General features: G+C 35.5%; 2 protein-coding genes across 3 annotated transcripts; both read left to right on the top strand.

Moving 5' to 3' along the window:
• Nucleotides 1-13749: 13749 nt before the first annotated feature.
• On the top strand, nucleotides 13750-33704 carry LOC145803466 (uncharacterized). Its single transcript, XM_082896741.1, has 3 exons — nucleotides 13750-14002; nucleotides 33256-33445; nucleotides 33533-33704. The coding sequence occupies exons 1-3, from the start codon at nucleotides 13750-13752 to the stop codon at nucleotides 33702-33704; spliced, it is 615 nt and encodes a 204-aa protein (XP_082752867.1).
• Nucleotides 33705-58697: 24993 nt separating this feature from the next.
• On the top strand, nucleotides 58698-62320 carry FBH4 (basic helix-loop-helix (bHLH) DNA-binding superfamily protein). Of its 2 annotated transcripts, none has more exons than XM_028242189.2 (6): nucleotides 58698-59771; nucleotides 60635-60846; nucleotides 60943-61113; nucleotides 61623-61688; nucleotides 61780-61848; nucleotides 61934-62320. In XM_028242189.2, the coding sequence occupies exons 1-6, from the start codon at nucleotides 59342-59344 to the stop codon at nucleotides 62003-62005; spliced, it is 1020 nt and encodes a 339-aa protein (XP_028097990.1). In that variant the 5' UTR covers nucleotides 58698-59341; the 3' UTR covers nucleotides 62006-62320. The 2 variants fall into 2 exon arrangements, with proteins under 2 accessions (XP_028097990.1, XP_028097989.1); XM_028242188.2 differs by having other exon boundaries at nucleotides 58699-59771; nucleotides 60509-60846.
• Nucleotides 62321-72089: the final 9769 nt, after the last annotated feature.

Raw genomic sequence — 72089 nt, 5'->3', positions numbered from 1 at the left:
AAGTTTTATCCTACAAGCTTAACCACATATCCACATAGCCACATAAACACACAAAGCATGCAAAGAACATAAGCACCCCATCCTAGCCTAGTAAACCTATTGTGACAAACATTACTTCCCACAAGCCCAAGGTATTCAAACCCGGTTAGCTCTAATACCAATTTGCAATGCCTTGGGAAAACACCTCCCAAATCCTATTCCCCTATCTCAATCCACATAGATACAAACAGTAGATAAAGAAATAATAATACAATTCCATAACACTTCTTCCCCATTGAACTATTCTCAAAAATTTCAATACAGTCATTTTACAACCATGGTTAAAATGAAACAAATCAAAAGCTAAGAAGTTATACAAAATAACCCCATGGCTTCAACACAAAACATCAAACAAGTGATCATTCATGCTTCGTCCAAATTGTTATCCGTAATAAATCATTTAGATGGCTTGTCAACTTTATTTCCTGAAAATGGTTAGTTTTTGAGGTGGGCGAATGCTCAGTAGGAAGTATATTTAACAAATTATATAATTAATTGAAATACACATGATCATGCAATGCAATGCAAACATTTGGTAAATTTTATTATGTATGCTTATAAATACCTTTATGCATGAGTATGAAATGAGCAAATGTTAAGGTTAAATTAGCATTTCTTGATTTCACCGAGGCGGTAAATATACTATGAAATTTCAAGTAAGAGTCGTAATTCAACATACATACATAGATATAGATTTTGTATACTGAAAATTGTCACGCATTTGACGACTCCAGAAATGGCGGGGCGATGGGCACCCAAAAACCTTCTTCTCTTCCACATTTTCCAACTCCTGAAATGGCGGGGACGTGGACACCCAAAACTATTTTTCCAAAATCATGTTTTCCACATTTTTCGACTCCTGAAACAGCGGGCTTGTGGACACCCAAAAACTTGTTTTTCCACATTCACCGACTCTTGAAACGGCGGGCTCGTGGACACAGTGGACACCCAAAAACATTTTCCCACATTCGTCCAGCGATATGCACAAACATGGTAATTGGGCACCTTGACTCCCTGCATAGGTACCAAATACAATACACAACTCAAATCTACCCCGACTTACTACTTGAACTCATAGACTATTTACCCCTTTTAAACTCTTTCAATACGCTAACATTTTAAATGTCACAAGATAAAATTTTAAAAGTTTATCATGCATGAATTTTCCAAATCTCAATTTCCCTATAATAATTTCAATGCACAACAATTTAATAGTTCATATTTCAACAATGAGAAAATTCTTAATTCATAACCATCATTATCTCCAGTTTTGGTGTAAAAGTCTCAAAGTCTAACTTTTCAACATCGAAGTCAAGTAAAAACACTTACTTTTAGGTTCTAGAGGCCAATTGGGCAAATCCCCCCTTTTAACTTTTCCAACCATTCATAGACATTAGTATCACAAGAAAAATTAAGTAATGGATATGATGTATGAATTTAAAGTTTTCAATTACCCCTAGGATGATTTCGATTCACAACAATCCACTAATTCATATTTCAACCTCAAAGTCGAATAAGCACACCCAATTTCATGTTTTAAAAATCAATTGAGCAAAACACCTCTTTATTGAACAAGTTTCAAAACTAGGGTTTTGTACAAAATTAGGGGTTTTCTCTCTTTCATGAATTAGAGACTAATTTTCATCATCAACAACAATAATCATCAATAATGGACATAATTCTATCCATAATCATGAATTATTGTCCACATCCTTCAAAATCATTTATTAACAAACACAATCCATACATATATACTTCTGTATATATATATATATATATATATTTACAAAGGTGAATATCTAATGAAATTACCACATGTAGGTCTCAAATTAAAGATATAATAAGTTAAAAATACCCCTACCTCAAGAATGGTGGCTAAGGATGAGAAATCAGCTCGAAACTTCGATGAAATTACGAAACAATCGGTAGAACTCTTGGTCTAAGCTTTCCTTTCAACCTCCTTGAAGTATCTGGGGTGGATCTAAGGTAACAAATTTGAGAAATCAAGTGTTTGGAGCTCTAGGGTTTTGAGTATGGAGGAGTGGAAGAGAAAAGAGGAAGAAAGAATAAAGATTTTGGGCTAAAAAGTGACTTTAATGTGCCAGATTTCGAACTGACCACTTGTGTGGTGAAAAAGAACTCCTAGAATCTCTGAAATTTGCGCAGATTGCTCAAGTGGTCAAAAGTTCGCTCAAGCGAACTTGCTTCCAACACAGATAATCAAATTTCAAACATGCATGACTTCCTCGTCCGGACTCCGTTTTAGGTTGTTCTCGTGTCCAAATTAAAGCCCTAGAAACAGGATTTCCAATGGTTCTATCCTTACATCCAAATTCAAAGTGTGGAAAGAGAAATGGAAAAAGAGTGAAGACTACTCATGGGACAATTATCCGAATCAATTTTTTGGCTCAATCTTACTTTACCATTATGATGCCACCTCAATCAATATCCCAAAATGAACTAAAAAGGCTCAAAGCACAATAATAAGAGTGCTAAGAGCAATCTCACTAGTCCAAGGAGTAAAAAGTGTTACAAAAGTAGAATATAAAATTTGTCCAACGGAAACATACATAACACATCTCACATCATACCATATAATATTTACAACATTCATCTGATATACATAACCCAAGATCAAAACTATAACATAATGAACTATACAAAACCAATGCTTCACGAGCTTGGCTAAAACAAAAGCTAAGGCCTCAACGCGGGGGCACTTATCGGGTGGCTTCAGAAAAGGGTTGACTCCAAAGCAGCTTCTAATGCTAAACTTCCTAATACTCACCCACATACATATATATAAACAAAGTGAGCTGGAAGCCCAATAAGTAATGTCTAAGTAAAAGGGTTAAATGAATGAGTTCCATAACTTATTAAAATAATATAAAAGTTATTGACATAATCAAAAGCATGATTCGGAAACGTATAATAACAAATACAGTTTCTCAAACCTTTCATAGCTTAACACATTGTGTAGTACCCAAAATCCTTATTTAACTGGACGAAGTACCATATGGAACATTCATGTAGAATGACTTCATTTGGAACACCCATATTGGTGATTCATGCGGAACATCACATTTGATGACTTATACAGAACATCACATTTAATGACTTATACTTGATGAGCTCATTCAGAAAGTGTATCACGTGTAGATACCATACGAACGATTACTATCGAAGTCATGCAGAACGATCATCAAAGATTGACATCATACAGAACATTTACAACGAGCCAACAACATATGTAGAACGTCTATGATGAGTCGAAGACGAAACGAAAGTTACTGGAGATCAAAATAAAATTTCCAAATTGTCATAATAATTGTTCAAAAGGAAACTCATTTATTCTTAGTAAAATCACATTTTTGGAAACAATTCAAAATTTCAAAGTCATGACTTAACATTTCAAAAGTTATTATTCAAAACTTATCATATCAAACGTTTCATAACAAAACATAGGTTTCACAAATTATCGGATAACATTCTCATTTTCAAAATCATATATACAAGAAAATATCTTTACAAAGGCATTACTTACGTCGATTAGTTTGATGTTCTTCCTCTACATTCCAACCTACACATTACACATAACTACACATATTGAAACACGTTGTTTGAATCAAATAATTCATCTTATCTTTTCTAATTCAATCACCCATGTTGGTTTCTTACTTATTAATTCTCAGTGAGTCACTTTTATGCCTAAGAATGCTTAGAAAGGCCCAAGGACGAAGATACGTTGACAGAATATCTTTTCAAAAATATACTGAAACAAGGCCTTCGCTTGAGCCAACTTCTGGTCGCTCGAGTGGTCGGAGAGGTCTACAAAGCTTCTAGATGGGTCTGAAGTGTGCTCAAGCTGACTCTTCATCGTTCAAACAGATGCCAAACATACAGTGAGTTCGCTCTAGCCAACCTTTGGTAGCTCGAGCAGTCTACAAAGACTACAAAGATTCTGGAAGCTCGCAAAGTTCGCTCAAGCCACCACTTGGTCGCTCGAGCGATCTATCCAAATTCTGGGTTTCAAAACTAAAAGTTTGAGCTTCCCAAATGCCAATTCAAAGCCTTGGGTCATGCATGGCTTGCTCAAAATCATAGAATTGCTTTAGAAAACATGTATACATGGCCCCTTAAAAACCATTTGCTCAAAATCTCTTTAAATCAACCAAAATTGAACTTGCATGCAAGGTTTTTCAAACTCTTTTGTCAAAACTCATGACTTTAACAAAATTGAGCTCAAAAGCTCCATGCATGTATAAAACTCTTTTCCAAAATGTGAAATTAAAGGTCAAAACATGATGAATCAAAGATGCATATGCAAATTAACTCTCAAACTCAACAAAGATGATCTAAACCAAACTCAAAATGGTAAAACTTAACATATTCATGCATGCATGTGTAGCTACTTCATTTATTATCACCTTCTTGACAATCTCAAACAAAATGAACAAGAATGAGCTCAAAGCTCACACAAAACACATATATATGTACAGCTAGGATTAGCCTAATATGTTAATTAGATCATTGGGCTAATTAAACATAAATTAATTTATCAAACTGAATCAATTTTTAATCAAACTTCCCAAATGATTCTAAAAATTCCAATTAGTCTATTCATGTAGCCAATTTCGGTTTCTAATATCATTTAAGCCTTCAATTTCAAATTCCGAACATAAATCATAACAGATAGTTTTCAAATCAAACAGATATGCACAAATTAATCACATGGCACATGTTATAACTAAAAATTAACACATAATTAAATAATTATAATTATGATATGCATGTTGGGGTCGTCACACTTGGTGCAGATGAGAACTAGGTGAGCTTCTTTCATCTTTTCTTTGAGTTGCACATTTTCAAACTCTTTTCAAAATGCATGAGATCAAAGTATTCCAAAGTAAGTGATTTAGTCTATACTTGTTTGTTTCACATAGTAATTCTACCATTAATATTCGGAACATGAGCATATATTGGTAATGAATCTCATATCATGAATTAGTAGAGATCGATCTTTGATCAGGTGGGCAGGGATGCTCAATTCATGACATTTCTCTCTCACACCTAAGTTCTTGAACTGAGACACTATGGTTGTTATGGACAGCGGCCTTTGGCACGAATCATTGGTTTCCTAGTTTTTCTAAAAGATTAGGTAGCGACTCTGAGTCTGCTAATACAATCCATTTTTGGCATCTCTTGTGATTAGTGAATTTTTCATGGATTTGCCAGATTTGGAATCTCATTCTATTTCACATTGCACTTGTGAAACCAGACTAAGGGTTTGAACTGTCGGGCGCACTTGAACACCTCGTCCAGGAGATCCCACATGTGTACATAAGGTTCTTTGGGTAACATTGTAGAAAAATCATACCAATGGTTAATGAACCAAAAGGTTGGGAGTCATGATTTTTCTGTGCCTTATAAACCCTAAATTGTTCGAGGCTGTAATCTATGGCTTATACTTATTTTGCTTCCATATGATAGAATGATTTTGCACCATTATTGAGGTAGTGACCTTAATTAAACAAGTAGGTGTAATGTATGGGTGCTTAACATGGAATCCACCATTCTCTTTAAAAAAAAAAAAGAAGACTATATATGGACACATTGGATTATGTGATTAGTGATTAAAATATATGGGTGCTCAACATGGAATCCACCATTCTCTTTAAAAAAAGAAAGTACATTCAAGCAATTTTTCACATTAATATTGAATCCAAAAGAAAATTGATCGGTGACTTTTTATAAAAGTATTTTATAAAATTAATATAATATATTATAGAAGCTTTTTAAAATAATTTTTGGGGTTTAATTAAAAAGTGAAAGTTAAGAATTTTATTACATGAGCTAGGGATTAGACAGTGATAAATAATTCATGCATATTGGTTCATATGGGACAAAGTTTGGTGGAATGACTAATTATAAGAAAGGATCTTGCTTGTAATTTTTTATTTTTAGGGGTTTAGTTGTAATGTGTTGATGAACATTACTGCAACTAGCAGAAGTCTAATAATTATCTATTTGATATATAATTAAAAGGATATACATAATTATATATATTTCTCTATTGATTATTAAATGATAAACATAAATTATATGGATAGGTGTATCTGAGTCAAATGATAGGTTTCATTTGATTCCCACAACTAAAAGATAGAGATACCTAAAGATCCCACGTACATGCAAACTGTGACAATCCCGTTCAGTATTATGCTTTTAATTCCTTAATTGTGCACGAGCTTATGTGCTAAGTGTGTATTTGAGTGATAAATATGTCATTAATATGTTTTTGACTTTATATATGTTGATCGTAAGAAAATTTGCTAAGAATTCTGCTTTCATCTAAAAATTGAAGGCCTTAATGGTGTCAAAAACCGAAGTTGGTTAATTTATTGTAAACAAACAGAACACATACAGATCCTTCTCACAGGATATCAACTCATTTCATGACATCCTAGGATTTCCTAGTGGAAAAGGCCTTGATCAAGTACCTTTCCAAAGGGATTTCAATGAATGTAGTGGACATAAGTGATATCCTAGAGGATTGATCCCATACACACTTAGTCATATAAACACGTAACCAAATAAAATCATTAACCCCTTACACTAGCATGACAACCCAATGTGACAAAGTCACTTCCTACGAGCTCCAAGTATTCGGCCCGGTTAGTTCTGATACCAATTTGTTACACCCCAAAACCATAAACAATACAATCATCCGCAATATTAAATATATGATGTCTGTACACTTTCATGATTCCATTCAAACAATTCTCTTTCTCATTGAACTGTAGATCTTAGTTTACAAAACGATTACAGATTACATATCCATGTTCAGTGAGCTAAAGAAAATTACAAAACGAATACACTACATTGTGACTTCTAAACAAAATTATAAAAACTTAAATGAAATAGAAAGGGTTCCAAAAGTTTTCAATACAATTTTTTCCAAGTCCACCAAAAGACCAGGAGTTTACAAATAAAACAAAAGAAATATCATTTTCATCATTCTTCTTCAAAAGTGGGTCTGGGGTTCTTCGTTTTCTGAAATTTTAGCAAAATAGGAATGAACAATGTTTCCTAGTAGAGAATAACTGTATCCAAGTACATAAACATTTAATTTAAATGTGCAAGGCCTATATTTTCTTCCAAGAGTTCATATGTATTTATAACCTTAAATCTTATAACATCCCATTCACCATCAACCTCCACACTTTTTCTGTCTTCACACGGATGGCATGTGGGTGCCTCAAGCCTTTCCACTTTCGTTGTCCTCACATGAACTAGCCAGTGGACACCTCACAACATTTCCACATTCATCGCCCTCATGTGGACCAGGCAAGTGGGCACCTCAACACAACCCCACATTCGTTGTCTTCACACGAACTGGTTAAGTGGGCACCTCAAACACATTTCATAACATTTGCATTTTCCACAACACCAACAATTGCTAAGATTCTCCAATTCTACTTATCAATTGCCCATTTTATCAAATTCATGAACAATCCCTTAGAGTTCATAAAAATAAATAAATAAATAAATAAATTTGGGGTTTTCCCACACTAAGGTTTATTTTCCATCAATCAAGTATAGTTATTCACTATCTCATAGATGATTTCATAATCTACCATCAATTTCATATAAACACATCATTTATACAAAGTTCATATATATATATACCACATCTATCTCCATGGCTCAATATCCTCTAAGATTTACACACATTTAAACCAAAATGAAAATGTACAAGGGTAAAGATATTACTATCTCAAGGTCGTAGAAGGAAAGATGAAGATCCACTCGATGAGCTTCCAAAAGGTCATAATCTATTCGACTCAAACGTAGCTCTTGATGGGGATAACAACTTTAATGAAAGTTCAAGGATTGATTCTTGCTCTATCTAGATGAAATCTAGAGTTTCTTGACTAGTGTTTTTCGAAAAAGGGAAAAAGAGTGAGAGAAAAGATGAAAAAGTGAGTCAAAAATGTGTTTGGATCGAGTTTTAAATTTGATGTCCCGACGTGACCACTCAAGTGAAACTTCTATCGCTCGAGCGAGGTACCAAAATGTAGAGGGACCACTGGAGCGAACTTTCCACTGCTCAAGTGGTAAACACAAGGTCTTAGAAGTTTTGTAGAGCTATAGTGAAAATACTAGAAGCTCACATTCTAAGCTTAAGCGACCATTCCTTCGCTCAAGCGGTCACCCAAAAACAGTTGTTACAATACTTGATGATTGATATTAGGCTCATATTCTTACACTCAATTATCTAAGAGAAAACCTTAGAGAGAGAGAGAGAGCTTGAATTTGAAGAATTAAAGAAGACAATTCAAGAATTTGTTAAATTGAGCTCAATTAAAGACCTTGGGTAAGCTTTTGAACCCCAATTCATGAAGCTAAGTTATTTCATATGTGAATTCAAGAAGATTATGTGTTTAAATGTAAGAATTGAGCTTAGAATGAAGAGTTAGAGGTTAATTCATACATGCATGCATCGTTTTGTTGAGTTCACCATTTTTGGAGCATGATTATCTCATCCATGTTGAATGTGGAAGATAAATTGTACATGCATGCATGAATTACAAGGTTTTGAAAGAGAATTGCAAGATTTTGAAGCTTGGGAATAGAATTTTAAATTAAAATCAACATGCATAAAAAAATTGGATTTCATTTTGAAGAATTCTTGAAGTATTGAGCTTTGATTTTGCAAATTGGCTTTGTATTCATGTTTTTAGAAGAGTTTTAAGTGCTTGAGAAGTGGTTAACAAGGCATGCAATTTTTTGTGTTTGAAAATGTAAGCTTTCAAGCTCAACTCTATTCTAGAATATCTAGAATTCTGTTTCACCGCTCGAGCAAACAATATGTCGCTCAAGCGCACATTGTATGCATCCAGTATTTTTGCAGACAATTGCAGTTGGCTTGAGTGACCAAGTCACCGCTCGAGCCTCTGCCTTTTATTTTGCACCCTGGCTTGAGCGAACATTGAGCCTAGATTCGGACCATCTAGTACTTTTGAAGACCAAGTGGTCCGCTCAAGCGACCAATGTTGCGCTCGAGCAAAGTGCTATGTTTCATCAAATTTTGAAAAGACATATTCTAATCAAATATGCATTCTCATTCCTTTCTGAGCATTCTTAGGCATAAATTAAACATCCTAAATGAATTAAAGGGATAGAATGAAGCCTAAGAGAATTGAATAAGTTAAAGAACAATCTGGTTAAGCAATGTAATTCAATGTATGTATGTTAATGCATTGTGTAGGATCATCCACAAGGACAAGTCAACAACAGAATCACTATGAGTAATATCTTAGTAAAGATATTTTCTTACTTACTTTATTTTCTGAATGTCCTTATGTGGAAAGCTTTTCCGAAGTTGTGATTTTGCAAGCGTGAATGAGTTCCTATCTGTTTGATCAATATGATATCTGTAAATTTGATTGATATGTCACTAATATGTATGATGGACCTAAGGTCATTATGTATATTCAAATTGGACCCAAGGTCGTTCTATATACTAGAATTGGACTCAAGGTCATTCTGTGTAATTGAAATGGACCCAAGGTCATTCTATACATTTGATAAGATGGACCCAAGGTCGTTCTGAACATCTGTTAAGTCTGACTACCTATTATGAGTTGACCGAATGGTCATTATATAGCTGTAAATGATTGGACCCGAGGTCGTTCCGTTATGATATGATCAATTTCATTTTGTACATCCGATGGACCCAAGGTCATTCCGTTATGTAATGTTCATGATATAGAAATGTGTATGTCAATTACTAGAACTCATTCACATAAACCCTCTACTCTTATGTTATTCATTGGGCTTTCGCTCACTCTATTATATATATATATATATATATGTGAGCAGCAGGACGCCCAGCCCCAGCCTTAGTAAACTTGTGAAGGATACCAAGTTTTTGTGTCGTCTGCTATGAGCGCCTCACAAGCGAGGTTTTTGTTCTTTTGTCTTTTGAATTTCTGTTTTCTTTTTATTGGTTATGTTTGGCCTTGCATATGTACATAAGTTCTGGTTTGGTATGACAATGGTGTTTGAAAGATCTTGGATATGTGGAATCTTATTATGTTTGTATGGTTGTGAGTTATTAATATAGGAGAAGTTCTATTTATGCCATTTATGCATAGCTCATTGGACAATATTTTATATTTCTACTTCCGCTTCTGGTCCCATATGATTAATTATGCTTTGATTTCTGTTTGAGGCTATAGATAATCTCATGATTGCTGGTCGGTTATGATCCAAACCTCTAGGGGCAGGTTCGGGTCATGATAGAGTAGTATCAAAGCACGAGTTAATAACTCACACACTTGTCCAATTGAGCAATAAGGTGTCTAGAAAAGGCTTACGGTGCATTCATCTGATAAGAATCTGTCTGTGTGCATTTGAATATTTTAAACATGAACTGTTATGCCTATATGTGTATATGTGCCTATATGTGTATATGTGCAATAACTATGTCTATTATAATGCAAGTTTATATATATATATATATAATGGTGAGAACAAGAGCTAATGAAATAGAAGAGTCGATTATGGCCCGATTGGATAGAATGGAAAGGATAATGCATGATATGTCTGAAGCATTAAGGCAACAACAGCAACAACCACCCCCACCTCCGCCAATGCTAGTACCGCTAGTACAAGACTATCAGACTGATGATCGTATAATTCCTCTAACTAAAGAATTTAAGAAGATGAAACCGCCATTGTTTTATATGGGAGTAGATCCGTTGAAAGCTGAAACTTGGGTCATTGGAATAGAGAAATTATTTGAGGTGTTTTCGTGTGCCGATGCACAAAGGGTTCAGTTGGCCGCATTCACTCTAGAGGATAAGGCAAGAAGGTGGGGGATGCTAATCCAATAAGATAATAAGGAGATTGATTGGGCACAAGTCCTCGAAATATTTTATGAGAAATATTTTTCACAGTGTGTCCGTCATCGAAAAGTGTCGACTTTGAGAAACTTAAGTAAGGTAACATGATAATAACTGATATAAAGCAAAGTTCACAGAGTTGGTCAGGTTGCACCGCACATGGTTGACACTGATTATAAAAAGGCGAGGAAGTTTGAGGGCGGACTTTGGAATGCAATTTTAAAAAAAGTAAATGTCTTGAAATTGCCAAAGTACATGGATATTCTTGACTGAGCTCTACTGTTTGAGGCAAACTTGGCATCCCATAACTGACCCTTTGAACGGAGAGGAAAGAGGCATGGTTCTTATTCGAATAAAGGATCATCGTCTTCAAAGCAGCAAAATCGGAGAGCATCTAGTGCCTACAATTCAACAAGAGATTCTCCACTAACCTATAATCTGTGTGGCAAGAAACACCAGGGAGTTCCTTGTCACACTTCTGGAGCATGTTTCCGATGTGGCAAGATTGGACATATGGTTAGAGATTGCCCCCAAGACAAATATAGAGGTGGAAGGCCAGTTACTAGTTCGACTGGGTCTATCCCAATGCCAGTAAATGCTGCAAGACCCACTGCTACGAGAGACACATTGAGGCAAGGGAGAGTTTTTGCACTCATCCCAGGTGATACACAAAATACTGAAGCTGTTGTCTCAAGTACCCTCTCTATTTGTAACCAAGATACTTATGTACTAATTGATTTGGGTTCAACACATTCCTTTGTATCTATTGCATTTGCATCTAGATTGAATAGATCCACGGAATCATTACCATATCTATTGTATGCATCTGCTCTAGCTGGGAAATTTGTTCTGTGTTCATCTGTATACCGTGCTTGTGAAATATGTGTTGGGAATGCTATGTTATTTGTAGATTTGTTGCCTTTTGATATTAGGCATGTTGATGTGATTTTGGAAATGGACTAGTTGTCTAAATACTGTGCTACTATTGATTATATGTGATAAAATGGGTTTTGTTTAGACCTCCAGGACATGATGAATTTGTGTTTGTGGGTAATGGCATAGTACCTCTGCCTTACTTGATTCCGGCAAGAAAAGCATGTAAACTACTTAAGAATGGATATCAGGGTTATCTGTGTAGTATTTTGACTAATTAGTTTATGAACATTGTGCCAAATGATATTCCTATTGTTAGAGAACCTCTAGATGTGTTTCTAGAAGAATTGTCAGGGGAATTAGTTGATAGGGAAATTGAATTCGCTATTGAGGTTGTACCAAGTACTTAACCTATTTCAAAAACCCCCTATAGAATGTCAACTGTTGAAATGAAAGAATTAAAAGAACAGTTGCAGGGTTTTCTTGATAAGGGTTTTATCTGACCAAGTAGTTCGCCCTAGGGTACAACGATTTTATTTGTGAAAAAAAAAGGAATGGAACCTTACGTTTATGTATCGATTACCGAGAGTTGAATAAGGTAACGATCAAGAACAAATACCCTCTACCTCATATTGATGACTTGTTTGATCAGTTACAGGGTTCGCAAGTGTTTTCGAAAATTGATTTGAGATCTGGGTACCATCAACTGAAAGTAAAAGCTGAAGACATCAAGAAAACTGCATTTCGAACAAGGAATGGACATTACAAATTTCAGGTTATGCGATTTGGGGTTACAAATGCACCTGTAGCATTTATGGACCTCATGAACCGAATTTTTAAATGCTACCTTGATGAATTTGTAGTAGTATTTATTGATTATATCTTGATTTATTCGATAAGTAGAGAAGAACACAAACAACATTTAAGAACCGTTTTGCAAACACTTAGGGATAAGAAATTATATGCAAAACTAAAAAAATGTGAATTTTGGCTATATGAAGTTGTGTTTCTAGGGCATGTGATTAACAGAGATGGAATTTCAGTAGACCCACAAAACATTAAGACAGTTGTGAATTGGCCTACATCGACGAATGTGACGGAAGTCTGAAGCTTCATAGGACTGGTTGGGTATTACAAAAGATTTGTGAAAGATTTTTCAAAGACAGCTGTGCCATTTACCCAACTTACTCGAAAAGGACAACCATTTGAATGGACTGATGAAAGGGAATCTGTGTTTCAAAAACTAAAAACAAGACTGACTACATCACTGATTTTGACATTGCCCTCAGGTACAGAAAATTTTGTGGTTTATAGTGATGCTTCTTACAAGGGTCTGGATTGTGTTTTGATGCAAAATGGTAAAGTGATAGCTTATGTGCCTCAACAACTGAAACCTCACGAAAATGACTAACTGACTCATGACTTAGAATTGGCCGCAATTGTGTTTGCATTGAAGATTTGGCGCCACTATCTGCATGGAGAAAAATATGATGTACTGATCACAAAAGTCTAAAGTACTTTTTCACTCAGAATGAACTGAATGTGCGACAAAGAAGATGGCTAGAGTTGATTAAAGACTATGATCTTCATATTCAGTATCATCCGAGGTAAAGCCAACACCATAATTGATGCTTTAAGTAGAAAATCAACAGGGAATTTGGCATGTTTGCTGACTGTACAGAAAGAGATATTGAAACACTTAGAAAAAATCGAGATTGAAGTGGTGCTACATGATCAGGGTTGGTTGATAGCCGTTATTTCAGCTAAATCGACAATCATTGAGTAGATTAAACAAAAGCAAAAGAAGGATGAGTTCCTCAAGAAAGTGATTGATGAATTTGAATCGAATCCGAAACCGGGGTTTAGTGTTGAAAATGAAGAGGTGAGATTTCACAGAAGATTGTATGTCTCGAACATTCTTGAGTTGAAAATGACAATTTTGGAAGAAGCTCACAAGTTGAAATTTGCAATGCATCTGGGCAACAACAAAATGTATCAGGATTTAAAGCAAGGTTATTGGTGGCCTAATATGAAGAAGAAAATTGAAGAATATGTGTCTAAATGCCTTCAATGTCAGCAAGTCAAAGATGAACATCAAAAGCTGGCGGGATTACTTCAGTCTCTATGGAAATTGGAGCATATAACCATGGACTTCGTTATTGGCCTACCTCGGACATCGAGAGGTATGAACTCTGTTTGGGTTATTATAGATAGGTTGACTAGATTTGCACATTTTCTACCTGTAAGAACTAGCTATGATGCTTATAGATTGGCCACAATTTACATTGACGAAATTATTCTGTTACATGGAGTACCAATATCCATTGTTTCGGATAGAGACCCAAAATTTGTATCTAGATTTTGAAAAAGTCTTCAAAGAGAAATGGGAATGAAATTAAGGTTTAGTATCACATTCCATCTGCAAACTGATGGGCAATTAGAAAGAACTATTTAAACTTTAGAAGATATGCTCCGAATGTGTACTCTAGACTTTTAAGGAAGCTGGAAAACTTATTTGCCACTGGCAGAATTTGCATACAATAATAGTTTCCACTCTACCATTGGCATGGCACCATACGAAGTCTTGTACAAAAGGAAATGTAAATCTTTGATATGTTGGACCGAAGTTGGGGATAGGGTCTTGCTTGGACCCAAGTTTATACAATTAACTACTAAAAAGATTAAAGTCATTCAACAAAGGCTCAAAATAGCTCAAAGCCGACAAAAGAGTTATGCGGATCATAGAAGAAGGGCTCTTGAGTATGAAACAGGTGACCATGTGTTTATAAGGGTAATTCCGATGAAGGGGCAATCGAGGTTTGGCAAGAAAGGCAAATTATCACCTCGGTACATTAGGCCGTTTCAGATTCTTGAAAGGCTTGGTCCGGTTTTGTACCGAGTTGCCCTACCACTGGGAATGGAACAAATGCACAATGTGTTTCATGTATCGATGTTGAGGGGCTATCCCTGAGATCCATTCCATGTTATTGACCATCACTGAATAGCTCTTGATGATGATATGATTTATGAAGAAAAGCCAATTCAAATTATCGATCAACAAGTCAAGCAGTTGAGAAACAAATTGATTCCTATGGTAAAAGTATAATGGAAAGAACACTATGGAACAGAAGCGACTTGAGAAAAAGAAGATGAAATGAGATAAAGGTACCTTGAGTTATTTCTGACTCAAGCTAACGTAAGTTTGGAGGACCAAACTTCTAAAAAGTAGGAAGATTGTGACAACCCCGTTCTGTATTATGCTTTTAAAGTCTTAATTGTTCATGAACTTATGTGCTAAGTGTGAATTTGAGTGATAAATATGCCATTAGTATGTTTTTGATTTTATATCTGTTGATCGTAGGAAAATCTGTTAAGAATTATGCTTTGATCTGAAAATTAAAGGCCTTAATGGAGTCAGAAACCGAAATTGGTTAATTTATTGTGATCAACATAATTTTTAGAGCCTATTAGGAAGTTTGATTAAAATTTGATTCAGTCTAAATTAATTAAATTAAATCAATTAAATTAAGCTTAGAATTAGATAACCTCAGCCTTAATTACTTAACATAAACCTTGATTAGTTAATTAAGCTAATTAGGCCTATAAATACTTGATGATTGAGATTAGGCTCATATTCTTACAATCAAAAATCTGAGAGAGAGCCTTAGAGAGAGAGAGAGGGAGAGAATTCAATTGTAGAGAGGGAAAAAGCTTGAATTTGAAGAATTAAGGAAGACAATTCAAGAATTTGCCAAATTAAGCTCAATTGAAGACCCTAGGTAAGCTTTTGAACCCTAATAAGCTAAATTATTTCATATGTGAATTCAAGAAGAATATGTGTTTAAATGTAAGAATTGAGCTTAGGATGAAGAGTTAGAGGTTAATTCATACATGCATGCATAATTTTATTGAGCTTACCATTTTTGAAGCATGATTATCTCATCCATGAATTACAAGGTTTTGAAAGTGAATTGCATGATTTTGAAGGTTGGAGATAGAATTTGAAATTAAAATCAACATGCATGAAAATTTTGGTTTCATTTTGAAAAATTCTTGAAGTATTGAGCTTTGATTTTGCAAATTGGCTTTGTATTTATGTTTTTGGAAGAGTTTCAAGTGTTTGAGAAGTGGTTAACATGCCATGCAAGAGTTTGCATTTGAAAATGTAAGCTTTGAAGCTTAACTCTGTTATGGAATTTCCAGAATTCTGTCTCACTGCTCAAGTGAACAATTTGTCGCTCGAGCGCACATTGCATGCATCTAGTATTTTTTGTAGACAATTGCAGTTGGCTCGAGCGACCACTTTTTATTTTGCACCTTGGCTCGAGCAGACATCAAGCCTAGATTCAGATCATCCAGTACTTTTGCAGACCAAGTAGTCCACTCTAGCAACCAATGTTGCGCTTGAGTGAAGTGTTCTATTTCGGCAAATTTTCAAAAGACATATTCTAATCAACTATTCATTCTCATTCCTTTTCGAGCATTCTTTGGCATGAATTGAACATCCTGAATGAATTAAAGGAATAGAATGAAGCCTAAGAGAATTGAATAAGTTAAAGAACAATCCGATTAAGCAATGTAATTCAACGTGTGTATGTTGATGTATTGTGTAGGATCATCCACAAGGACAAGTCAACAACTAAGGGTTCGTTTGGTTTGAATTTCCCAAAAATTTTTGGGAAAATTTCTCTACAAATGAGTTTTCAGAAAAACTCAAACCAAACAAATTTTTCCAAAAAAATTTCCCAAAACTTGTAAACCAAACAAGTTTTCCAAACAAATCTCTCTCTCATACACATCAAATCAATCACTTTTTCCAAAACTCTCTCTCAAAATAATTTTCCAAAACATCTTTCTAAAAAAACCAAACCAAACAACTTTTCGTACTTTTTATCTCCCAAACTCATCTCCCAAAATCAAACCAAACAAGCCCTAAATTACTGTAAGTAATATCTTAGTAAGGATATTTTCTTACTTACTTTATTTTCTGAATGCCCTTATGTGGAAAGCTTTTCCGAAATTGTGATTTTGCAAGCTTGAATGAGTTTTTATCTGTCTGATCAATGTGATATCTATAAATGTGATTGATGTGTCACGAATGTGTATGATGGACCCAAGGTCATTATGTATATTCGAATTAGACCCAAGGTCGTTCTGTATACTAAAATTGGACCCAAGGTCATTCTGTGTACTTAAAATGGACCCTAGGCCGTTCTGTACATTTGATAAGATGGATCCAAGGTCGTTCTGAACATCTGTTAAGTCTGACTACCTATTTTGAGTTGGCTGAATGGTCATTATACAGCTGTTAATGATTGGACCTGAGGTCGTTTTGTTATGATATGATCAATTCCATCATGTACATCTGATGGACGCAAGGTCGTTCTGCTATCTGTTGGACTAGAGGTCGTTTCGTTATGTAATGCTTATGATATAGAAATGCTTATGTCAATTACTAGAACTCATTCACATAAACCCTTTTACTCTGATGTTATTCGCCGGACTTTCGCTCACTCCGTTATATATATGTATGTAGGTGAGCAGCAAATTGTCTAGCCCCAACCTTAGTGAAACTATGAAGGATACCAAGTTTTTGTGAAGTCTATTATGAGCGCCTCATGAGCAAGGCTTTTGTTCTTTTTTCTTTTGAATTTTTGTTTTCTTTTATTGGTCATGTTTGGCCTTGTATATGTACATAAGTTCTGGTTTGATATGACAATGGTGTTTGAATGATCTTGGACATATAGAATCTTATTATGTTTGTATGGGTGCGAGTTATTTGTATATGAGAAGTCTTGCTTATGCCATTTATGCATGACTTATTGGACAAATTTTTATATTTCTAATTTTGTTTTTGACCCCTTATGATTAATTATGGTTTGATTTCTGTCTAAAGTCGTAAGTAATCTCATAATTACTACCTGATTATAATCCAAACTTTTAGGGACGAGTTCGGATCATAACAGAAACTCTTGGTTTTGAGAAGTCTATTTAAAGACTAAAGGCATCAAATGTTTGCCACCAAAATTTTTGAGTCTCATAAATTATACAGAACCATAGAATAGTGTGCAAGGTATATCTTTTGAGACAAAACATTTGGATTGGTAAATGAGGTATTTTAATATTGTTTAAGGATGTTTAACGTGTATTCATTGTGATTACCCTGCTAAAATATAAATTTTATAAACAAAATTTATTTATATTTAATTTTACAATCTTTTATAAGATATCACAATACACATTAAATAAATTATTATTTTTATCTCTCAACTATCTCTATTTATATAATTTTTTTTTATATATAATTAATTTGAAACATCACATAAACCACATCATTCTTCAAAACTAATAAATAATTACCCTCCGTATCGCAACCTTGCACATGTTCCATAAACAGTGAACACTCCGTGACCATCATCGATCACATTGAAATCAGGTACTCACGGAAGATCCGAAACTCATCTTCTGACTTTTCAGAGGTTAGATTTTAGATAGAGAAAATTAAAAAATTAATTGGAATAATTACATCTCAAACGAGTTCTTAGGCCCGTTTGAAGTGAATATTTTGTCTGAAATAGTGAAAAAGTTAAAATACTCAATCACACTATTCTCTCTATTTTTTGGATAAACTTCACTTTACTCTCCTATAATTTAGACGATGTGCATTTTATCCCCTAAAATTTAGAAATGATCCCTACGTGATTTGTGAGTCGAAGTGTACCGTTAAATATTCTGTCTAACTTAAAGCATGTGTAAAATACATGGCAGATATAAGGGGTTATATGTTTATTTTTAAATTTTAAGATAAATAGCATATCAAATAAAATACAAAGAGTTAAATCGTACATGAAATAAAATACAGAGCGTTCTTTCAAAAAAAAAAAAGTACAGAGAGTTAAAGTATAATTTGCCTTCTAAACAAATGATAAAAATATAAGAGTATTTTAATTTTTTTTATTAAATCGTTAATGAATTTAATGGTACATTATAATCCATAAACCGTAAAATTATATAATTATTGTTAAATTTTAAAAAAGTAAACTGCATATATTTCAACTCACAAGGATAAAATAAAATTTATTCCTAGTTTTCTTACATTTTTTTTTTAAAATTAAAAAAAATTAATTAGAATAGTCAATTTTAAAACCAAACCAAGTAGAATAGATAAGAGAGTTAGCGGTAGAGAAAACGGCGCATGTGATGTGATCACGTGTAAAAGGGTCCTTTTGAATACCGCGTGCGGGAAGCGAATTAGATGCTTCGCGAAACGAATCTGATGCTTTATAATTCTCATCATCCCTCACCATCACTAAAGTCTAATACTGAACGGTGACGTCCAAAACCATCTCACGGGCCGACTCTTCTCTGCCTTATACCTCTCCGAAGCAGTATCGTATTCTCTTGATAGAGTGGCTAAATTACTCAAATTATTTAAATATTTTATTATTCAATTTGATGAAATAAATCTAACAGCAGATGAAAAATTATGATCATACCTTTTTCTGCAGAGTCTGAATTGAAGGATTTCGTGGGTAAATCACGTGCTTACTGAATCTGATCAATTAACTTAGCAATAGAGTGATATTACAGAATGAATATCACCCACACAAGTCACAGTACAAAATGACTCTTGATCGTTGCATTTTTGGGAGAGAGTCAGTATATGAAAAAAACACACGACATACGTTGTTTTTCTCTTAATCACCCATATCCCATATCATATCAGATATATAGGATAATATATTATATCCCATATCATATCAGATATATAGGATAATATATTATCTATCCATATCAGTTGATATGATAAATATGGATATCCTGAGTGGTTATCTAAATAAGTTTTGAATTCAAATTCAAACTTACATGGATAAGGTTCAAAGGGTTATGCCATATGGGCGCCGAATTTCTAACAGCTCCCACTCGGACATGAGTTGGCATGACACTGCCATATCTCTATCTCAATCTCCCCAAAAATGAACAATCTCATACTAGCCACTGCACCGTGCGACTGTTGAGAACACCTGCATGTGGGAGCTCTATACTGGAAACTCAAAATGAGCCAATATAGAGACATCAACCCCAAAAGAATAGAAATAGTGTCTCATATACCCCAGACCCATCTAATTACACCGGTCCAAAAAAAACATCTCTAATCCCTCAAAAAGAACATGTTTGACCCTATCAATTCTTGCAATATATTCACACTCAATCCGCTTCTCATACAGAGCGATGTGAGTTGCCGGCAGTGAATATACAACAGTGGTGTAATACTAGATGATCTTCCCTTTGCCCTCATGCCATTTAGTTTAGTATTGACTGCTTTCCCAGTGATGTCCCTTAAGGCCGAATCATACATGACCGCAGGCAACATACCAAAGTAACAAAACATCAACCCCTTACCTTATGACATAGTCAAAAGTCACAAAAGGGTACATAAATGAAAGTCATATCAATAATGACACGTAAGACTCACTGGGTGAGGAAACAGGGATCCATTCTCTCACTTCATTACTCAGTCGCCATGCACATATAGTATGAATACATGTTACGGTGGAGTAACTCTTCCAAAAGAGTGACGTCATCATCGATACACCGTACAGATATTAGTCTAGTCACTTTCTAGCACCTAACCTGAATTCTTTATTTGCTCGCCTTCTAGGCGCCAAATGAGATTTCGTATCTGGTTAATCATAACAGGCACAACATGGAAAGTGGGTACTAACATCCATGCTTGGTCCTTAACACGACATCATCTTAGTTGTAACCAAGGCGACATGCATAGTGGATTATTTAAGCCTCTCTTGGCTCCAAATAAAAATAAGGCACTAGTTTCATCCTTGCTCGCTCCCAAGCGCCAAGGACAATTGCTCGTGTGAGTGAGCCAATCTTGCCTGCTGACATCATCATCTGCTAATTAATATGACACAAACCATAATAGTGTCAACATCCCATCATCTCAAAATAAGTGATCGATTTTTAAAAAAAAAAATTGACCACAGCTTGCGCAATTCTAAATTCCAAACATAAGCCTTATCAGCACCTCTTGCGATAAGTATATACAATAGAATCCACCATGTGCGCCTCTCATGAAGTGATTTAAGATCACTACCTCTTGCGCAATAACCTCTCTAAAGATATTTTGGTGATCAATTTGCGTTCATTCTTAATACGCCCAACTAGCGCAGATGCGCCCAACTAGCGCATTGAATCTTACAAGGAGCAAATTAATATACTACTAGTAAAACATTTTATCCACAGTCTAATGAGCAAGGTCAATGTCTAAGCAACTTAGTTGACCATTTACCAAAGATAACACTTATCATGCCGAATACGCCCACATAGCGTACTTTAGGCTCCCACAACAAAGAAAAGATTAAGGAATATAGGTCATCTATTTCCGAGGATTCACTCAATAGCTAAGGCTCTGGCTTTTACCGATAGGTAAGTCAATGGGTTTACAATTTTGCATCTAGAATCGTTCTAGGATATTCCTTATGTAAGTCATCGAAGACAAAACATGAATTCTCCCAAAACAATCCCTAAGGATCGTTCATCCGAGCATATAAATTACATCACCCATGTCCATCATATCTAAAACAGAAGACTGCCCACACTAGGTGGCGGCAACCTTATAAATTCTTGGCTTATAATGATTAAGTAAGGAAAAACTTCTTTTGGACCATTGATCATGCCTCAGTGGTCTTCATCGATCATCGTTGGCCTATCATGGCTTGACGAAATCTAAGAACCACTATTTGGATAACTGTTTTAGGCTGTAAAAGATTTATTGGAACTAGCAACCTTTTTGTGCTCTTAACTTTTCACCACAAAAGCAGAAGGTAAATCCCTACGAATCTACTTATCCAATTCTCTAACAAGAAAGTTGGGTCACAATGTCCACAAATCAATGTTCCGAACTTATGTCAATCATAGCCTAAGTCAAAATAACCTCACTCCCCAGGAGGAAGTCTTCTCACGGTCTACACTTTCCTCAATGGTGCGACTTTTCGGTATCTAACAAGCCTTATGCCTCAACAATGACTATCCAAATTACACATAACTTTATAATAGTTTTGCGTCATAATGAAAAGTCAACCAAATTATAAAAATGGTTAATCCTCAAAGACTTTGTCTTAAATTGTGCAGCATTTATCCACTTTCTAAAAATAGGGGACTAGAGCCTTTAGCATTATCCTAGGCTCTTTATCATCTTGCGCAGCAATCATGAATGTTTCCTTCTCAATCACCCAGTGATGACGTGGAAAATTTTCACATTTGCTACCACGCAACTAAGAATGTAAAGTATTCTTCTCTAATGGAGTAATCCATTAGTAGGCACATCGCTCCCACTGTCCCTAGGATATTGGAAAATTCTTTCCATTCTCAACTAGGCTACATAGAGCGCTATGCTTAAAATTCTTTATCTTATAGAGTTCCAAAAACTCTATTTACATCACATTTACTAAGAAAACTTTATGCGACTTAGTTACACTACCACAAAGTTGCTTACCTATATGCACATGACCCAGAGGGTTTACATGACCGCATACAATAATGCGCCACACAACCCTATGTGTTTACAAGACAGCATACAATAATGCGCTATTGAACCCTAGGTCTTAACTTCACAACCTTTTGAGAAGTAAAATAAAGATAAGCTGCTTAACGGTTACAGATCGCCCATAGATGGCTCTCCGCTAATCCATTACTCAAATGGAGTGTAAAAACTGATATAAAGGACATTTAGTTAGGGATATAAGCAACAAACTAAAGTGCAATTCCCAATTGGGAAACATTTTGCGCCATCATTCACCTAACATTAACAATACTTGATTCCTTATCTCTACTATACCATTGTGTTGTTGAGTATTAGGAATAATCAATTTTCTAAGCATCCATTTCTCTTCACATAGTTTTTTAAAATAACTCAAATAGATACTCGCCACCTTGGTCAAAACTAAAAACACGAAAGCTGTTTATCTAATTGATCTCAACCTCATATGTGCAATGTCAAAAATCATCTCAAAACTTTTGACTTATGAGAGATCAAATAGTCTTGACTCAGATGCGTATCGTAATCTATAAATGTGTTGAGGTTGAGGCTTAGTTATCATACCCTTACACATATCTAGTCACAAATATCATAGTGGACTAAATGCGCCAAAACAAATGACCTTCTACGGCTTTCCTACTTACTTATGCGCACCCATTGTGAACAAAGTTACACATTCACATGAGAGCAGGATGTCATAAGCGAGTGGGCCCGAGAAGGCCTACTCAAACCATCGTGTCATCATCTCATTAATGTGATTAAGTATAATAAGCCACTGGTTCATGACCAATGTCATAAACTAATTCCAATCATCTTAATGTGTGAGTTCTCGAAAACAAGTTTTAAAGGTTTAGGCCCAACTAGGTAATGACTCACGACTAATTCATATTCACTAGATCATAAAAGGATGTCATGGAGAAATTAAGCGCGCCTAAGTCGCAAATTTAACTAGTAAGTGCTAATCCCCTGCACCGTCAAGTCAATTTTATTCTCCATATACTTTACTGCATTTAGTTGAAAGATGACAATATTCCTCTTGCCATATATATTTCTCGCTTCATAGTTACTTGCAATTAATTCTACTATCCACAAGAAGGAGAGAATAAGCTATCAACTATGACAGCTCTTGAAGTAACTTAAGCGCGAATTAGGCTAAAGAGTCTAATTCAACACAATGCTCTCACAAGCCATGCGCCAAATTCTTAGAGTTATAACAACCTTGTCAGCCTTGACCTTTTCATTACTATGCTGCAACGTTTGTGCTTAGTGGTAAACGTTATTCAAAAACGTTAGCCTAGCTAAGGAATCATACAAAGAAGCCCCTCTTCATGTCTCACATTCAAGTGTGAAAACAGTAAGTGTCCAGACTTAAACAAGTTGGCAATGCTAATAGATTTTGCAGCCACTAAGCGCTAATCTTTTCACATAGTGTTAATAGATTTTGCAGCTTCTAAGCGCTAATCTTTTCACTTAGTGTTAAAAGATTTTGCAGCCACTAAGCGCTAATCTTTTAACTTCACGTGATATTTCAACGCACACTATTATAGTGCATGAAATTTTGCTCTATCTACTCCCAATGATTGGGTAGAGAGCAAAACACTGCTCATACTGGCTACTCGTCTTACACTTAATGACTAATTTATTTAAGCCCGCAGTTCTTGGATGACGTGACTCTTGAATGTTACTTCATCCAATGATGTAACATTATTTACAAGTCAAATTACAAAGTCAATTCGCGCAGCTCAATAGTCAAGATCATATACAGATCTATTAAGGGCTTACTAATTTCATAACTCCAAAATTCGCCAACCAAAACTACGTAGCGTGCCGCTAACCATAGCGCACACATTAGTTTTTATTATGCCAAATAAGGCAACAAAAAAAACGACGACTTTGAGTCATATTTCCTTACTTTGGCTCAATTAAGGCTTGACCTAAAGTCTCCAAGACTTTTGCTCATCTAAAGAATGGGATTACATTGTTCACATTTGAACATCTTTACTAAGTCTAGGTCAACCAATTAACTTCCATAAGCTATGTCAATTTAGAGAGAAATTCACATTGGGATTAATTTGATTAGCATAATATAATTTTGCTACAAAAATCTAAATTAAATAGTGACAATATTACACATGTCGTAAGATTAAAAATCTGCTATGCTCATAATTATCTCTTGTGCCATAGGTGACAATTATCCAAAATTTAATTTAATTTATGCGCAAAATATTGATTTTCGGGAGTAAATCTACTAAGATTTCTCTCAACCAAATAACCTCCCACTGACTATGGCATGTCTAAAAGCATGATAAAAAATTCTAATTCCATACAATAGCATCATAATGTAGATTCACAACCAACTCATGCTATGTCACAATTAATAATAGAATTTAAACAAATAATAATTAATCATGCTATTCTAATTACAACATATTAGAAACTCTGGACAAATAATAATAATATGCTGTATTTAATATTCAAATTATGCCATAACAAAATGTTCATTACTTCTGAAATTTTCTGAAATTTTAAATAACTAATAAACACACATAAAATTAGAAATAAATATTCTAGAATCTGATAAAATAAAATAACCATACCAGTAAATAGTAAACTACAACAATAGTCTACAATAAAAAATTCAGCCCCAGAAACTTAATCATGCAACACCAGATGCATTTTAAAGCAGAAATAATGAATTATTATTTCAGGGAAAATATTTTTTATTTTCATAAAATTTTGAAAATTTTACAGAATATAGAAAATTTAATTCTGAGTCTAACGGTACCAACTACGCTTAAAACAAAGCTATAACGAATTAATTATGGCCATTTAACGCGATTCAGAATTTAAAAACAAAACAAACAGTGCCTTATGCATCCGCAGCCAAGCCGGCGGAGGAAAGACGGCGCGGCTCAGCATGCGGCTCAGCATGCGGAGCACGTGTGTGGCGCAGACGGTGTGCGTGAAAGTGCGGAACAGCGCGCGCGTGGTAGCGCGTCGCAGCGCGCGGAGGCCCGTGAGAGCACGTGACAACACGTGGCAGCACGTGTCCGCCGCTGACGGTGTCATCTGGAGTGTGAGGCACACCCGCCGCCTTCCAGGGTGTTTTCTGGTCCAATTTCGGTACTCCTGAACTTTATTTTTTACAACAAAAATATTTATGGCATCAAAATTCACATTTAATGAACATAAAAATGAGGTGTACCACACTCTCAATCTAATGTGAGTTGAAATTTTCCTTCTTTATAAACATTCATGTATATAATGTGTACATATATATATATAAAATATACACATGATTTGAGAAAACACAAAATACCCATTCATGCTCTGATACCAATGTAAATCTAAGGTATAAACGCAGCGGATGAAAAATTATGGTCATACCTTTTACTACAGAGTCTGAATTAAAGGATCTTGTGGGTAAATCAGGTGCTTCCTAAATCTGATCAATCAACCCAGCAATGGAGTCATATTACAGAATGAATATCACCCACACAAGTCACAGTGCAAAATGGCTCTTGATCGTTGTAGTTTTTGGAGAGAGTCAGTATATGGAAAAAAAACATAACACATGCGTTGTTTTTCTCTTAATCACTCATATCCCATATCATATCAGATATATAGGATAATATCTCATATATCCATATCAGTTGATATGATAGATATAGATATCCTGAGTGGTTATCCAAGTAAGTTTTGAATTCAAATTCAAACTTACATGGATAAGGTTCAAAAGGTTCAAAAGATCATGCCACATGAGTGCCCAATTTCTAACAGATAATTTTTAAGTTACTAATATTATCAATATAATTTATTTTAAATTATTTAAACTTAACTTAAAAATTAATCCAACTTAAAACGATAAGTTACAAATAAATTTTCTCAGATTCGTTTAAAGTACAAGATTTAAAAAACTATAAAATACTCATTTATTAGAATTTTTTATTTAACAGAATTAATTAAAAAAATAAAATTTATAATTACTCTTCTATACAATAATAAAATTACCTAAATTAGTACTTAAAATATATTTGTAATATCATTAAAAATTATTAATTGACTTTACGATTTATTAATAAAAGAAGCGATTTATTATGAAATTAAAAATCTCAAGGGGTGGAATGTAATTTTCAAAATTACAGAGGATGATTCGTATTTTAATCAAATCTCAGAGGGTGTATTTGTAATTTATCCTAATTTTAATTGACTTAATTTTAACTTTGAATTTATAATTTTATTTTAATATAATCCAATTAATAACAATTGTTAACATTTTTAATAATAATAAAAAATAAGTATATTAGTAACGTGTCATGCTTTATCAATTTTTTTGTCAGAAATACTAGCAGTGTTATCAATCGGACCACATTGATACAAAATTTAAAATTAATAGTCAAAATTAAGCTAGTTAAAAGCGTAAGGATCAAAATGACAGAAGAAGCACAATGTAGGGACTACTAGTGTAATTTGTTCAATAATTTAATACTTAGTTGGATACATCTATATATACAAAAAAATAAAATAAAATAAATAAATTATTCGATTTCAATTCATATTTAACTTATTAAAAATTCTCTTAAGGTCGGTTTATTATGTAAACAAATTAATTTTAAATATATTTTAGGGTAAATTATGTAAATGATCCCTATATTTTACGCGATGTGTCAATTTAGTTCCTATTGTTTTAATTTGTTCGATTTTGCCTATTAATTTAACGGATTATATCATAGTGGTCCAATAAATAATGGTCGTTAGGTTTGGTAGACGAAAACTCAAACGATATGTCAATTTGGTCTCTATAGTTACACAATGTGTCAATTTGATCCATGTTACTGGATTTTAACAAAGACCAAATTGTACACATTGTTCGAATACATGATAACTTTCCGTCCACCAAATGTAATGACCATTATTTATTAGAACAATATAACACAATTTGTTAAATTAAGAGATAAATTTAAATAAATTAAAATAATAAAAATTAAATTAACACATCGTGTTAATTACCATGATGATTTATATAATTTATCCTATGTTTTAATGTTTGTTGACTTTCCAACTGAGCTTAATTAATTTACCGCCTTACTCGTTAGGAGGCATCTTCCGTTAATTTTTAAATTTTCCAAATAATTGAAATAAACACAAAATAGTGTGGATATGTCAAACTTTTATTTGTCTATAAAAATAGAATAAAGCTTGAGGCCTCGAATTATGAGGTCTCAATTGCCTTGAATCTTCTTCTTCTCTTTTATTTATTTATTTTTTTGGCTGTGTTTGTGCTTGATTTTTTGGTGCTTATTTATTCTTTTTCAAAGATTTTAGGATTTAGGATTTACGGTTTTAGATTTTATGGTTTAAAATTTAGGATTTAAGGTTTAAGGTTTAGGATTTCGTGTTTTATAATTTAAAATTTAGAGTTTAGGGTTTAGAATTTCGGATTTTATGATTTAAAATTTAGGATTTAGGATTTTGGGTTTCATGGTTTAAAATTTAGGGTTTAGGATTTTGTGGTTTAAAATTTAAAGTTTAGGGTTTAGGATTTAAGATTTAGGATTTACGATTTAGTGTTTTATGGTTTAAAACTTAGGGTTTAGGGTTTAAAATTTTATGTTTAGAATTTAGGATTTAGTGTTTAAGAATTTAGGGTTTAGAATTTAAGATTTAGTGTTTGAGGGTTTAGGGTACACATAATCACCTTTCCCTCTCAAAAAAAAAAAAAAAAAAATCAATTTGAGATAAGTTCGCGCCTCAATATTCGAGGCCTATAGCACAGCCGATAAAAATAATAATTTCAACATCTTAGTTCCACTAGACACTGACATTTACAAAATTTGAAAAAAATATATCCCTTAAATTTTGCATTAGCATGTGAGAGAGATAAAACATTTAGGATTTGTTTAATTGTATTTTCATTTTATATTACTATATTTTAAAAATATAAAACATATTTTTATCAAATTATTTTTAAAAATACCTTTTTTCATAAAAATAATAATCAAATCAAACCAAATCAAACCTTAAACCCCATCAAATGGGGTCAGTTACATGAATACTTCTTGTCCACTCGATTCTATCTAAGACTATTTTGTTAGCCAAGTTAAGGAAGTTCATATCTTTTTTTATTACACTAACACACGTCAATCTAGGTCTGCCTCTTCCCGTAATACTTCTATTTACCATCACTATATCGCATCTCTTCACTACTGTCTCTGTTGATCTCCGTTGTATATGACCAAACCATCTCAATCTATTCTCTCTCAACTTATCCTTTATTAGTACTACTCCTAATTATTCTCGAGTATATTCATTCATAACTCTATTTTTTCTAATCTTGTCATGCATCCACCTAAACATTCTCATTTTAACAACATTTATCTCAGAAAATAACATGAAATAAAAATGCTATAAACGCTATATTTTCCACCGCCTCTCTCGCAAGGCGGTGAAAAATGTGATTTTTCTATCTATTATTCAGTAATTAGCAAAAAAAAGAAAAAAAAATGTATCTAAAATTTTAAATATTATTTTTATACAAAATAAAATCTATAGTCTTTTCAACATTTTCATTATTTTTTTTTCAAAAGCACAATAAATAAAAATAAAGAAAATAAAACAGAACCAAACTGGCATTAATATGTAGGCTCATTTTAAAACAAGGCCTCAACGAGCTTAAGCTTCTTGATCTTTGTCGATAGTTGGCCCCTAATGCGTGTAAGGAAATGCTTGACATTTTTTTAGTAGGAAAAATTAGTGAAGAGTTGGGTTTTGTTTGGTTAAATTTTCAGATCAACTTTTGCAATGAAAAATTCAAAAATTATGTTCGGTTAAATTTTCAGATCAACTTTTGCAATGAAAAATTCAAAAATTATGTTCGGTTTGCGATTTTGGAAAATTATTTTTAAAATTATTTCTCTCTCATCTCTCTTTCCTTTATTTATTTATTTTTTATACATCAATTTCTTTATCTTCTCTCATTCTCTCACATTCTATACATTGACCACTCAATTTTCCTCCCACACCCATCTATTCAACTACCAAAAATAAATAAATAAATAAATAAATACAAATCATCCCAAAATTATTTTCAAAATATAAAACTAAATAAGTTTTGAAATTTTGCAAACGCTTTTCAAAAAAGTATCTTTCAAAATTGATTATCAAAATTAAACCAAATATTTTTGTGGGGGGTGTATGGTATTAGATTTAATTATTGTTTTGTTTTAGTTGTAAAAAAAATTAATAAAATTATTTGGTGAGAAAGACATTATAATTTTGAAGATATTTTTTTCTATTTTTTCTCCATCACTATTGGATCACCAATCGCCGAAGGTGGCCGACAGTAGTTGGATTTGGTAGTTGGCGGTGGCTGGTGGTTATGGTAGTGGTAGTTGGCGGTGGCTGGTGGCTATGGTAGTGGTAGTGATATGGATACATAGGCAGATTAGATTGACAGATAAGTAACACTGGATAGATTGATGACACAAGAATAGATAGGCAACATAGATAGATTGACATACGTGGATAAATAGATAGATAAGTAGAGATAATATGATATTTTAAAATGTTAATATCCTTTGACCTAAAAATATTAAAATTTAAGACTATTGTCTAAAAAAATTTTAAATTAAATTTATGGTTTCAGTGCCTTTTATTAAACTAAGTTTGAAAGAAAATAACCTATATGGTAATGTTTGCCTTTTATTTGCAACTTGTCATAGGCATTGGATTTTGGATGGGTGCTGTGACAGCAACTATTCTGTCACACCTTCATGAGATTTGTTCCAATTATATTTTGATAATTCGATCCATTTATATTGTAGGATTTGTTGATTATGTCATCTATATAAAAAATAAAATTTACCGGATAAATATAATTCCATGATCAAGGAGGTTTGAGGATTGGTTCTCAAAATAGACAGATATTTGGTTTATTCTTTCATAAACTAAGGCCCCTTTTGGGAAGTGGGTTATAATCCACTTCCTCTCTCACAAAAAAGCTGCTTATACCAAAAAACTGATTATAACCATCTACCCAAAATAACCCTAAGTGAATCCAGTACATCAATATCAATCACATATTCAACCTTGTCTTGGAAAAGAATGTGATGGATACGACGTTTCCAAGTAGAAAAGTTAGTACCATTCAATTTTTCAATTTTACTGAGTTCTTGACTGGCTGCTTTACTAGCTATAATATAAATTATCAATTAATATAAATTTTGATGGACTGACCATAAAAGTGCACAAAAATATAGCATTTCTGGTTTAGACTTGACCCATCGGATGTTTTGGATTCGGGTTTCATTGTCCTATACAGTTGTTCATGTTTTGTTTCCCCTTACTTCTCTTGGGTTTGGCTTTTGGTTTGTGTTGGTGGCATTTGGAACGAGTTGACAGCTTGTTTTTTAAATTATTGCTGTCTAGAATTCTACTTCTTCGCTCGAACAACATTTCTTGCGCTTGAGTGGTCTTTGTGAACTTCTAGTACTTTTGTAAGTTTGCAGAGATACTGGGAGTTGGCATTTTTCGCTCGAGCGATCTTTCTTGCGCTCGAGCGTTGTTGGCTGGAGCAGTTTTTGTTGAGCTCAAGCTGTGGTCTTTTGTCTACAATACTTCCAGGAGTTTGTATTCTTCAATCAAGCGAAAATTCCTGTGCTTGAGCGATCCCATGTTTTGTGTCTGAATGCTCGAGCGACACTTCTTGCGCTCGAGCAATCTGTGCGTATATCAGTTCGCAAGGTCACTTTTCTGAGTCACTTTTTCATCTCTCTCTCTCTCTCTATCTCTAAACTTTCTTAAACCCTAGAACTTCACCCTCTCTCTTTCTAAAACTCTACTTCTCTCTCCAAATACACCTAGATCCGTCGAGTTTTTCACCCGTGTCCTTTGTTAAAAAGGTAGAGCACGCAGTGAGCTTCCTTTTGATCCGAACAAAGTTGGGTTTTGGGCGTTGTTGAAGTTCCATCACTCTCTCTCTCTCTCTCTCTCTCTCTCTCTCTCTCTCTCTCTCTTTCGTCTTCTAAACTGAGGTAGGGATTCTTCACACCTTTTATGAGTTTTAACTTAGTTATTTACAATTACTAAACAATATTGTGATTTTAGGGATTTTTGAAGCAAATCTAGGGTCTTGGGTTAAAGATTAAAAGAGGTGTTTCCACAATGGATTCTTGGAAATGTTTGTGGTGTTGGAAATAAAGTTGAGTGGTGATAAAATGGTTGGTTTTGATACTTGGGTTTGATATTTGCAGAAACAGGGTTTTGCCCTAATAATGTCAAATGTTGATTTTATATAAATTATGGAATTGGTGTTGAGAATATGAAATTTGATTGAATTTGATGAGAATGGTGGAGTTGGATATGTATTATCACTCTTATCTCGAAAATTTGGAAAGTGTATCTTTTAGAAATATCTATTTTGGGCTATCGATAAAGGATAGCTATGATTGTTGTAGGAATTGCATGAGAATTAGGGGAATTGAAACTATTTTCTTATTCATTTGCATTGAGCATTATCTCACATTTATACATTGGTAATATTTATCGTTTTGAGAAAAAAGAGGTGAATCTGGGAAACATGTACTGTCTCATTGAAATAAGTTGGACTGAGTGTCCATGGTGAAAGTCCTAAAAACTGTGCGTATACATGGGTGTCGTTCCCGTTGATGAAATATCCTTAAAATGGAAATAGTAGTGATTGTATAGCCTACGTTTACATAGGTGTAGGTTCACGGTTTTCCGTAGATGAAATTTTCGTGAAAGGTTGTATTTCTTTGAGATTCCCATAGTGTGATTCACTGCACTTTTTTCTATTGTAAAAGAAATGAATTATGATATCAACATGGCGTGGCATGGTTTTGGAAAGAGTTATAAAATGTTTTGGCGCAAGCATTGCATATGCATCCACTCTATAACTTTGTTAAGATTCATATATTGTATTGGATTATCTCTACTGGGCATTGGCTCACCCTATGTGGGAAAACATTTCAGGTGCTGATGATATGCCTCTGCCAAGGCAATAGCTTGGGAGGACTTAGAGCAAGAGCTTCATTTTGTTGATTTTTGTATATGTTTTGTATAGCCAAGGGCCTTTAACTGTATTGCACATGAATTTTGTATATCTGCATATGTTACCCTTTTGTACAAGTAATTAGGATTAATGGAAGATAACTATTTCATCACATGCTATTACGTAATTAATATTGTGGATGGTTTATTGTAATTATTTTAGTGCATTACAGCTTGGTATCAGAGCGTATCGGGTTTGAATACTTTGGGCACGTGAGAAGTGGTTTTACCACAATGGGTTTATCTCGCTTGATAGAGATGTTTGTTTGTTTGGTATGTTATGTGATAACATGGTTATGCGATTTTATGATTTTATAGGTATAGAGATTTAATTTCTAAGATATTGATTGGGTCTACAGGTTTCTAGAAATCCTATTAGAAGTTAACTTGATCACTACTATTTCTAATTGGAACTCTGGCAATGCCACAGGATGATCATTATCTAGGAAGGAATTTCGTATGAGTTTATGTGACTATGTGTTTATGTGGAGTGAATCACTATTGTCCATTGCCTTCAGACATAAGTGAGTTAGTTTTGGCACATTTGAAAGTGTGCTAATCTCTTTTATTACCATCATTAGGAAATTAGGACATAGACGTGGCGGTGGTAGGTATGGTAGGACTAGACGACATGAGGTGTCGTTATCGGATGAAATTCTGGTGTAGGAGGAAGGGCTTGGTCAGACCAATGTGGCCGAATGAGTTGGTCAACAGGCTATGGGCGTTTGGCTCGTGAAATGGCTGCAGCTTTGTGGGAATCTATGGACATTCTCAGGGCTGAGAATTTAGTCCAGACCTAACTTGCTAAAGTAGGGCTGTCATTATTGGAGAGGGAGTTCTTCCGGTCTAATCCAGATGAGTTTTTGAGTGACATGAAGGAGCCACTTAAGGCGGATAAGTGGTTAGAAAAGATGGTGAAAATGTTTGAGATGCTTGGCATTGAAGACAATGGACTGAGAGTGACCTTGGCATCCTTTCAGATGAAAGGAGATGCAGGTCAATGGTAGAAGTATACGCGTGAGTGTATTAGGGTGACTTGGGAGGGTTTTGTTAATGCCTTCTAGGACAAGTTCTTGTCTCCCATTGTTAGGGAGAAGTTAAGGGATCAGTTTCTGAAGCTCAAGCAACTTAGTTTGCCAGTAGCCGAGTTTAAGGCAGCTTTCACTAGCCTCTCTGGATTTGCACCAGAACTCGTGGCGACTGAGGAACGCCATTGTATTGAGTTTGAGAAGCGATTGAGGACAGGATTCTTTTCAAGGTAGCTGGGTCAATGATTAGGGACTACGAACACCTTGTGAAGGCGACGACTTATCTTGAGATCGTAGTTCAAGCAGAGGAGGAACGGATGAGGGGCTCTAGGAGGAGTCAGGAGGTTTAGGGGGAGAGGCGGGACAGTAAGAGGTAAAGGGGTTCCGCCCCATAGCAGTCCCAGGTTGCACAGTCAAGATCTACCTTTCTTGTGCCGAGTTCAAGTTCAAAGAGAGGTAATCAGGGAGGCTTCTCTTGTTTTAACTTTTAAGTGTGGCCAGTTGGGTCACAAGTAAGGTTTTAAAAAGCGGTTGCAACCCTTATGTAACTCCGTTACATAACGGTTGTGGTGGTTACCGCTACCCGGAGGTTTTGCCCTCAGTTAGGTGGCACACTTGGTGCGTTTGGTTTCAGGCAGACATAGGGCCACCAGCCTGCACAGTCTCGAGGGTCAATCAGGGGGCCTCTTCGGCCCAGTCAGTGTATTAGACCTATGCTCCGAGAGGTGAGCAGGTAGAGTAGAGACCTACAGGGTATGTGTATGTTGTTACTACGCCAGACTTAGTTCCAGCGCCTTCAGTTGTGAGAGGTACTTTCTTGTTATACAATTTTATTGCCAATGTATTGATTGATATGGGTACATCCCATTCTTTTATCTCTTTTGCATTTGCATCTGTATTGGGGTTAGAAGTGGCTCGGTTAGCATCTCCACGCAGGGTAGAGTCTCCTATGGGTGGTGAAGTTGTTTTGGATCAAGGGTGTCGGGGTTGTGATATAGAGGTTGTCGGTAGCCAACTTCTTTTTTTATTTGCATTGATTGAAATATCGAGTTTTGATGCTATATTGGGGATGGACTAGTTGTCATCATATCAGGCTGTTATAGATTGTTATCGCCAGACAGTTACTATATGTACCTCAAGCGATGATTGTTTTCATTTCATAGGAGACAACGTTGATAGAGCCTTGTTGCCTGTGTGTGATCCGTGTGGTTGTGGTGAGCTTAGTCTCCTTCTTGCTACATTCTTGGGCATTGAGAGTAATGTGGTCCAAGTTGAGTTATCAAGGGTAGTTTGTGAATACCTAGATGTCTTTTCTAAGGATCTTACTGGTTTAACCCCTCACCATGAGATTGAATTCTCTATTGACTTAGTGCCTGGCACGGCACCGACTTCTATGGCACCGTATAGATTTGCACCTACCAGTTAAGTGAGTTGAAAATCCAACCCCAGGAATTGCTAGATAAGGGTTTTATCCGTCTTACTACTTCGCCTTGGGGAGCACCGACTCTCTTTGCTAAGATGAAAGATGGTGCATTATGACTTTGTATTGATTACCGGAAGTTGAACCATGAAACTATTAAAAATGAGTACCCAATGCCTCGTATAGATGATTTGTTTGATCAGTTGAAGGGGTCTTGTTATTTCTCTAAGATAAACTTGAGATTGGGTTATCACCAGTTGAGGGTAAGGGAAGAGGATATCCAGAAAGTGGTATTCCGTACGCGGTATAGCCATTACAAGTTCTTAATGATGCCTTTTGGGTTAACCAACGCACCGACCATATTTATGGATTTGATGAATCAGATCTTTCGTGAGTTCCTAGACCGTTTTGTAGTTGTCTTCGTTGATGCCATTTTGATTTACTCACCCTCCGAAGAGGAGGATGAGGAACACTTACGAGTTGTGCTTGAGTTGCTTAGAGCCTACAAACTATATGCTAAGTTTGGGAAGTATGAATTCTGGTTGAAAGAAGTAAAGTTCTTAGGCCATGTGGTATCCGGGAGAGGAGTGACTGTAGACTCTTCTAAGATAAAAGTAGTACAAGAGTGGGAACAACCTAAGAATGCCTTTCAGATCCGTAGTTTCTTGGAATTGGCAAGGTATTATCATCGATTTGTGAAGGATTTCTCTAGGTTGGCCTCACAGTTGACTAGATTGACGAGGAAGGGAATTAAATTTGTGTGGAATGAGACTTGTGAGAAGTCATTTAAAGAGCTTAAGGTTGGACTTACCACTGCTCTAGTGTTGATTATATTGGAGAGGGGTTTGGGCTATTCTGTGTATTGTGATACATCACAGGAAGGCTTGGGTTGTGTTTTGATGTAAGGGAGAAATGTAGTAGCCTATGGCTCATGTTAGTTGAAAACACATGAGAGGAACTATCCTACCCATGATTTAGAACTAGCAGCTGTGATCTTTACCTTGAAGATTTGGAGGCATTACCTATATGGTGAGAAGTTTGAGATGTTTTCTGATTACAAGAGTTTGAGGTACTTGTTTTCAAAGAAATATCTAAATCTGAGGCAAAGGAGGTGGACGGAGTTTATGGAAGACGATGATTTTGAGTTATACTATCATCCAAGAAAGGCCAATGTAGTGGCTGATACCTTGAGTAGGAAATCCATTAGCAGTGTAACTTGTATTGCCATCCGAGAATGAGAGATGTTGGGTGCTATTGGTGAGTTTGACTTGCATCTTGACGAGTCCGTTGAGTCAGCAACTTTGTTTTCGATAGTTGCACAACCTACACTTGTGAGCCGAGTTATAAAAGTACAGATGGATGACCTTGACATAGAAACCCTCCAAGAGAAGATCTCTAGTAGAAAGGTAGAGAACTTAAGTGTTAGATACCTTGATCGTCTTTTCGTGTCGGAGTCTTACTGAGATGAAGTACTCCGAGAGTTTCAACATTCACACCTTGCGGTGCATCGGGGAGGCACAAAGATGTCTCACGACCTTAGCTGCTAGTTTTGGTGGAAGGGAATGAAGAAGGATGTAGCTGTGTTTGTGTCGAGGTGCCTCACTTGTCAACAAGTAAAGGCCGAGCATTAGAGGCTAGTGGGTTTGTTGCAACCCTTGCCTATAGCCGAATGGAAGTGGGAGCATATCACAATGGATTTTGTTATGGCTCTTTCGAGGACTCAACGGGGGTAATGACGCCATTTGGGTGGTGGTTGACCAATTGACCAAGTCAGCACATTTTGTACCTATGCGCACGAGTAACTTGGTAGATCATCTAGCTGATCTTTATATTAGGGACATAGTTCGACTTCATGGGGTCCCTGTGACTATTGTTTCAGATAGAGATTGCGTCTTCTTGAAGATATTACCTAGACGTGGTTTGGTGAGGTTTGGGAAGAGCGAGAAGTTGTCTCCTAGGTTTATTAGACCTTTTGAGATCTTAGAGCGGATTTGAGAGGTAGCTTATCATTTAGCCTTGCCGTCATAGCTTTCCAAGGTTCATGACGTGTTTCATATCTGTATGCTTCGGAAGTATGAGTTGGATCCATCACACGTATTGGATTGGACAGAATTAGAGATAGATGAGGATACCTCGTATGAGGAGAAACCGGTTAGAGTTTAGACACTCGAGTCCAAGTCTTGCAAGGTAAGACGATTCCTTTGGTAAAAGTATTGTGGCGACACCACAGGGTTAAGGATGCCACTTGGGAGCGTGAGGCGGAAGTCCATGAGAAGTATCCAGACCTATTTATTGATGTTTGAACATATATTGAAAACTTTGTTATGTTAATGAAATATAAACATTGTATATGTTTTGGAGATGTGAATTGTATATTCAGTATTGAAAATTTGTTTATTATGCTGATGGAAGTAGATGGTTGGTAGATAGGTCATAGTGTTGAGTTTGAATTACCATCATTGTGATAATCGGTTTAAGCTTGGTTTTAAATGTTTGCTTTAAATTTTGAGGACGAAATTCCTCAAGGGGAGAGGTTATAGCATTTCTGGTTTAGACCAGACCCATTTGATGTTTTAGATCAGGGTTTCATTGTCTTATACAGTTGTTCATGTCTTGTTTCCCCTTACTTCTCTTGGGTTTGGCTTTTAGTTTGTGTTGGTGGCGTTTGGAATAGATTGGTAGCTTGTGTTTCAAACTATTGTTGCCTAGAATTTGGCTTCTTTGCTCGAGCGGCACTTCTTGCGCTCGAGCGGTCTTTATGAACTTCCAGTACTTTTACAAGTCTGTAGAGATATTGGGAGTTGGCATTTTCCACTCGAGCGGACTTTCTTGCACTCGAGCAGTGTTGGCTTGAGCGGTGGTCTTCTGTCTGCAAAAATTCTGGGAGTTTGAATTCTTTGCTCGAGCGAAAATTCCTGCGCTCGAGCAGTCCCATGTTTTGTGTCTAGACGCTCGAGCGACATTTCTTGCTCTCGAGCAATCTGTACGTATATCAGTTCACAAGGTCACTTTTCTGAGTCACTTTTTCATCTCTCTCTCTATCTATAAACTTTCTAAAACCCTAGATCTTCATCCACTCTCTCTAAAACTTTACTTCTCTCTACAAATACACCTAGATCCATCAAGTTCTTCACCCATGTCCCTTTGTTAAAAAGGTAGAGCACGCCGTGAGCTTCCTTTTTATCCGAACAATGTTGGGTTTTGGGCATTGTTGAAGTTCCATCACTCTCTCTCTCTCATCTTCTAAACATGAGGTAGGGATTATTCGCACCTTCTATGAGTTTTAACTTAGTTATTTACGATTTCTAAACAATATTGTGATTTTGGAGTTTTTTGAAGCAAATCTAGGGTTTTGGGTTAAAGATTAAAAGAGTGGTTTCCACAATGGATTCTTGGAAATGTTTGTGGCTTTGGAAATAAAGTTGAGTGGTGATAAAATGGTTGGTTTTGGTACTTGGGTTTGATATTTGAAGAAACAAGGGTTTTTCCCTACTAATGTCAAATGTTAATTTTATATAAATTATGGAATTGGTGTTGGGAATATGAAATTCGATTCAGTGTGATGAGAATGGTGGAGTTGGATATGTATTATCACTCATATCTTGAAAATTTGAAAAGTGTATCTTTAATGAGTTTTAAATATCTGTTTAAAAATATCTGTTTTGGGCTATCGGTGGAGGATAGCTATGATTGTTGTACGAATTGCATGAGAAATAGCGGAATTGAAACTATTTTCTCATTCATTTGCATTGAGCATTATCTCACATTTATGCATTGAAAATATTTATTGTTTTGAGACAAAAGGGATGAATCTGGGAAACATGTATTGTCTCGTTGAAATAAGTTAGCTTGAGTGTCCATGGTGAAAGTCTTAAAAACTGCACGTATACATGGGCACCGATCCCGCGGACGAAATATCCGTAAAATGGCAATAGTAGTGATTGTATAGCTTGCGTTTACATGGGTGTCGGTTCACAATTTTCCGCAGACGAAATTTTCGTGAAAGGTTGTATTTCTTTGAGATTCCCAGAGTGTAATTCATTGCCCTTTTTCTATTGTAAAGGAAATGAATTATGATATTAACATGGCATTGCATGGTTTTGGAAAGAGATATAAAATGTTTTGGCACAAGTATTGCATATGCATCCACTCTATAGCTTTGTTAAGATTCATATACTGTGTTGGATTATCTCTACTGGGCATTGGCTCACCCTATGTGGGAAAACATTTCAGGTGCTGATGATATGCCTCCGCGAAGGTAATAGTTTGGGAGGACTTGGAGCAAGAGTTTCATTTTGTTTATTTTTGTATATGTTTTGTATAGGCCAATGGCCTTTAATTGTATTGGACTTGAATTTCACTTTTGTTGTAACCAAGCACTGTCTTGGAAAGTTGTAAGCCTTTAGGGAACTTATTATCTGTTTTATTCTCATATCTTATCTCTTGTTGTAACATATGCTATAGATTCAAGGTTAGACTTGTGAATGTATATTTGCATATGTTACCCTTTTGTACAAGTAATTGGGATTAATGGAAGATAACTATTTCATCGCATGCTATTACGTAATTAATATTGTTGATGGTTTATTGTAATTATTTCGGGGTGTTATAAAAAATATTGTTGTATACCAAATCTCCTTGATGACAGTGCTTTGCCAAAATTGCTCTCACTATCTTGATCTTCTTAAAAAATTGAATGGACAATGCTTGAAGCCTTCACATTCAATCAAACAATTGGTTTATTAATGATGGAAAACTTCACATAGACTCATGGATCCACACAAGGAACAAATTTTAATGTTGATTGCTTGTTAAATCAACACTAATGGAACTGTTGTTGCTTGTCTATGGCCAATTAAAGAAATCTTCTAAGCTTTGGTAGTAGGCTTCAACTTTCAGTGGCTTTGATACCAGTGATAAAAAACAATTGACGCCATGCCGAAAAAGCTTGAACTATAATGGCACCGTGATATCCAACAACAACAGCAAAATTGAATTGATATTTGAAAAATAAAAGGTTTGCAAAAGCAATAGATAATGGAGAGATATTGAAGATATTGTGCTTGGGTTATAGTGTGTATATTTCATGGCTGGGAATCACACACACTCACAAACACACACACACACACACACACACATATATGTATACAGAAGTATATGTTAGAAACTGTCTTCCTAAAAATCAGATTATGGGGGTTGTTTCATACACCCATATCTATATACATGTTAGAAAGTAGATTCCCTATAAATCAAATTGTGGGGGTTGTTTCACTCACTCAAATCTTCAACCATTTATCCATATTATAACAACACCTTTTTATTAGGAGATAATAACCACACTACCCCCATCCACATGCATATCTCATACTAAGTAGGAAAACACTTAATAGTGGTTTGAACAAATCAAACTACTTATTCAACTAGATCAATCACACCCATTATCTTTTTTGTAAATTAAATACTAAATAATAAAATGTTAGTCTAATATAATAATAAATTAAAACATTATATATGAACAAATTGTTATTAATAAATAAAATATTGAGGGCTATTTGGCCGCTCAATCTAACAAAGAATACACGGGACATGGGAGGACACATGTGGTAGAAACATAAAGAAGGAAGCATAACATTCGAAGCCACATAAAGATCTGAGATGCCGATGAGTAGTTAATATCCAAACGATTACAAGGCAAATTCAAATTCAAACTAAGGAAGGAGCCAAGCATGAAGCCCAGTAGGAAAATGAGAATGTCCCACGAAAAAAAAAAAATTAGTAAAAGCCCGAAAAAAAGAAAAAAGAAAAGAAAATAAAAGAAACCATCAAAACTTCAACACTTCTTTTTATTTCAATTTTAGTCTTGATCTTCCTTCCTAGTAGTAGTCATAACCATAACTTTACATTCTTTATAATTTCATTTTCAATACTTTACTTACTTGCACTTTTATTTCAAAGATATAAAAATAGCAAGGTAATGTACTTTGACTTGTAATTTTGTTATTCAATTAATCAATTACAATTTTTTTCTTCTTTCTTCCTATACTTCTCTTTGCACATTGTTTCTTTACTTGACACTCATTGTAAACGTTCTCTTTAAATAAGAGGGATTATGAGTGACGAGGGCATCGGGAGTGTTGGGGGGGGGGTTAGGGGGGAAGGGTTATCAAAGGTGGTGGGAATGGCGAGGAAATGTGAATGAGGGGTTGGCGATAGTAGGAAGGAGATGACAGTAGTGGCTAGCGACATGTGGTTTGTCAATGGAGCTTGTGTGAGAAGAGATAGATTGAGGAGAACAAGAGAGGAGGAAGAAAAATTTAGGTAAATTCAACTTAAGAGTTAGGGGCCTTTTTCTCCATTTTTTTTGATAAAATAATTCATGTTTTTATAAGTAATTTTATCGTATTTTTTTTTAAATGCATTGAATTTGTAATTGTTTTTTTTTAATGCATTAAATTTAAAGAAAATTGCAAAAACGTGATGTTGCTACAAAAAATATACCAATTCATCAAAAAATTTATAAGTTTAATTTTTAAAATTGATCATATTTTTGTAATTTTTTTAGAAATTTGGACTGAAGTGCAATTTCCCCTTGAATTAATTTTTTTTTATTTTTTATTTTTTTATCCTTTGTTTATAATTTTTCTCAAATTTTGAAATTTATTTTCTATTTCACTATGAAATTAGATGCTAAAAACGACAATTATTTTTTGTATTGAGAACAACTTATCTCCAATTCAAACATCACCGAGGAGCATAGTTGCACTTTGTTGTGCAAAAATCCCATAGAAAACTCAACTACATCAAGATAGTTGATGGTTTTGAATATGGAATAGAAGAACTATGCAAATTATGTAAATACCATATCTGACATAAGCCTACATTCACAGGTAAAGAGAATGATCCACCAGTAAAGAGAACAGTTGCTTCAAAGAGTTACAACGGTGACAAAATAATCTCTCACAACTCATACCACCCAAATACAAGTTCTCTCACTAAACTCAAAGTCACCCCTCTACCTCTAAGAGCGTGTGATAAAATCTCACCAAATTAAGACTTCAAAAAAGCCACCAAGAAACTATGGAAGAACACTAAACAATACTTGCAAGACGACGAAGGTCCACCCAGATCTGAAGTAAAACACTAATTGAAATATTTACAAACAAGATCTACTCAAAACTGATAAATACAAATCTTTCAAGAACAATGAATACTGATCTACCATATGATCACCAAGTAAGGAGAAAACCTCATACAATACCTTTGAAGAGACCCATGGCCTATCTCTCCAAATCCCAAAGAACTTTTGTTAGCTTCCAATAGCTTATGAAAGGAATTAAAAAGTTCAATAGAATGAATGAGAATTTTCACCTATTTATAGCTAAAGAAACCTTCCTAAAACAAAATAGGTTTTTTTTTTTCCAATCCGATCCAATCCAAGTTAATTCAGAAAAACTAACTCTAAAACTTTAGAAAGTCTAAGCCAAATTAAATAGGTTTCTCACAAATCTAATCAATATGAGAGTAAAAAGTAAGCCTAAGAAATCTGAAGCTTTTGGAAGTCTAAACCAAAAACTTTTGGAAATCTAAACTAAGTTAAATAAGTCTCTCACAATATGAGAGTAAAAAACAAATCCAAAATTATTTTAGAGAAAATTGGTGATAAATCCGTATTCTCACCTCTATAAGTCTTTAAGGACAAGAGTGAAACTATTGGGGCCATAAGAACATTTGTTGGCTAAAAAGAAATTTGTTGGTTAAAAAGACATTATTTGTTGAAATTTTTAATTTAACCTATCTGTTCAAATATTTATTTATCTGTTCAATTTTTCAAACATATCTGTTCAAATTTGTATCTATCTGTTGAAAGGCACCAAGTCTATTTTTCATATCTGTTGAAATTCATAAGCCTATTTTTCCCTATCTGTTTAATTTTTTATTTTATTTATTTAAATTGTAATATAAATACACACACACGCACGCACGCACACACACACACACACACACACATATAGAGAGATGAGAGAGACTAATATTTGTTCAAATTTTTTTATCCGTTCAGTTGTCTACCAACTTTCACTCTCTTCTCTACCAATGCGGACGAAATCCACTACGGCCTTCAAGTTTCTTACTACCGCTTTCCGTGGCACCTACCTACAGAAGATATTGTTTCCTTTTTCATCCATTGTCTTCAACACGAACAGATCAAGAAAAAACATGTACTAGGTAATTTTCAACATATATATATATATATATATATCATCTTCTCAATGGCGTCTCCACCTTCTATATTAGTTACCAACGCTCTCAAGCTCGAACAAGACCTCCCGTGAAACTCCTTTCCATCTCGCCGTCCATCTTAACGATGCATTCACTGCTACACTCCCATTGGTTTTGATGCCAATATCTCGCTCTAAAACACCACAGGTTGAAATGCCTTGCAGGAAGTGATGTGTCGTTGTGTAGACACCCCATTTTTGACTGACCTTAAGACTCAGACGTCATCGATTAAGTGCTCGGTGATTGTGCATGTTGTGCTCGTTCCGAGTTTCCGGAACCTTCGGTCGAGTGCCTTGTATTGCTTTCTTTTTGGCTCGGTTTGTGGACCAAGTCTTGTTTCCCTTCCCTAGAGGGAAAAAGTGGTCTGGAGACCACCTTTTTGTGGTCGTAGACCACTTTTCCTGCTTGGAGACTAGTTTTCCATTTCGGAGCCTTTGGCCGCGCGCCTTGTCTCGGGACCGCTTAAGGTTCTCCGTTTGGTGTGGTTTTTGAACCATACCTTGTTGCCTCTGCCTAGAGGGACACTGTGGTCCGGAAGACAACTTTTGATGCTCGTAGACTAGTTTTCGAGTCTCCTGGCCGCACGCCTTGACTCCCGAACTTTCGTCTTACATCCCTTTTGGTTTGGTTTTGGTACAAACCTTGTTTTCCTTGTTTGGAAGGTGGTACAAGGGTGGGAGACCAGTTCTTCCCCTTGGAGACCACTTTTCTTCCTGCCAGCCAATTTTCTGGTCGGCCAACTGGTCTCCTTGGTCTTTGGGCCACCTTTTCTGGTCGGCCACCACACCACTGCCTTGCTTTCATGCTGTAGACCTTCTCCCCCCTTGGCCGACCATTTTTTGTCTTGGGAGACCACTTGTGGTGGTCGGCCGATCGGCTGCTTTCATCACATATTTGGAGATATTTTTAGTATAACTGTGCCAGCTGGAAGGCACAGAAGCCATCCTCCATACACGTGTATGGAGGGATGGCTTTAGGCCAAAAGCTTGTCCAATAAGCTTGTTGCTTGTTCTCTGTAAAAGAGAACCTCCTTATCCCTCCTCTAGGTTCAGAATTTTGTGGCTGGAGTGATAGATACACACTTGTCTCTATATTTCCTTGCTTGCTCTTGTTTTGTGCCTAAAAGTGTAATTTTATCACACTTTAACACACAAACACACACTAAAACACCATCCTTTTGTTGCTGCGACTCTTTGAGGTTGGTTTTGGAGTTTTTGGATTGGTTTGAGCTTAAAGAAGTTGCTGGAGTTGCAGCTTTGAAGGTGTTTATCAAAGGTGAGCTTCTAACCCTTAAATCCATTGATTTTGCTTAACCTTTTAGCTCTATTTGCATGGTGTTTTAGGCTTAACTTCCTACTGCAAAAAGTTCTATTTTTCAATCCTTAACATGTTTGTTTAAGGTCACTTTTGTGTTGGGGGTAGTCTACCCCCTCTTGTGCCTTGTTAGACCTTGTTTTGAACCTTCCTTTTAAGCTATTGGGACCACCTTGTTTTGGCCTTCTCACCACTGAAACTCAGAGGAATTTCAATAGTGGAAATGGTATTTTGAGGTCTCAAATAGGAGAGGGTCATCCCCTCTTCTTGTGTTCTTGAATGCTCGCTTTATTTGCCTCATGTGTGAGCATGTTTGTTAAGCTTATGTTGGCCATGTCTTAGCATGTATTTGGGCTTATTTCAGCATGGCATACAACTGTTTTGACTTGGTTTTGTCACCTCATGCATGCCTTATACACTCGTAGTGTATTTCTCACAAACTAGTCTTGTATGCTTCATGAGGTAGCATGTCTTTCTAGCTTGTTTTGAGTCCATTTCAGCATGTTCTTGGTGTTGTTTTGCCATGATATACCTCTGTTAGGGTTTGGTTTGATGGCCCCTTGCATGCTTCATACACTTGTAGTGTAATTTCATGAACTAGCCTAATGTGTATCATGCTTTAGACCTTCATTCTAGCATGATTTTGGCTTAACTCTAAGAAGCTTTTGTCCATGTTTTAGCATGCTTAAGCTCTGATTTGTGTTGTTTTGGTCATGCATGCCATGCTTTGTATAGCTATAGTGCATTCTAGCTTGTTAGTTTTATGTATTGAGTCCACTAACATGCATTACTTGGACTATTTGAATGATTTGACATCATTTGAAATATGATTTCAATCCATATAGTGTGTTCATACACTTGTATCTTTCACTCTTTCAATGCGTTGGAGGGTTTGCCTTTTATGCCTTAACATGAATCATTGCGTATGCCTTCATGCCTAAGCTTGTGAGCTATCATTTCAATGTGTTTTTAGGGTTATTTTGCCATGTTATAACTCTGATTTTTGTTGGCGAAGCCATCCCATGCTTGGTCTTGGTAGGTGTAGTGTAATCCACCTTATTTGCCTTGCATACATCATGCCTTATGCCCTTTATGCTAGCTTGTTTTAGCTTCCTTTCATACATGTTTTAGAGTCATTTTGGCATGTTCTAGGATTGTTTTGCATTGCCTTGACCACATGCTTCATGTTTTGCATAGTTGTAGTACAAATGCCTATGCTAGCTTCAAGCTTTGGGTACCATAGCATGCTTCATTTGTGTTGTGTACATGATTTGGCATCATTTACCATGGCATTTTAGAGCATGTAGCATTGCCATGTTCCCACTTCATTCACTCTTTAAGTACCTTTGAGTGTTATGCATTGTTGCCTTGTTTGTGGCATAACATGTATGCCATCTTGCCTAAGTCCTTGAGCCCTCATCTTAGCATGTTTTGGTCTTTGTTTAGACCTAATTAAGCTCTGTCCATGGTTGGTTTGTGCATTTGTGCCATGTGTTGCATGTCCCTTTGTATAGTCCTGTTTGCTAGCCTTATGCCTTAAGGACCCTAGCATGCCATGCTTGTATTGGTTGAATGATTTGGCATCATTTCTTGCTTAATTTAAGAGCTTATAGTGTTGTTACACTCCCATGTTTATCACCCCTTGAGCACTCTTGAGAATTATGCTCTTAGGCTTACTTAATGGGCCATTGCATTGAACGTGTTTGTCTTGATCTTCATGCCTAGTTTCATCACCATGGCCACTGATTTGGGCATGATTGAGGTCTGTCCATTTTGGTTTAAGTCCATCAAGCATGTTATGTGAATGTTGTTACATTGCATCATGTTGTTGCATGTTTATGTTGCCTTGTATTGTGTATGTATGTATTAACATTGTTTGCATGTCATTAGCTTTGTTAAGTTGATCATGTCACATTGCATTGAGTATGCCATGTTGTTCTTTGCATTGTGTCTGCCATACTATCTTTTGCATTGAGTATGCCACATAGTTGCATTGTGTTTTGCATGCCTTGCATTGCATGTTTGCATACTTAAGTTGCATTACATATTTGCATGCTTGAGTTGCATTGCATTTGTTTGGATTAGGTGTTAGTCCAAACACGAGGAACGAGGGACGTTTCATACTTATAGTGATGAAACGTGCCTCAATTCTCGGTCGCCGACCCTCTTGATCATACATGATAGAGTTCAAGGCTTTATGTGTTTATGTGTGCATTCATTTCATATTGAATTGTGCAATTTGGCTCCTCGACCATCATGCATCGAGGTGCGTGATTGGTGGCCTGAGAGTCGAGAACTGCACTCCCTTGAGCTTATGAAATGATAAGGAGGGTGGTTGTGCACACATACCTTGCAAATACATTGTCATGCCCTTTCTTGCTCTCTGCTGCAGCAAATTAGAGAAGTGCAGCAAAAAACTGGTCGGCCGACCAGAAAAACTACCTGGCCGACCACTTTTTTTGGTCTGCAGCAATGGAAAGTGGTCAGCTAGTGGCTGGAAACACCCCTAGGTGGTCGGCAGCCCTCCTACAGGTCCCCAAGGTAAGTTGGAAGCTTTTTGGAGCTTGGTGCAATGTTTTGAGAATAGTTGCAAATAGAGGCAAAACAGGGCATCGCGATGGATTTCCGAACAAAGCGACCAGGCATGTATACACTTCTCGCCTCGAGGCTCCTGTTTTACTGCTTTCCTTAGCTAGCTTATGTTTGGTTCTGTACTTATGTAGTTAATGCGTTTAGCTGCTTATTCGTTTTGTAATAGCTAGTTAACTAGGAATAGTTGATTAGCATTGTTTTATAATAATTAGTTTAATTAGCTTCGATTAGCTAGTTAGCTTCTTATTCGGACCCTCCGTTGAGAGGGCTAACTGTTGTAATAAGCGTGCGTGTGTGTTATGCATGTCTTCCAACCCCCATTTCTTTCTCCCTTTTACTTAACCGCTTACGATGGTTATTTTTAGGACACATTTTGATTAGCATCCTTATGCTTGCATGCTTGCATCATTCATCTGTTTTGCATGCACCGGGTTTGGCGCATCATACGAACTGTATTGTATTTCAATTCAAATTTGAATACATGTATCAAGTTGCATTTCATATGCTATCTTAGAATAGCCGTGCCTATCTTAGTTGCACTTTCGCATGTGTTGCATTAGTCATCTTAACATGAACTAGGATCATGCATGATTTCTAACTAGTTTTCTGTTTTGGCTCGGAGTACACTGTGAGTATTTACGCTTTAGCATTCTGCATATGTGTTAATGTTGCAATGAAAACATGCTTGCCATGAGGCTAACTGCTTAAGTGATTGACTGCTTGAATGCCTGTGGGTGAAGGTTGAATTGCTTGAATTGGAACAAATCATTGAAATCCACGACTTAGTCTACTTGCGAGTAGCAAATTTCAAACTGTTTTTAAAACAAAAGAACATGCAATGTTTTGTTCCAACTTAGGCGATCTAGTCTATACTTGTATGCTGTGTGCATCACATTGTAATTCTAGGTTAATAACCGGAATAAGAACACATATGTTTTCAAAAACAAAATATCATGCTTAGTACAGGGCGATCTTTGATCGGGCGAGCGGGGGTGCTCATTGCATGACCTTCCCCTCTCGTACCCAAGTTCCCGAGCCGAGGCAACTTTGGTGATGTCGGACATGTGGCCTTAGGCACAAGTCAGGGTTTCCTAAATTTTTTCCAAAATAAAACATTTAGGTGGCGACTTTGTATCTGAAAAAGTAGTCCATGTTTGGCACTTCTTTATTAAAATTAGTTTTCCAAAACGATTTGTCGGATTTGGACTCTTTGGTGATTTATCAGTCTTGCATTGCATTTTGCGAGATTAGATTCAGAACCATGACATTGAGTCCGAACTGTAGTAGCCTCAGAACAAAAGGAATTCGCGCCCTCGCGGTGCGAAGCCGCGGAGTTCTCGGGGGCGGTCTACACGTTGGTGCTCCGACGTTGCCATGGTGCTCTTCCAAAGATATGAACTTCATAGAGTTTCTGTCTCTAACTTCCATGGACATGAACTTCGGAGTCATGGTGGTGATAGTGGAAGTCATGGCTGGAGTAGTTAGAGGAAAATGTGAAGAAGCCTTAAGGGAAGTGGAACGTGAGTCAATGCTTTCATGGATAGTGTCGGAGACACTGAAGGAGTTTCTAACTAGATCTATCAAACCAGGGACGAATTCAGGATTAAGTCTTTGGGGGGCTACTCTATAGTTTAAAAATTGGGGGGGAGGGATACTCTATATAATTTTAAAATTATCTACAAAAAATTTGGGAGTGCGAACTCCTATAATTTTAAGTTATTTTCAAATTTCTAATATAATATATGATATTTTCCAAATTTATGGGGGTGCGGCTACCCCCTAGCCCCCTGGATTCATCATTGCATCAAACCCAGTGAGTCTCCATCGAAATATCTGTCATGCTTAACTGCCGCGACAATCCTTACCATAAAACTCCTCTCCACCTCGCCATCCATCTCAACGATGCATTCGCCACGACATTCTTGTCGGCTCCAGCGCTGATATCTCACCCATTCTCTTCCTAGTTCACTATCGTTCCCAATCGAATAATCGGTTGTCTGTGTACTATAGCAGATGAGGCATTTGCTTGAACTTTTAACTTTGTTTGTGGGCATTGGATAGTCCCTATGGTATTTCATGTGAGAGAGAGAGAGAGAGAGAGAGAGAGAGAAAGAGACCCAGAGGAAACCTATGAACCCAGAAAGAGAGAGGAGAAAGAGAGAAAGATGGTTTTCAGTATGAAGAGTGTATTTGAATAGATAGACACACATAAATTCAAATAAATATGAAAGTGCACAGATTGTCCTTATAAACATGAGATTGTCCTTATGATCAAAACAAAAAGACGCTTAGATCTATAGCCTTACAAATTTATAAATAGGACCTATGACTTGAGTATCCTTAATCTTATTTCAATTAAAAAATAGAATATGAAATTGAGAATGAACTGTTGGAAATTGGGTTAGGTCTAGAACCCGGACCTAATTAGGTCGCCCATGGTGGCATGACCCAATTAGGAGAGATCCAAATAATCTTAATAGATTATATTTGAAGATATGAGATCATCTTGATATGGGATAATCTTAATATGGATAATTGTCAATATATTAGATGGTAATTATTAATTAGATATTGTTAATACGAGATAGACATTATCTGGGATAATACATCTATCTTATGGGTCTCCTAACTCTCTTATATAAATAGAACTTGGGTTCTATATTTAAAACAACAAAAACTATATGTTCTCTTCCCATAAACCATTCGGCCTTTGTACTATGAATAATGTAGGTAGTTCTCTTGTAGTTCTACTCCACTGTTGGGAATTATTCAAAGACATCAATGGAGGCACGTGATTCACCCACATGATCATGGATTCAGTTTGAGCGTAAAAAGTATGCCTGAATCCGTTTATTTCCGTTGTGTATATAGTATACTAATTTCTACGTTGGTATTAGAGCCATTGTTGGGTGTTTTCGTACTATTTGTGCATGAATATGTGTATAGATATGATTTGTGCATAAAATTGATGTTTTTCGAACCATCTATGATCGTCTTGAATTTCATATATATTGTAGTCTATATTATTTAGATCATATCTGCAAAGTTTTTGCAAAAATCGGACGGCCGGATTTGAGAAAAATAAGATTTATATCAAATTTTCGTAACTTTGATTGCATGATGGTTTTATATGTTTTGTTTTTATGTTGTGAAAATTATATATTCAAAATCCTTCTTTCGAGACCTTTGAAACGGTATATTATGGGACTGATTTTGACTTACAGTTGAGGAGAAAACTCAAACCATAATTTTAGGCGAGAGTTGAAGCAAACGGAGAAAAAGACGAATTTGCTGACGTTATCTACGCGGTTTGACTTGACACTGACTAATGCGCTGACATCATTTGCTTTGGTAAGCGGTGACGTAGGAGCTGAAAATTTTAAGGCTCTGTTTGTCTGTTTTAAATTTAAAAATTACGTTAGTTGCTTCTATATTATTCGATATAATTCTGATTGAAGCATGACTTATACCGTTGGACTCGTAATTATATATATTTTTTTACAATTTGTTAAAGTTTTAGAATTTTATGAAAAATAATATATTTTTCATTAATAAATAATTCAATATTTTTACGTTAAATTGCTCTTGGGATAGCATGACTTGAATTCTGGAGTTGAAATTTTTACAGTAGACTGTTGCTGTGTGATCTTAGTTCCTGGTATGATTTTTGTCTTTTTTTTTTTTTTTTTTTTTTTTTTTTTTTTTTTCAGATTCTGTAATATTTATTTCTGATTTTTTGTGTAATTATTAATTACTTGTAATTTTAGAAAATTTTAGAAAATTGCAGAAATTATAGAAATATGTTATGGAATTATTTAAATATTATATACAACATATTAAGTTCTTTTAAATGATTAGAACTTGTAGTATGTTGTTTTTTTAAATAGTATGCTTTATTTATATTGGTGAACTTTAATTCTATGATTAAATATTCTAACATATTTTCTTTTATGAATTCAAATTGAGATGCTATTGTATGGAATTAATATTTTATCATGCTTTAGACATGCCATAGTTAGTGAGAGGCTGTTCGGTGGAGAGAAATCTTTGTAGATTTACTCTCGAAAACTAATATTTTGTACATGAATTAAATTAAATTTTGGATAATTGTCACTTGTGGCGCAAGACATGATTATAAGCATAGAGAATATTCGATCTTCAGACTTGTGTAATTTTGTCACTATTTAATTTAGATTTTTGCGACAAAATTATATTATGATATGCTAATCAAATTAATCTCAATGCGTATTTCCCCCCCTCTAAATTGACTTAGCTTATGAAGTTAATTTGGTTGACCTAGGCTCAGTAGAGATGTTTAAATGTGAACTACGTAATCCTATTCTTTAGATATATAGAAAGTTTTGGAGACTTTAGGTCAAACCTTAATTGAGCCAAAGTGAGTAAATATTACTTAATGTCGTCGTGGTTTTGTTGCCTTGTTTAGCGCAATAAAAATTGATGTGTGCGTTATGATTAACAACATGCTAAGTTATTTTCATTGGCGAGTTTGGAGTTGCTAAACTAGTAAGTCCTCAATAGATCTGTATATGATCCTGACTATTGAGCTGCGCGGATGGACTTTGTAATTTGACTTGTAATAATGTTGCATCATTGGATGAAGCAACATCCAAGAGTCACGTCATCTAAGAAATGCAAGCTTAAATGAGTTAGTCATTAAGTATTAGATGAGTAGCCAGTATGAGCAGTGTTTTGCTCTCTACCCAACTGATGGGAGTGAATGAAGCATAAAAATTTCATGCACTATGATACTGTGCGTTGGAAGAATCACTTAAAGTTAAAAGATTAACGCTTAGAAGTTGCAAAAATCTATTAACACTAAGTGAGAAGATTAGCTCCTAGTGGCTGCAAAATCTATTATTAGCATTGCCAACTTGTCTAAGTCTTGAGATTTACTATTTCCACACTTAAGTGTGAGACATGTGAAGGTTCTTCTTTGTATGATTCCTTAGCTAGGCTAACACTTTTGAATGGCATTTACCACCAAGCACAAAAGTTGCAACATAGTAACGAAAAGGTCAAAGCTGACAAGGTTGTTATGACTCTAAGAATTTGACGCATCACTTGTGAGAGTATTGTGTTGAATTAGCCTCTTTAGCCTAATTAGCGCTTAAGTTGCTTTAAGAGCTATCATAGATTGATAGCTTATTCTCTCCCTCTTGTGGATAGTAGAATTAATTGCAACAAACTATGAAACAAGAAATAGAGATGGCAAGAGGAGTATCGTTATGTTTCAATTAGATGCAGTAAAGAAAAAATTGACTTGAAAGTGCAGGGGATTAACACTTACTAGTTAAATTTGCGACTTAGGCGCACTTGATATCTACATGATATCATTTTATGATCTAGTGAACATTATTTAGTCATGAGTCATTACCTAGTTGGGCCTAAACCTTTACACTTGTCTTTGAGAATTCACACATTAGAATGATTGGAATTAGTTTATGACATTGGTCATAAACCAGTAGCTTGTTGTATTTAATCACATTAATGAGAAGATGACATGTATGGTTTGAATAGGCCCTCTCGGGCCCACTCACTTGTGGTATCTTTCTCTAATGTGAATGTGTAATTTTGTTCGCAATGGTTGCGCAAAAGTAAGTAGGAAAGCCGTAGAAAGACATCTGTATTAGTGCATTTAGTCCACTATGATATTTGTGATTGGATATGTGTAAGGGTATGATAGTCAGCCCTAATCTCGACACATTTATAGATTATAATACGCATCTTTGTCAAGACTATTTGATCTCCCATAAGTCAAAATTTTTGAGATGATTTTTGACATTGCACATATGAGGTCGAAATCAATTAGATAAGAGCTTTCGTGCTTTTAGTTTTGACCGAGGTGGCGAGTATCTATTTAAGTTATTTTTTAGAAAACTCTGTGAAGAGAAATGGATGTTTAAAAAATTGATTATTCCTAGTACTCAGCAATAGAATGGTGTAGTAGAGATAATGAATTAAGTATTGTTTATGTTAGGTGGATGATGGCGCAAAATGTTTCCCAATTGGGAATTGCACTTTAATTTGTTGCCTATACCCCTAAGCAAGTAATGGGTTAGCAGATAGCCATTTGTAGGCAATTTGTAACCATCAAGCAGCTTATCTTTATTTTACTTCTCATAAGGTTGCGAAGTTAAGACTTAGAGTTCTATGGTGCATTATTGTATGTTGTCTTGTAAATGCTAAGGGTTATGTGGCACATTATTGTATGCTATCATGTAAACCCTCGAGGTTATGTGCTTATAGGTGAGCAGCTTTGTAGGAGTGTAACTAAGTCACATAAAGTTTTTTTTAGTAAACTTGGCGCAAATAGAGTTTTGGAACTATATAAGATAGAGAATTTTAAGTATGGCGCTTTATGTAGCCTAGTTGAGAATGGAAAGAAATTTTCAATATCCTAGGAACAGTGGGAGCGGCGTGCCTACTAGTGAATTACTCTATTAGAGAAGAAAACTCTACATTCTTAGTTGCGTGGTAGCGAATGTGGAAATTTTCGACGTTATCACTGGGTGATTGAGAAGGAAACATTCATGATTGCTCCACAAGATGATAAAGAGCCTAGGATAATTCTAAAGGCTCTAAGTCCCCATTTTTTTTAGAAAACTGGATCAGTTGTAACGCCCTCAAAATAATACAAGATAAACCCACATTCTTGACATGCATAGACATAAGAGGATAAAGCATATTTCTATTTATCAGAGTATTCATTACAAAAGTATGATATGTTGACATCAAAAGTAAATTGTCTTACGGGCTTACACCTTTCCAAGTCAACACTTGGTTACAAAGAAGAGAGTACTAACTCAAAACGCAAAATAAGCCATTGGCTTGATTTACACACAAAATAATCACAAAAAGGAAGCATTCAGCTTCGACAACCTCCCAAGCAACATCCTTGGAGGTGGCATATCACCTGGACCTGAAAATGATGTCCCATATAGGGTGAGCCAACGCCCAGTAGAGATATACTAAACATAATATGAGCAATAACTAAAACATTGGCATGTTGATAAATGTTTAACTCATATAAACCAACATACAGCACAATCCAAATCCATGACAAGTATGTCCATGATCCTTTCCAATATCAACAATTTAAATGAGATTATAACTCATAATAAAACACTTCCATACTTCACAATTCTCATGAGATAACAACTCATATTAAAACACTTCATACTTCATAAATGATACATAGATTTGCTGTATCAATGGAGTCCATCCCCTATCTCCTCCCAAATAAAATCCGGTTTTGGAGTCCATCCCCCATCTCCTCCCACACAATACAATGTATATAAACAATTATCATATACACGATCAATCAATACACAAATTCGATGTATTATTTCAACCGTCATATTCAATGACATATTCAACCGATTAGTTTTATTTCACCTAATCATCATGCAGTGTCTACAACAATCAATAAGCTCATTTTAAGACCCAAGATATACATATATTGGTCAAAATAGCAAAACCCCTCTTTGTTCAAGGTGAAACCCTAACACCCAAAATCACCCAACTTCAACATTAAATCAAAATGACCAAAAGTTTATGTCAAAGATCATAAAAATGAGTAGTTATCCCTACCTCAAATAGGGAGACCAAATGGAGAAGATGAAGGATTTTGAAGCCAATAATTTTCGAATCAAAATGAAGAGCAAGCCATCCCTTCCTCTTCCTCTCAAGATTTCTCTTTTGTTCTCCTTCCTCTCCTTTAGTCGAATGTGTGTGTGTGTGAGAGTGTTACTAGTGTTTGCCATGCTAGGGAATGGTGATATTTATAGGCAAATCTAGTGTATAGAAGCCCACTGGTTAGAATTGAAAAGTCAATTTAGGATTTATTGGTTCATTAAAGCCCACTAATAAATACTAGTTGGATTATGAAAAGACACTAGTTGGATTATGAAAAGACACTAGTTGTCATTAAATGAACATTAATAAGGATATTAAATGAACCACTAATAAGGATATTAAATGAACAAGTTTGTCATAAAAGCCTACTAATTGGAATTTGAAAGGACAAGTTTGAATATGAATGGACCATTATGAAAATTTAATGGACACTAACCCTTCGTTTCCAACCACAATCAACTTGTTTTCCCAAACACACCCAACCTGTTTCAAACCTGCCCAACACGACCCAAGACTCATATACAAAGAGTAAAGGATGAAAACAAGAATAAGACAACAACACATCCACGGAACCGAGTCCGAAATACAATTAAACAATGAAGGGAAAATCGGGATCGCTATATCAATGTTGCGCATTTTAAGACAATATCTTTGAGGATTAACCATTTCTACAATTTGATTGACTTTTCACTATGACGCGAAACTGTTCTAAAGTTATGCGCGATTTGGATAGTCATCTTTTGAGGCATAAGGCTCACTAGATATCAAAAAGTCGCACCATTGGAGAAGGTGTAGACCATGAGAAGACTTTCTCCTGGCAAGTGAGGTTACTTTGACTTAGGCTATGATTGACATAAGTTCGGAACTTTACCTTGTGGACATTGTGACCCAACTTCTCGTTGGAGAATTAGATAAATAGATTTGTAGGGATTTATCTTATGATTTTATGGCGAAAAGTTATCCAAATAATAGTTCTTAGATTTCATCGAGCCATAATGGGCTAACGATGATCGATGAAGACTATTAAGGCATGATCAATGGTCCAAAAGAAGTTTTTCCTTACTTAGTCATTATGAGTCAGGAATTTATAGGGTTGTCGCCACCTAGGGTTGGTAGTCCTCTGTTTTAGACATGATGGACATGAGTGATGTAATTTATATGCTCGGATGTACGATCCTTAGGGATTGTTCTGGGAGAATTCTCGGTTTGTCTTTGATGACTTACATAAAGAATATCTTAGAATGATTCTAGATGCAAAATTACAAACCCATTGACTTACCTATTGGTAAAAGCTAGAGTCTCAGCTATTGAGTGAATCCTTAGATTGTCTCTGGGAGAAATAAATGATCTATATTCCTTGATCGTTTTGTTGTGGGAGCCTAAAGTACGCTATGCGGGCGTATTCGGCATGATGAGTGTTATCTTTGGTAAATGGTCAACTGAGTAGTTTAGACCTTGACCTTGCTTATTAGACTATGGATAGGATGCTTTACTGGTAGTGTATAAATTTGCCCTTTGTAAGATTCAATGCGCTTGTTGGGCGCATCTTGAATAAACGCAAATTGGTCACCAAAATATATTTGGAAAGGTAAATGAGTAAGTAGTGATCTTGAACCACTTCATGTAAAGCGCACATGGTGGATTCTGTTGTATATGCTTATCGTAAGAGGTGCCAATAGGGCTTATGTTTGGAATCCAGAATTGCACAGACTGTGATTGTGTTTTTTCAATTGATCACTTATTTTTTTGTGAGATTATGGGATATTGATGCTGTTATGGTTTGTGTCATAATGATTAGCAGATGATGATGCTAACAGGTAAGATTGACTCACTTACATGAGCAATTGTCCTTGGCGCTTGGGAGCGATCAAGGACGAGACTAGTAGTTTATTTTTTTTGGAGCCACAAGAGGCTTAAATTATCCACTATGCATGTCGCCTTGGTTACAACCTAGATAAGGTCGTATTAATGACTAAACATGGATGTTAGTACCCATTTTTCATGTTGTGCCTGTTATGATTAGCTAGATGCGAGATCTCATTTGGTACTTGGAAGGTGAGCAAATAGAGAATTCAGGTTAGATGCTAGAAAGCGACTTGACTAAGATCTGTACGGTGTATCGAGTGTGACGTCACTCTTTGGAAGAGTTACTCCACCATAGCATGTATTCATACTACATGTGCTTGGTGACCGAGTAATGGGGTGAGAGAATGGATCCCTGTTTTCTTACCGTGTGAGTCTTACGTGTCATTATTGATATGACTTTCACTTATGTACCCTTTTGTGACTTTTGACTATGTCATAAGGTAAAGGGTTGATATTCTGCTACTCTAGTATGTTGCCTGTGGTCATGTATGATTCGGTCTTATGAGACATCACTGAGAAAGCAGTCAATCCTAAACTAAATGGCATGAGGGCGAATGGAAGATCATCTAGTATTACACCACTGTTATATATTCACTCTCGGCAACTCACATTGCTCTGTATGAGAGGCGGATTGAGTCTGAATATATTGCAAGAATTGAGAGGGTCATACATGCTCATTTTGAGGGATTAGAGATGTTTTTTGGACCGATGTACTTAGATGGGTTTGGGGTATATGAGATACAAAAGGCGCGGTGTCATGTTAGTGCATGTTCAAGTGAGAGATGTTGGAAATTGGGCCAGGTTTAGAACCCGGACTCAATTGGGTCGCCCATGGTGGCATGATCCGATTAGGAGAGATCCAAATAATCTTAATAGATTATATTTCAAGATATGAGATAATCTTGATATGAGATAATCTTGACATGAATAATTGTCAATATATTAAATGATAATTATTAATTAGATATTGTTGATATGAGATAGATATTATCTAGGATAATACATCTATCTTATGCGTCTCTTAATTCTCTTATATAAACAGAATTTGGGTTCTGTATTTGAAACAACAAAAATTGTGCGCTTTTTTTCCATAAACCATTTCGTCTTTGTACTGTAAATAGTGTGGATAGTTCTCTAGCAGTTCTACTCCACTGTTTGAAATTATTTGAAAATATCAATGGAGGCACATGATTCACCCGCATGATAAATGGATTCAATTTGAATGTAAAAAATATGTCCGAATTCATTTATTTCCGCTATTTATATATAGTATACTAAATTCTACATGAACAATGGTCCAATAATTTAACATATTTTTATAAATTAAATGTTTAAAATTTGTAACTTATTGTATATTGCGTAGTTTTTTTTTTTATTTTTTTTTCTTCCTTTTCATCAAATACTGTAAATAAGTATACAACATAAAAAATATTTATTTAAAAAATAAAATAAAAAAAGATACCGACATAGGAGCATCTGGATTGGATGTTTAGTTGGCAAAAATTATAATACGTAGGAAGATGACTGAGATTCCTAATTAATTGTCACTATTAATGATGTGACAATGGTGTCACCACTACCACAACATTATTGTGTTTGTTTTTTTTAAAAAAAAAATTAAGGTCAAGTTTGAGAAGACTAAATAAGTGTACTTTTTGTCTTTTTGGACTAAAAAATTGAGATTGAAAATATGGATGTTTGAGTTAACTTTTTGACTTTTTATGGAAAAATGTGTAATAAAAAATTGTAAAAATTGGTTTGTAGAGGAAAATTTGAATTGGGAGTTGTGCAGCCGTAATTGTTGACTTTTGGTGAATAATATTAACTTTTTAACTTTTTGAATAACTTTTTGACTTTTTGACTTATTTGGGACTTCCCAAACTTAGCCTAAATATCACATCAATAATAATTATTTTAGAACATCGATTTCTAGTATTGCCCTAGCGTGTAAGTGGAAAAAATCTTTGCGGTGTTTGACTTGAAACACATTTGTCTTGGAAAAAAAATAAAAAATAAAAAGCACACTGTAAGTGGCGTGAAATATTACTGAAAAAGTCCACAAAATAACCTCTCCCAGTTCGGACCGTTTCGTATTTTTGTCCAAAATGAAAACAGACGAGAGAGGGAAATTTGATGACTGGCGGAGTTTACTACTTTTTGTCATTTTGTTTCTCAGACAATCTTAAAATTTGTTTCATACTCTCTGTGTCTCTCTCAGTGCCATCACCACCACCAACACCCACCGCTACGTATCACTACCACCGCTACGGCACCACCTCTCTCTCTCTCTCACTGTCTAAAACCCCATCCATATCCATCCATCCATCCAATCATATATAATATAGATAGACAGATAGATAGATATCAACAACTTCCCTTTCATCTCAATGCACACACTTCTCATTGTCTCTCTCTCTACTAGTTCTTACTGATTCAGATTCCTACTTCACAAACCTGAGGCTGAGGAGCTCGCACTTATTTTACCCACTGTCACTCTTTCTCTCTCTCTCTCTCTCTCTCTCTCTCAGTTTTGAAGATTATACTTTGGTTGCTTCGACTAGAAGATTTCATTCCCAACTGCTTAGAAAACAAGCAATTTCCCTGAAAAAGACTGTCGAATTTTCCTGGAAAAAGTTTGAGGAATGTATGGTGATTCTCGAGCATTAGTTGATGACCCCAACTGCTATATTTTCTTGCGATTCGAACTCTAAACGAAAACAGTAGAGAACCGTTGTTGAACACAGATATGAACCATCAAGACGAGTATAGACAATACAACAATAGTCATCATCAACAGTCCGATTCCAATTCTGGGTTGTTGAGGTTTCGCTCTGCTCCCAGCTCTCTCCTTTCCAAGTTCACCAATGTTGGTACTGATTCCAGTGAAAAGGGTCCGATGAATAATCAGTGTTCGAGCCCTGAAGCTCAAAGGCTGACCCATTTGACTTCCCAAAGTCTTTTTCAAGATTTGGAAGAGATCAAACCTCTGGCAATTAATGGGTTCTCTGTGACTTCACAATTGCCTCCTCAGTACCCGAGACATACTTCAGGAACCCAATTGGCTGCCATGGATAACACTAGCTCCTACGGAGTGGTCGGTTCAATTGGTTCTTCCAGTCTTATGCGGCAAACTAGTTCCCCTGCTGGGCTCTTCTCTCACCTCACTGCTCAAAATGGTACTGTTCAAGTTCTTGTGCTTTGGTTCATTCTTGTTTAATGTTTCTAACATGGTTTTAGCACTCGCAGATTCAATGTGTTTCTAAGATTTGAACGTTCCGCTTTGCTCAATCTGAAAGATTTGCTTGTCTAGGCCTTAAATTACTTTAATGTTGTTCTATTTCATTTACTTATGCTTTTGGGGCGCATCTTTTTTTTTTCACTCGTGACAAAATACTTTCATCTGAATGACAGCAATAAGAAAACAAGGCTTGGTCTGATAGATGAGGTGCTCATTTACTAGTGTGATGCCCGGATTCGAGTTTCACAGTTGTGTAATGCAGCTTTCTCCTCTTCTATTCCCCTCCTATTGATTGTTTAAAAGAAATAAAAATAAAATGACTACATGCGATCTGATTAAATATAGCTGGTTGATATCAGTGCCAAAGAGATTAAATATGAAATTGACTTTATTGAGAATTTTTTTGCAATAATGGAATATGGGTGCTAGATTATTGATTTAGATGCTTAATTGAATGGGACTAGTTTCTTATACTTGTGGTTCAGAAAATGAATGAAGGCGAAACAGAGTTTTATAACTTTTTTTTAAAAGCAATACTAATCATAGAGGCCTAGCTTGGGATAGCTTTCACGCTCTTGAGCAAATGAGCTTTGCCGAAGTATTCCCACAGCAGATAGACTTCTAATGATCAGTTGGTAGAATATATATTCTGATAATTTCACAGCAAATTCGCAGGCTATGCGGCTCTAAGAGGTCTTGGAAATTACAGAATAGGGAATGGTACTAATGGAGATGTAGTAAGTCCTTCAAGCAGGTTGAGAGGTCTGATGAATTTCTCATCTGGAATGCCATCTTCATTAGGTATGCTGTCTCAGATCTCTGAAATCGATAATGAAAGCGTCGAGGGGAGCTGCCACGAAGACATAAAACTCGGAAATGGCAGCAGGGATCCTCAATTTTACAGCCCCGGATATGCATTTGGTTCTTGGAATGATTCTTCACATATTCATGATAATTTCTCTGTGCTGAAAAGGGACCTGGATAATGATGAAAAGTTATTTACTGGGATTCAGGTAACCATTTGGCAACTCATATGCATTCATTAATCATCATTTAATTGCTTGTTTGAATTGAATTTCTCTCTAAGTTGTCGTCTTGTCTATAATCAGAATGGAGAGCTTGAAAATCGTATGCATATTTTGTCACATCACTTAAGTTTACCAAAGACCTCAGCTGAAATGGCTAACATGGAAAAGTTACTGCACTTCCAAGAGACTGTTCCTTGTAAGGTTCGAGCAAAGCGAGGTTGTGCCACTCATCCACGAAGTATTGCTGAGAGGGTAGATTATTTTGTTTTATCTTATTTTTCTGTTCATTTTAAAGTACTTCTATAGTTTTGCTGATCCAAGTTTTTGTTGATCAGACAATCCAAATTATCTCTATGGTTACCACAGTAATTAAATTGTTTTTGTTTATACTATAGTCTGATACAACCCACACCCTCTTCATATTAGAGTAAGATATATTTGTCATTTAAATAGGTTGAAAGATATGAATGGAAGTGAAAGTAACAGAAAGTGAGTTGAAAGAAAGGAAAATTTGAGAGTATGCAATTGGTTAAGGTGAGAGGTTATAACAAATAGGAAATTTTTTTTGTGTTTGTTGTTGGAAATTGAAAACCAAGACCATGCTGATATGAGCTGTAAGATGAGTTTAATTGCATTTTCTATTGTTCTCAAGCAAAACAAACGCCCAAAAAAAAAACAAAGAGTTTAATTTTTTTTTTCTCTTTCCCTCACTTTTCACCACTTTCATTCTAACTAAACTAAGCCTATGTTGTATGTCACAGGTGAGGAGAACCCGGATCAGTGAAAGAATGAGGAAACTACAAGAGCTTGTCCCAAACATGGACAAGGTAGGATTAAAATAATTTATACACTTCATCCTCTGGTCTTAAATTTCGAAACTCAAGTAATCTTTCTGTTTCTTGTAATTGGCATTGACAGCAAACAAACACAGCAGACATGTTGGATTTGGCTGTTGAGTACATAAAAGAACTACAAAAACAGTACAAGGTATTGTAGAAGAAGAACCAAATATTATCTTCATTAGAAATCTTTTGATCTGTGCTTGATCACTGTTTTCGTTTAAAATTTTCAGATACTCAGCGAAAATCGGGCAAACTGCAAGTGTTCGAGTCTGCAGAAACCACTCCCAAATCTGTCGGCTTGATTGGCTTCTGTACAGAAAATAGAGGATGTACAAGTGGAAACAAACCATAGCACCTAATCCCTTCTGCACCGGAGTATTACTAAAGCTTTTTTTTTTTTTTTAATAATTATTATAATAATTAAATACTTAAATTAAATGGGTATGAATAGTAGAAGGGCTGCTAGAATGGCCAAGATATAGATCCTGTAAGCTAACCAAAGTTTGCTTACAAGATTGAGGGGGGAAAATAGACAAACTGTATAGGACATGTTGTAATAATACTTTCCTTGCTATATGTAATTTGTTTTGTCTTGTTGAATAAGAATTTTATACACAGCCAAGATCCTAGGAGTTAAAGTAGGATGGTTTTACCCAAACTACTAACATTGGATTTGCGTTGTGTTCACTTGTTAAAACTTGGTTGGAGTTGGATTTGGCTAGGATTCATAAGCATGCATACCTTATAAAAAAACCAAGTTATTAGTTAGGCTCATTAAAACTAATTTTAAATCAGTTCGAAAGATAAACAAATTAAACTTGAATTTATCATGAAACTTGTTAAATTTTTAAGTTTTGTAATTTCCATTTGTTAATGACTCGAAAAGTAAACAAATCAAACATAAATACCTATTAAAATTGGTTAAGTTTTTAAGTTCATCTTTAACAACTTACTACACAGCTCGAATGGAATCGAATGGGGAAAATGTATATTAATTTCCAGCAAAATGTCCTGCTTCAGAGCGAAGCAATCAAGCCATTAATGGAGTGGAATTATTGAGGGAAGTTATAAGTCTCAGAAATGGTAGGCCACAAGCTTTAAAACCTCCAACGACATGGATGATCGTAGTCCTTTGTCTGTCTCTATTTATAGTAAATGAACCTTATCCATTTCTCTCTTTCTCTGATGACCGCATTGAATGCAGCAGCACCCTAGTATTTGCCAATAGTAGCAAAAGGGGTTAGTTATGCGTATATCACTGTTTTGGCCAAAAATCAATCTTATAATAATGACTTCTGAGGAGCAGTATCGGACATATTTTAATGAAAGTTTATGGGTATATTTGATTCTTTTATAGTTTTAATTCATATTAGACCATCTCCAACGGTTCACCAAACTTGATATCAAATTTAAATTTTGATGAAAAAGATACTGTTTGGTGCTCCAACGGTTGCACCAAATCGATATCAAAATGAGATTTCACCAAACGATTCATCAAACTGAGGACAGGTTTCGCATTTCACCAAAACACTGTACATGACCGTTGGGAGAGACGAACCGGTCGACCAGCCGGTTGACCAACTGGTTGTCCATGAAAAAGTTCAAACAGTTCAACATTTCTGGTTCAAAAATTCAAAAAAAAAAAAAAAATTTTTTTGGCTTACCGGTCGACCAACCGGTTGTCCCGGAAAGAGTTCAAACAGTTCAACATTTCTGGTTCAAACAATTCAAAAAAAAAAAAAAAAAAATTTTCCCCTTACCGGTCGACCAACCGGTTGTCCCGGGACAGATTTGATAAAAGGTGAACCGTTGGAGCATCTGGTACCAAATTGGGAAAATGGTGATTTTTTTACTCAGATTTGGTGAAAAGTTTGGTGAACCGTTGGAGATGCTCTTATGTGTAATCTTATTTTTATTAATAACTTGTTAGTATATAGATGTGTGAGGAGAACTTATACCGAGCATTGGCCGAATTGATTCCGCACAGAATGTGGTGTTGGGCTGAACTAAGGTTGTCTGGGTTGTTGTGGGCTAAGTTGGGCCCGCATGGAATATGGTGTTGGGCCAAGCTGGACCCTCACGGAATACTGCGTCTGGCCAAACTAGCTCACGTTGGTGGGTTGAGCTGAGACGCCCCAAGATTTGAGGACATCATAATAAGATTTAGAACTTAAAATCAATTTTGTTAATAACTAACCCCTCATCAATTGTTATCACCAATATTACTAGCATTAATTAACAATCCAGAAATTAAAAGTTCTTAAATTACAACTCCAACAAAAACTTAAAACTTAGCCTTAGTACATAAAAACAAATACGAATATAACAAAAAAAAAAAAAAACTAGAAATTTACAAAAATGGTTCATGGATCTTAGGCACTCTTCAAGCTAACCAAGGCCTCGTGTCGCCTTGCAAGGCCTCGGTGTTTCTTTCGGTTTCTTTGGTACTTGGCATAAAACGCCAGGGCAACGGGAATGCCAGTGAGCGACGAGCTCAATAAAATACTACAACCCGAAAATACCCCCCGATAATAATACTCACAATTAATGAATAATGTATAGTAACAGAATAACAAGTAACATTTAGTAAGCAAAAAAAAAAAAAAGGAAAGTTATCAGTTGAAATAATAACAATAGATAATAATAAATCAAATAAAAAAAATATAACAAACGGAATCAGTATTTCATCATGAGGAATATGTTCACTTTTCTTTTTAAATTTTCATAGATTTAGTTTATCAGATAAATTTAAGTAACTACCCGCGGAGCACTATTTCCACTCAACCGCTAAGCAATGGCCACGGGCAATTCTGACTCCCCCTTGGTCAAATGTTCAAATGTTACTTACTGTAACTACCAATGATGCCCACGCACCAGGGTTACATACCCGAGTCGTGACATCACGGTCTGGCCTAAGGGAACGGTCTATGTTGTGACACCCGCATCACCAACTTTATATCGCCTACATCGATAAGAGCCGAAATACATTCCCGTGCCATGTTAGGGTTCGCAACTCACTTGCGTAAGATTCTAAACCGAGCTCACCCCATCACTTTTAAATTTTAATGTATCATTGGTTACATTTCATGTTTCTTTACTTGTTGAGATATTCACAATAATTCAACATTTAATTATCAATAATGTTATACAACTCATTAAAATTCCCAACATAAAATATTGCACATGTCGCACAATAGTAAACAAACGTACAAAATTTAGATAAACAATTTATTTAAACCATAGTATGGAATAATAATTTAGATGCCAATAAATCATAATTACATACATGCATGAATTTTTAATTTATAAGATTAGACTAGCACAATATTAAATTTTTAGTCCAAAAGAGCAATTGGAGAGATAATTTTTTATTCCTCCTTAATCTGCCAGAATTTTTAGAATGCTTAACTTGTAATTAAAATTATAAATAAATTACTTATACAACTCAAAAATTCATATAAATTATAGAATACTCAATAAACATGTTATGGTCATTTTTGAGAAAGCTTTTTCCAAAAATAAATTATAAATAATTCTGAAAAATTCCAAGAAAATTTATGACACAGATTTATCACATTTTCTTAAATTAATTTCATACTTAAATTTATAAATCAATTCCATAATCTAGAAATTTATTATGAAACTAGAATTCTCAAATTTCGTTTTTTGTTTAGAAATTACCAGATTTGGTTTAATATAAATTTTTTAATGATTTTTCAAACACGTAGTGAAATTTGCCTATAGCTCCAAATTTGGTTAAAAATCTGTATAAATTTGTACAAAACTCCATAAATGTTACAAACATTCAGGGTTAAAGTAGACATCATTCTAAACAACTTTGTAGAAGAAATAACCTTCAAATTTTGAGTATAAAATTGTCTAAAAATTCGTACAAATTTTCTGGCAGATTTAAGGACCAAATAAATTCTTCAATCCTCTCTTTATGGGTATAAACTACACATGAAAGGCTATTTCAATAATAATGCCATGAATTGAAGACTATTAATATCTTCAAATATTTGATATACACATCACAAAATTTACATACATATATATAAAATTTCTATCTATAAATTAGTCATTTTATCATATAAATATAATCTGAAAATTTCAACAGTTAAAAAAAATGAGAGAGTTGAGAGGTCTTTCTTACTTAATAATAGAATGATGAAACGGTGGAAAATTTTAGCTTCCTTAATCTCCCACTCTTCTTCCTCTCCTACTCAACTTATCTGCTTCACAGATTTCTTTTTTCTTTTTCTTTTTTTCCTTTCTTCACTGAATGCTTGCATTCATATCTATATACAATGAATGCTTGCATGCATATATATATATACAATGCTTGCTGAGCCCCCCCCCCCTCTCTCTCTCTCTCACACACACACACACATCATTCTCTCTTCATTCTATGAGTTTACTTTCTCTCAATTCCAAGAGTATAATGGGCTCTCCTTTCCTATAATAACATGCAATCTAACATGTGGAAAGTTGCCACCAAAAATCTGCAAGGTTTGATTCTCTCTTTTTTTTTTTTTTTTTTTTTTTTATGTGTGTATTTGTGTGGGTTTCTTAAAATTGATACATTAAGATTTTTAACTAAGGTATTTAGTAAGAATAATTATCATATTGAATCCTAATTAAAATAATTTATAAACAACAATTATTGAACACCCACAAAATTATTATTCTTAATAATGTCTTTGTTAGTGATTGAATTGGGTTAATTTAAAACTAACTTTTACACTAATATATATTTTCAGATAGACTCTAGATAAAATTAATTAATTAATTAATTTATTTATTTTCTTTTAAGAATAATTAAATGTGAGTTTTCACAATCTACCATCCTAAAAAAAATTTCGTCCTCGAAATTAATTCGTACCTTTAGACTCGAAAAGCTAAGGGTAATTGGCACGTATCATATTTTCTCGTTCCCACGTTGACTCTTCCGTCCCACGATGTCTTCAAAGAACTCGAACCAATGGTATGGTTTTACCTCGTAATTCCTTCTCGCGACGATCTAAAATTTTGACAGGCTTCTCTTCAAATGTCACATCTTCATCAAGATTAATTTCCTCCCAATTGATGATGTGAGAAGGGTGTGGCTCATATTTTCGTAGCATAGAGATGTAGAAAACATTATGTACTCTAGGCAGTTGAGGTGGTAGAGCCAAACGGTACGCCACTTCTCCTACTTTGCTCAGAATTTTGAAGGGTCCCACATATCGAGGTGTAAGTTTTCCTTTCTTCCCAAATTGTGTAGCACCTCGACGAGGACGAACTTTGAGAAAAACATGATCCCCTACTTCAAATGTTAAGGGTTGTCTCCTTTGATCCGCATAGCTCTTTTGTCGACTTTGGGCTGTGGTTAGCTGCTGTTTAATCAATTTTATTTTTTCAGTGGTCTTCTGAACCAAGTCTGGTCCTAACAAGGTTACGTCCCCTACTTCAGTCCAACAGACTGGTGACCGACAAGGTCGCCCATAAAGTGCTTCATACGGTGCCTGTAATGACCCCAAAGTGCGTATAGGAAGTAATCCTTATTTAATTAGGGGTTTATGTGTTTGCTATCAGAATTGAAGAACGATCCGTTGGGTTATGCCTTTGAAACTGGAATTTGTGACCTTTACCAAACAATCTGGAACTTTTTCCCTCCGCTCGAGCGGAGCAGTAGGCGCTCGCGCGTACTTTTGGGGTTTCCAGCAAATTGTGCAGACGGCCTGAGAATATGGGAGTTGTGATTTTCCGCTCGAGCGGGCGAGTTGACGCTCGAGCAGACGTCTTTGTTGGTCTTCGCGCTCGAGCGCAAGGTTGGGCGCTCGAGTGGGTCTCCAAGTTGAGTTGTATTTCTGAGGCACAGGGGTTCGTTTTTGGACATTTTTATTAGTGTTTTGGAACTTTCTATTTTATTTTGGAGTATTGGTTGAGGTGGTAATATGATGGTAAAGTAAGATTGGACCAAAAGCTTGAATTAGAATGATTTGTCTTCGACCAGCCGTCACTCTTTTGTCCTTTTCTTTTTCCACACTTTGAATTTGGATGTGAGGTTAGAACCATTGGAAAGCTTATTTCCGGGGCTTCAATTTGGACACAAGAACGACCTAAAACGGAGTTCGGATGGGAGAGTTACATCTGTTTGAAGTTTTAGAATCTGTGCTGAGAGCAGGTCCGCTCGAGCGGGAATAGGGACGCTCGAGCGGGATTTTCGGGACAGCAGCTTTAAAAACGGGATTTTGGATCATTTCTTATATTTTCTTCTTCCCTCTCCCTTCCTTCTTGCCTAAGTCCGAAACCCTAACCCTCGAACCTTTGATTTCATCCATTTTTACCAACAATCCATCATGGGTCGTGCATCAAGGGTGAAGAAGAAGTGAAGATCAGCTTTTCCAACCAATTAGATTTTGGGATTTCGAGAGGATGCGTTCAACCGAGCTTCTTTGCTTCTAATTTCGAGGTAGGGGGGTTCTCTTAGCCTTGAATGTTTATGATTGAAAGTGATTTTGTTGGTACTTTGGGATTTTGTTGACATTTTAGAATCTTGAGTTGATTATGGGTTAGGGACACTTATGGCTTAATGTTTATGCACAATTGGGGCTCCCACTCTACTTCTCAAAGGATGTTGAATGTTTTTAGCATATTGGCATATAGTAATTATTGATTTGGCGATTTCACTAAGAAAAGAGGAAAACCGCCAATTTTCTTGGAAACCGTAGGATGATTAATGATGATAACCAATGAATTGGCTCAAGTTGAAAGTAGAGTAATGAAATTGAAGTATTGAATTATGTGTGTTGAAGCTGAATTAGAATTTGGGAATGTTTGAAAATTGTGTTTAGAATTGCGAATGAATTTGTTATAAATGGATGTTATATTTAAGTTATTTTTTTAAATTGCTAATGCTTCCGTTCGGGCCCCACTTATTATATATATCAGGTTAAATGTCCGTCTTCGAATAGGTCATGCCCAAATCTTTTAGGGGCGGGATTGGGGCGTGACAAGTGGTATCAGAGCACGAGTTGCCATCTCACACACGAATCCATTGAGCTTTAGGATGTCTAGCAAGACTTAGGCGTCATGCATAACATTCTGAGAGTAGATTGATGGCAACGTTAAATGAATATGTTGTATCTGCTATTTCTGATGATTTTAATCTATGTCTGTTGCATATTCTTTTATTGCCTTTGTTTATCTTATATAGATTGGTGAATAAAGCAAGATATGCAGATGGGATTAAGTCAACAATGTTGCACTGCGGAAGTGTAGAAAGAATTTGAACTGATCGGTAAGTCAATTTATATATAGATGATTAGATAAAATGTGTGTTATCGGTTGATCATTATCTGTGGGAAATGATGGCAATATAATTGTGCTGTTTTACACTTATTTGAGTAAATTGATTAAATTTTAAGTATTGGATATGTCTAAGAGTAAAGGAAATGTTATATGTGTGTTATCTTATGGCCTGTTATGTTTCCCTTGCTGTAACAATGTTTAGATCAGTACTTCTGAGAAGTTACTGTATTGGAATATTTTGATAAGATGTGTTTGTGTAATAATTGAGGTTATGTTAAGTATGACCGGCCATAAGAAGGTCTTCTGCATATAGTGATCCTTTTAAAATTGTGAATTTGCTTCTGGCTGACGATTTAAATAGGCCGAAAGGCTATTCTGGGCCGAAAGGCCGTTCGATTATTCTGGGCCAATAGGCCGTTCTGTAATAGCTGTAACACTAGACCAAAGGCCGTTCTGGAAGTAAACTAATATCAGACTCACTATTAGATCTCATGTTTCTGTGAACGCACTGTTGTGCATTGTGAGCTATGTTGAGGAAATTGGTTATTGACCTTGAGACAGTATGTGAGTAATATGATTTTGTGAACTAAGGAAATTACTGACGACTTCTGCTAGGGAATTATGGATGGTGTCTAATGAGTATTGTTTATGTGTACTTGGGATGTAATTGCGAGAATCTGTATTCTGTACTCTGTACTCTGTACTCTCACTTCTGTAATCTGCAATCTGCAATCTGAAATTCGTAAATTGTAATCTGTTCTGTTTATGTGTAACCTGTAAACTATAATTGAGACTTCTTATAAGTAACAGTCAAATGACATGCGAAACCCCGCTTATGATATGTGTCTGTCCATGTAGCACTCGTAAAACAATAGAGAATCATTAACGAATTTGATATCACATTTAAATGATTGATATTCTGATAAGTTACTGTAAGAATTAGAATCTTGCTTCTGTGAAGTGATAATTTATGATTAAGGAATCATTTCTGTGATATAATTTTGTGTAGATATTGCAAATTGTCAAACTAATCCCTATTTCGTATTTAAAGGCCCTAATGTAAACTGTTCTGCATGACACTGTGAATGTATGAAAATTAGTTCAAGGCTTGTTCCTTTAATGTGATCTTTAAACGAGTGATTATCGGTATGAAACTTATGCAATTAATTTGGTTATGATATGATAAGCTTCCCGACTAATTGCTCCAAATTGACTAGATATGCTATGAACTCCGAATGTTCAAGATGTAACAAGTTTTCTGAAAGAGATACTTTGCTATGCATGAAAGGGTTTTCCATTTGATAATTGATTGTGACCATTAAGGTTTCATCCGTATTTGAGTTATTATTTGGAGTCTGTTAGAAATCTGATTTGAACTGATAAGTTTACTTTTGATAGTGAGTAAAGAGCCACGAAGTCGTTGATTTAGGACTTGGTTGTTATTCTGGGTTAATCGTTGAAAAATGTATGTACTTGTGAAACATGATAAGTAGAGAACGTTACCTCAACTTTGAAAGAAGTATGGTAGCTGGAGTTGTGTGTAAACCGAAAGGGTTTGAACTGTATTTGATGGCTTATGAGTCACATATAATCGAATGCTTGAAGAAAATCTGAGTTGTTATAGTATTTGGAGGATATAACTTCCAGAGCAATAAATGGAAACATATCAGGGTTGTGAATACTGAGATGATGCCTTGATGTTAGTAAGTACTATTATCACTTGGGCTACCAATTAGTCAGTAAAGGCGAATCATTTGTGATTTTGAGAGCAATCTCCATTAGAATTAACTGTATAAGATATGGAATGACTAAATGATTGAGAAATGTTATATGTCCAAGACGGAACCAGACTTGTGACAAGGAGAATCAAGTTTGGAGGACCAAACTTCTTAAGGTAGGGAGAATGTAATGACCCCAAAGTGCGTATAGGAAGTAATCCTTATTTAATTAGGGGTTTATGTGTTTGCTATCGGAATTGAAGAACAATCCGTTGGGTTATGCCTTTGAAACTGGAATTTGTGACCTTTACCAAACAATCTGGAACTTTTTCCCTCCGCTCGAGCGGAGCAGTAGGCGCTCGAGCATACTTTTGGGGTTTCCAGCAAATTGTGCAGACGGCCTGAGATTCTGGGAGTTGTGATTTTCCGCTCGAGCGGGGGAGTTGACGCTCGAGCGGACGTCTTTGTTGGTCTTCGCGCTCGAGCACAAGGTTGGGCGCTCGAGCGGGTCTCCAAGTTGAGTTGTATTTCTGAGGCACAGGGGTTCGTTTTTGGACATTTTTATTAGTGTTTTGGAACTTTCTATTTTATTTTGGAGTATTGGTTGAGGTGGTAATATGATGGTAAAGTAAGATTGGACCAAAAGCTTGAATTAGAATGATTTGTCTGCGACCAGCCGTCACTCTTTTGTCCTTTTCTTCTTTCACACTTTGAATTTGGATGTGAGGTTAGAACCATTGGAAATCTTATTTCCAGGGCTTCAATTTGGACACAAGAACGACCTAAAACGGAGTTCGGATGAGAGAGTTACATCTGTTTGAAGTTTTAGAATTTGTGCTGAGAGCAGGTCCGCTCGAGCGGGAATAGGGACGCTCGAGCGGGATTTTCGGGACAGCAGCTTTAAAAACGGGATTTTGGATCATTTCTTATATTTTCTTCTTCCCTCTCCCTTCCTTCTTGCCTAAGTCCGAAACCCTAACCCTCAAACCTTTGATTTCATCCATTTTTACCAACAATCCATCATGGGTCGTGCATCAAGGGTGAAGAAGAAGTGAAGATCAACTTTTCCAACCAATTAGATTTTGGGATTTCGAGAGGATGCGTTCAACCTAGCTTCTTTGCTTCTAATTTCGAGGTAGGGGGGTTCTCTTAGCCTTGAATGTTTATGATTGAAAGTGATTTTGTTGGTACTTTGGGATTTTGTTGACATTTTAGAATCTTGAGTTGATTATGGGTTAGGGACACTTATGGCTTAATGTTTATGCACAATTGGGGCTCCCACTCTACTTCTCAAAGGATGTTGAATGTTTTTAGCATATTGGCATATAGTAATTATTGATTTGGCGATTTCACTAAGAAAAGAGGAAAACCGCCA

The sequence above is a fragment of the Camellia sinensis genome, chromosome 12, assembly GCF_055761805.1.
Source record: "Camellia sinensis isolate YWXY chromosome 12, ASM5576180v1, whole genome shotgun sequence".
NCBI lineage: Eukaryota > Viridiplantae > Streptophyta > Magnoliopsida > Ericales > Theaceae > Camellia > Camellia sinensis.
Note: the sequence above shows the minus strand (reverse complement) of the source record. Positions and strands in the feature narration are given on the sequence as shown.

What these genes read in the sequence shown, in the direction of transcription:
- LOC145803466 (XM_082896741.1), top strand. Translation starts at nt 13,750, where the DNA reads ATGACAATTTTGGAAGAAGCTCACAAGTTGAAATTTGCAATGCATCTG. An exon ending in CCTACCTCGGACATCGAGAG is followed by an intron (nt 14,003 to 33,255) that starts GTATGAACTCTG and finishes TTGCTAAAGTAG; the next exon opens with GGCTGTCATTATTGGAGAGG. An exon ending in AAAGGAGATGCAGGTCAATG is followed by an intron (nt 33,446 to 33,532) that starts GTAGAAGTATAC and finishes TCCCATTGTTAG; the next exon opens with GGAGAAGTTAAGGGATCAGT.
- FBH4 (XM_028242188.2), top strand. Translation starts at nt 59,342, where the DNA reads ATGAACCATCAAGACGAGTATAGACAATACAACAATAGTCATCATCAA. An exon ending in TTGTCCCAAACATGGACAAG is followed by an intron (nt 61,689 to 61,779) that starts GTAGGATTAAAA and finishes TGGCATTGACAG; the next exon opens with CAAACAAACACAGCAGACAT. An exon ending in AACTACAAAAACAGTACAAG is followed by an intron (nt 61,849 to 61,933) that starts GTATTGTAGAAG and finishes TAAAATTTTCAG; the next exon opens with ATACTCAGCGAAAATCGGGC.